The sequence below is a fragment of the Chelonia mydas genome, chromosome 19, assembly GCF_015237465.2.
Source record: "Chelonia mydas isolate rCheMyd1 chromosome 19, rCheMyd1.pri.v2, whole genome shotgun sequence".
In the NCBI taxonomy this organism is placed as follows: Eukaryota; Metazoa; Chordata; order Testudines; family Cheloniidae; genus Chelonia; species Chelonia mydas.
Genome location: NC_051259.2, coordinates 10,888,157 through 10,943,704, shown reverse-complemented (window position 1 = coordinate 10,943,704; position 55,548 = coordinate 10,888,157). Strand labels below are relative to the sequence as shown.

At 58.4% G+C, this 55,548-nt stretch overlaps 1 protein-coding gene and 1 long non-coding RNA gene across 10 annotated transcripts; one reads left to right on the top strand and one right to left on the bottom strand.

The window, feature by feature from the left end:
- Positions 1 to 546: 546 nt before the first annotated feature.
- On the top strand, positions 547 to 47,424 carry FGR (FGR proto-oncogene, Src family tyrosine kinase). Of its 9 annotated transcripts, XR_006286554.1 has the most exons (14): positions 9,283 to 9,801; positions 32,617 to 32,677; positions 35,734 to 36,001; positions 37,028 to 37,130; positions 37,595 to 37,693; positions 38,873 to 38,976; positions 39,265 to 39,414; positions 40,677 to 40,841; positions 42,674 to 42,853; positions 43,048 to 43,124; positions 43,388 to 43,541; positions 43,873 to 44,004; positions 44,583 to 44,860; positions 44,905 to 47,424. XR_006286554.1 is itself a non-coding variant. In XM_043532186.1 (13 exons), the coding sequence occupies exons 3-13, from the start codon at positions 35,746 to 35,748 to the stop codon at positions 44,789 to 44,791; spliced, it is 1,620 nt and encodes a 539-aa protein (XP_043388121.1). In that variant the 5' UTR covers positions 547 to 755; positions 32,617 to 32,677; positions 35,734 to 35,745; the 3' UTR covers positions 44,792 to 47,424. The 9 variants fall into 9 exon arrangements, 8 of the variants coding, with proteins under 8 accessions (XP_043388121.1, XP_007064888.1, XP_037737700.1 ...); XM_043532186.1 differs by lacking the exons at positions 9,283 to 9,801; positions 40,677 to 40,841 and adding exons at positions 547 to 755; positions 41,884 to 42,039 and having other exon boundaries at positions 44,583 to 47,424; XM_007064826.4 differs by lacking the exon at positions 9,283 to 9,801 and adding an exon at positions 567 to 755 and having other exon boundaries at positions 44,583 to 47,424.
- On the bottom strand, positions 24,824 to 33,026 carry LOC122463315. The gene is made up of 3 exons (XR_006286555.1): positions 28,966 to 33,026; positions 27,784 to 27,920; positions 24,824 to 25,965 (listed from the first exon to the last, which is right to left on the bottom strand). It is a non-coding gene; the product is annotated as an uncharacterized LOC122463315 (long non-coding RNA).
- Positions 47,425 to 55,548: the final 8,124 nt, after the last annotated feature.

Sequence of the window (55,548 nt, the reverse complement as noted above, 5' to 3'; positions counted from 1 at the left end):
TCCATGGGGCATCCCAGCCCGGCGGGATCTCCCAGCTCCTGCAGCAGAGCTGCTCCCATAGTGCCCTGCGCTGTCGCCGGGAGGTTTGGGAGGCAGCCGTGGAGTATGCGATGCAGTTAGGAGAACTGGCTGACCCGGTGCACCTGCAAGGCCGGTGGCGTCTCATCCACACTGGGTATGGTGGACAGCATCAGTGTGACCCAGAGCCGAGCAAAACCCTGGCTCCCTGCTGTGGCAACCTACTTGTACGAGTCCTGGAGCAGTGGTGTGAGGTGCCAAGCCATTGCACAGCTGCAAGCTCAAGGCCTAACCTTCTGCAAGACTTGTTCACCTAACATGGCCAGCACCTGAGCGTGTAGACAACCATGCCCTTGTGGGGGGGGGGAAGGGGGCGAATGAACCCCACCTTCCCCGGCTTCCTCATGGCTTCCCTGCCACAGCAGATCGCAGGCTTCCTGCAAGTGGATGTTGCAATGCACCCCAGCTGTTAACTCGGTTGCAACACAAACTCCTTCCTGTGTGAATGAAGGTCCAGCCCCTTCCTATTGTGTGGCATGAAGTAGAAGGGATCTCTCCTATGACCTGCTGCCGAGCTCCAGGCCTGCTAAAACGACACCAGCCGCTGAATATGGGGGCTACATTGACGCTGGTCCTGCTTTGCTATCCATTCCACCCAGGCTCACGGGTCTGCTGCTGAGCAAAGAGATGCAGTGCGCTGCCGGGCATCGGCGGCACCTTGGTCTCTCCCAATAGAGGTATGTGGGTGGAATGAACTGGCCCGTGCTGCTATCCGAGAAGTCGTACCAGATGATCTCATGGTCTCTTCTAGCCACTCTAGTGTCCATCTTAGGTTTATTATCAGGCCTTCCAATCCCAACGCGCTTTCCAAACCTGGGCCAAGGTTTTCAACCCCAGAGGCCTCGTGGCAGACTCCTCGGTCCCTGTTGAGGCCCCTTGATAAGTGGTCTGATTTGCAAAGGTGCTGAGCATCTTGCAGTCCACTGGAGCTTAAGGGCATGCAGCACTTTGCTAAAGTGCCTAGGGGAATCAGGCACCTCCAAGATTTTCAACCTTGACTAACTTCAGGGGCCTCAGCTTCTGGGCTCCCAGCTGGAGACCCTTTCGAGGGGGCTGATTTTTCAGAGGGCTCTTTCTGGAAATCCAGGTCCCTTTACAGTGACTCAGGTTGGGACCCAAAAATTCAGGCACCTCCCAGATCACTAGTCACATCTGAAATTCTTGGCCTCAGGGTCCTTTGCAAATCCCAGCACCTTGGTATATACACAGCCGCAGCACCGCTGCAATGCAGCCACCTCGGGGGTGGAGAGTGGCAGCCATCTGCAACAAGGGACAGGACACAGAGGTAATGGGCCGGATACACAGGAAGTAGAACAGGGAGGCGAATGCAGAAGCTGATGCTCCAGAAATGCTGTATGAGGGGGGGACTCATCCTGAACCTTTAGCTGCCTTAGAGGTTTTTAAGGTCCGGCTTGACAAAGCCCTGGCTGGGATGATTTAGTTAGTGTTGGTCCTGCTTTGAGCAGGGGGTTGTACTAGATACCTCCTGAGGTCTCTTCCAACCCTGATCTTCTATGATTCTACCCCTGTAGGCAGGAGGGCTATGGGATGGGCTCAGAGTCCCTCCCTGTGAGCTCACGAGGTAGCAGCAGTCCTGAGGCTCTTTGCACCGGCATCACATTTGCCATACAGGTCTTTAAACCGCACCCCTAAAAATAACCACCAGGCGTGCAAAAAATAGCACCTGATAGTGCCGAAAATACCCCGGCGCCTCGTGTTCTAGTCCCAGGGGCTGGATCGTCTCTGCAGACAGGGAGACAGCAGCCAGAATTGGGCTGGGGGAGGGGATGTAGACAGCGCTGGTCACTGGGGTTATTTTGAAGCTGGAAATGTGGTAAGTGCACGCATCCTCATGCTGATCAGCAGCAGGTTCCTCTCCCCAGCTCGCCCAAAAACAGAATCAGGGACTTGGTTTGTTCACACTGCAGCCAACTTCTGTTTTGCAGTGCTTCCCCTCCCCGCACTCCCATTCCCTCCCAGCGGCCTCGGGGTGCTGGAAGGGGAGAACTGGGGTGAGCAGCCCCTGCTTGTGATCCCCTTCAAGTCACAAGGCCTAAGCCTTCTCCTGCACGGCTAAAGGCTCACAGCCTGGCCCAGCTGCCAATCGTCCTGGGTTTCCATGCCGACTCCATGGTTCCCAGGGCCCCCGGGTGTTTTTACAGGGAGTTTAGCACATCTGGAAGGGACCGGAGCTGGACGGAGCAGGGGATGCAGCTTTGCCTATGTTGTCCTGCCAGTGGGTCTCCGCTCTGCCCTGGAGGTGCCGTCTCTAGGGATAAACAGAGAGTTTAGTCCATGGCCTCTTGGCTCTGGCTGCAGGCTGGGAGGCTGATTCGAGCTCATGAAGCTCGTCTAGTAGAACTGTTCGGAGCTCGCTGACTTGCTCCGGAGGCCTGCTCCCTGCCTTAGCCCTGAGCCCACCCCGCCTGTCCCGACTTAGCGCTTTCTGAAGTACCCTTTTCCGAGGGCAGCTTTGCACACCTCTTCCTCCGAAGTCTCCGGGCTCCCGGCCCACTCGCAGGCTCCTTTTCGAAGCCCAGCTCTGTCCGCACGCCGGACCGTGCCCTGCTGGGTAACAGAGCTCTGGGCCGTGCACTGACACCCCCCCCCACCCCCCCCCCCGCTGCCCCTCTGCTCTGGCCCGAGACACGCGCTGACACTCTCGGGCTGAGCCCTGTTATTCTCCAGTTATTCCCCATGGACCGGAACCAGAACATCCCCTGCACCCAAGTCAGAAGGCCAGGCTGGTGTCAATCAGCATGGCTCCATGGCACCCAGCGCCCATTTACACCAGGTCTGGCTCAGAACATGGGGTGACAGCGGGAGCATGCTGCTGGCCAAACAATGCACCTCACTGACCCCATTGCTGGCAGAATGAGCGTTCGGACTGTTCTCCCAGTGCGTCCACAGCCGGTCAGTTCCGTTACCCATCCGCACATGGGTAGGAGGAGGTCTAAGGCAGTCTAACTCACGCATCACCCCATAATGTTCCCCGGGATGTCCCAATCATCCCCGCCCCTTTTGGGCTACAGGGGGTTGGGCATCGTCTTCCCGCTGCTACAGTCGGAGTTTAAAAAATCTCTCAAGGGCGAGGTGCTGTCTCACAGAGTGATGTGGGGTGATTCCTGAGTGCCTGGGTTGCAAAGGGCTTTGGGATCCTTTGTTATGAACACTGATTTAGGAGCTATTGTCATTAGTAATTATGTGTGGCCATCAAGAGGCTCCAGCTGAACTCAGGAGAAAGGATTCATAGATTCATAGATATTTAGGTCAGAAGGGACCATTATGATCATCTAGTCTGACCTCCTGCACAACGCAGGCCACAGAATTTCACCCACCACTCCTACAAAAAAAAACCTCACACCTATATCTGTGCTATTGAAGTCCTCAAATCGTAGTTTAAAGACTTCAAGGAGCACAGAATCCTCCAGCAAGTGACCCGAGCCCCATGCTACAGAGGAAGGCGAAAAACCTGCAGGGCCTCTTCCAATCTGCCCTGGAGGAAAATTCCTTCCCGACCCCAAATATGGCGATCAGCTAAACCCTGAGCATATGGGCAAGATTCATCAGCCAGATACTACAGAAAATTCTTTCCTGGGTAACTCGGATCTCATCCCATCTAATAGCCCATCACAGGCCATTGGGCCTATTTATGAATATTTAATTACCAAAACCATGTTATCCCATCATACCATCTCCTCCATAAACTTATCGAGTTTAATCTTAAAGCCAGATAGATCTTTTGCCCCCACTGCTTCCCTTGGAAGGCTATTCCAAAACTTCACTCCTCTGATGGTTAAAATCCTTCGTCTAATTTCTAGTCTAAATTTCCTAGTGGTCAGTTTATATCCATTTGTTCTTGTGTCCACATTGGTACAGAGCTTAAATAATTCCTCTCTCTCTCCGGTATTTATCCCTCTGATATATTTAGAGAGAGCAATCATATCTCCCCTCAACCTTCTTTTAGTTAGGCTAATCAAGCCAAGCTCCCTGAGTCTCCTTTCATAAGACAAGTTTTCCATTCCTCGGATCATCCTAGTAGCCCTTCTCTGTACCTGTTCCAGTTTGAATTCATCCTTCTTAAACATGGGAGACCAGAACTGCACACAGTATTCCAGGTGAGGTCTCACCAGTGCCTTGTATAACGGTACTAAAACCTCCTTATCCCTACTGGAAATACCTCTCCTGATGCATCCCAAGACTGCATTAGCTTTTTTCACAGCCATATCACATTGGCGGCTCATAGTCATTCTACTGAGAACATGTCTGAACCTTAAAGCCAATGTAATGTTAAATAAGCATATGAACTATTTCAAAATATGCCTTTGCATGGAGTTCAAATATTCCATTGTTCTCTGAAGTCGTTTAAACCCCTACTTTCGTAACAGAAGGTGTGTTCCATGTCATATACCTGGAGGAGTCTATATATAGGATCACCTTATTTAAATTAAATGAAGAGTTTGTTTCTAAAAACCAGAAACTACAACATAGTGCTTTCTAGGACCTCAGCAACTCAAAGAGAGACCTGCTTTTCCTATGGCTGAGGATCAAAGCTAATTTAAACATCTGATTTAACTGGGACATAGACGTTACTCCAAGGATGCCACATGGAATTTAAGGAAAGTGTATTTGGGGGCCAGAAGAGACTGACCATAGTCCTTTCAATTCATAGTGTGAAATCCTGGCCCCACCGAATCAATAGGAATTTTCCCACTTACTTCAATAGGACCAACTTTTCATCCATTGATTTCAATGCCAAAAAGAGACCATTATGCTCATCTATTCATGTCAACCTCTTCCATAACACAAGCCCTGTAACACACCCAGTGATTCTGACATCAAGCCCATATCTGGTGGTTGAGTTAGAGCACATTTTTCCCCCTCACAGCAGTAGTGAACAAAGGGGAACACCAGCGGTAGAGCACAAGATTTATCATGTCTTGGATTGTATATAATGGATTTTAATTCATTGCCATCATTTGATTAGCTACCACTTTCACTCGATAGTTGAAACTGGTGGAATAAAACAACTAGCAAAAGTGGAAGCTCTAAGGTGTCATCTCTGGTCACTTAACATTTATTTCTACCGTTCAGCACCTCTCTCCTTCCTTGCAACTTAGCTACCCAGACCCACCATGCATCCTCCTCTGTTTTCTGGGCTTTTCATTTTCTGGGCTGGCCCAGTGGTTCGTGTTCTCACCTGGGACTCTGGCAACCTGGGTTCAGTATCCAGCTTTGCTGCTGACCTTGGGCAAGTCACTTAGTTGCTCTGTGCCTCTGTTTCCCTAGCTGTGATATGAGCCTAATAGCACACCAGGGTGTAGTGAAGCTGAATATATTTAAGCGTTTGAGGTACCCCCATTACTGCAGTATTGGGGAGCAGATTAGGACCTAATATAGATCAGGGTGCTAGGCACTGTATGTGCCCATAGTAAGTGCCCCTGCTCCAAACTGCTGACAATCTAAATAGGCCAGACAGACAAAGAGCAGGAGGGGAAACTGAGGCACAGAGCGGGGAAGTGACTTGTCTAAGGTCACTCAGCTAGTCAGTGGCAGAGCAGGAAATAGGCCTCAGGTGTCCTGACACCCAGTGCAGTGGGGGTCACACTGCCTCTGATGGTTTTCTAATGGCCTGATTCTCTTCTCACTCAGACGGGTATAACTCAGGGGTATAACACAAGGCCAGCGGGATCAGACTTGTGTCTCCACTCTGTCTCCTCCGTTGATCCTATTAGTGAATGAAACAAACAGCCCCCATCTGGGACAGGGGAAGAGAGCCACGGCTCAGGCACTCTCCACAACTGCACCTGGCCTTTCAGGAGCTCCTGGTGCAGGCAGGCGAGGGCACCTGCTCAGAGTTCTCCCAGATGAGCAGTTCATCGGAGAGATCAAAGCCCCTCCAGCTGTCAGCAGAGCCTTATTTCCAAGAGGGAGCCTGGTGAGTCCGGCTGTGGAGTCATGCACCCGCCACCTCTTTCAGTTACCCACCCCAGATAAGCTATTCGAATCTCCTCCTGCTGGGAGCAGAGGAGCCCTGCAGGGCTGGGGGGGGGGGGAGCCCTTTCCCTTAACCCCCTTCTCCCCAAAAGAGCCCCTTCCAGAGTTCTCCCTGGACTGTCCCACAAGGCACCGTGAGTTTGGAGCAACCCCAGGGAAGGGGCAGCCCCTGGGTCTGGGTGGGACAGATGCCGCTTCCCCTGGCTCCGCAGTTCACAACGGAGCTGGGCTGCCTTCGAGTTAACACAGCTCCAAGTGGTGTGACCGCCTGCCTGGAATTTCACACGGGCCCAGGCCATGGGGCAATGCTGCGGAGAGGGGACCTCACCGGCGCACCCACAGCCCCCCTGCAGAAAAATGGGGGGTCGGGGGGGGAAGTGGAGCAAAAGGAAGGCGGGAGCTATGCACAGAGAGCCCCGCCATGCACAACCCTGGGGCGCTGTTTCCTACTGCGTCAACTGCTAGCCCCTGGGGGTAGGGCCCTTCTTTTTGTGCTGTGTTTTGTACAGCGCCTAGTGCAACGGGGTCTTGGTCCATGACTGAGGTGCCTAGGAATTACCGTAATACACCTAATAGCAATAAAAATGTACAGCGCCTGGCACAATGGGGGCTGGTCCGTCACTGGTGCTCCTAAGCATTACAGCAATAATGCGCCCATAGTAAGAGTCCCTTCCCCAAACAGCTGACAATCTAATAGACAGGACTGAGAAAGAGCAGGAAGGGAAACCGAGTCACAGAGGAGGGACGTGGCTTGCCCAAGGTCCCACAGCTAGTCAATGGCAGAGCAGGGAATAGGACACACCTGGCTCTGATGGTTTTCTAATGGCCTGATTCTCCTCGCCACTCAAGAGTGGCTCCCCTAAAGCCAGCAGGGTTTCCCCTCTGAGTGCGGCATTGGGCGTTTTGGAGCCTGGGGTCGCTAATGCTGGGGTCCTTGGATGGTGTCTATGTCGGGGTGTCGGCATGTCTAAGATTGGGGCTGCCTGGATGGGAGCTGTTTGCTGCAGTGCAGCTCAGGACTCCAGCCTGGGTGTTTTCACTGGTTTTCTCCAGCATCCGAGTGGTTACTGAACCGCAGCTCTGACCAGCTTCACACCTCTGCAGAAGTGCCTCTGGGGTTTTCACTGGTTTTCTCCAGCCTTGGTGTTGTCACTGGTTTTCTCCAGCATCCAGGCGTCAGCACGGTGGGCTGTGACTGTCCCAGCTCCCAGGCGCTGAGCAGAGCTGGGCCTGGTTAATGCCTGACTGGGAACCTGCCAGGTTGAACCTTGGTGCCGCAGGGAGCGCTGGTGGCAATTCAGCCGGTGGTGTCCTTCCTTCTGGGCAGGTTCTGAACCGTCCAGGGGCTGCTGTGTTGCCCGAGGCCTTTGGAGAGAGCTGTGCAAAAAGGCTCCTGGGGGCCTTGCACTCATCAGAACCCTAGAGGCACTTCCTGCAGAGGTGTGAAGCTGGTCAGGGCTGAGGTTGGGTAAACACCTACCTTCCCACTGCTGTCCTGGCGAAGGAAATCCTTTTGCACTTCCCCTCCAGAGATAACCACTGCCTGGCTGCTAACACAGAACGGCTGCATTCCACCCCAGAGGTGGCTGCAGCGCAGAGATGGGCCTACAAAGCGTGTTGAGATTCTTCTGGGGGAAAGATGCAATACCGATTTGTGATGGTGATAGTTGTATTGTGCAATGAAGGTCTTGTTTTCCATGCCCTCTCTGAGTGGTATCACCCCACCCCCACGGTGCTGAGAACCAGCCCAAGGATCTGCATCCTGTAAGTCCCCTTAAGCAGTGAGTCCCCTTTGTACAGCCTCTCTGCTGGGGGGGGGGGGCGGGATTTCATCCTGCATTCAGTTTTGAATCAGTTCCCTTCCCCCCCCACCTCCCATATTTCTTTGGGGGAAAGATACCCCATTTCCAGAGTGGGAGGGGAAGAATTGCATTAGTGCTTGGGAGTGATTTGTTCTGGTTTGTTATGGACTTTGGGTTGTGTCATAAATATAGGGGGAAGGGTAGCAACCTTTATGTATGTGGTAGCATAAAATCCCACCGCAGCCACCATGCCAGGGTTCCCCCACCCCACTCTGAACCAGTACAGCTGCCAAGGAGGGATTTTATGCTACTGCATACATAAAGGTTGCTACCCTTCCCCCTATATTTATGACAGGTTGGCTTTAATGAGTTTGGATCCAGATGCTCAAAGGTATTCAGGCTCCTAGCTTTCACTGAAATCTGGGCCTCAGTGCTCATGACAGAAGCTGGACTGAAATCCACTGCAGAAAATCCAAACGAAACGTTTCATTTCGGGTCCAACAAAGCCTGAGTTGACATTGTTTTTGGACTCCTCGATGTGCTGAAAGTCTCCAGTGCTCTTGGTTTTGGTTCAAATTGAAACCTTTCTTTTTTAATTTTTTTTTAAATCTTTTGGAATCACCAGTGAACCGAGAGACCCTGTTATTCACCCAGCTCTCTACAGGACGGGCACCACACCTGGGCAAGCTCCCGCCAGGTGCTGCCCCCCCACTCCTGTGCCTCAAACCTGTGCCAGTGGCATGTCCTCTAGCAACAAGTGGAGAGGGGAGTCCCCTTCGCTCGTTCAGCCCGTGCTCTCCCAAGGGGTCAAGCCAGGTGGGTTGGGCACTGGATTGGGAATCATGGGGGTCACTGACCTGCTCGGCAATCTTAGGGGAGTCATTTCACCTCTCAGCCACTAACTACCTGGCATTAGGAAGGACCCTGTGAGCGGGTTATTTCACAGTTACCCATTGTGGGGTTTCTTGCAGCGGGTGCTCGCTCCTAGAGTAGAGACAAGCAACTGGGCTACCGAGTCTGATCCTGCCTAGCTCCCATTGAAATCCGTGGGATTTTTGAATACATTTGAAATCAATGGGAGTTAGGGGTCTGGATCCCTTTGAGGAGCTGGGTCTAGGTGCTAGGGTGACCAGATGTCCCGATTTGATAGGGACAGTCCTGATATTTGGGGCTTTTTCTTACATAGGCTCCTATTCCTCCCCCATCCCCGTCCCGATTTTTCACACTTGCTGTCTGGTCACCCTACTCGGTGCCCAGAGGTCGCATTAACAGGTGGTACTAGGGTTCCCCCAGCCCCCCTCCTCTCTGTTCGTTTTTGATATAGCCACACCCTGGAATGGTTTGATTGGCAGGCACTCCCCCCGCCCCCCAGCTGCGGCCAATGCCCAGCGCTGGGTCGCTTGAATTCCCTTCGCCCTCAGAAGACACCGGCCGGGCCAGGTCGGCGGGACCCTAGAGCTGCAGCTCCCCAGTGACCCGCGGGTCAGGGGAGATGTGGGGCAGGGAGGGGTTAGGAGCTCTGCGATCTGCCCCTGTGGTGGGCAGCCGGAGGTGATTGGGGTGGTGTGCGCTCAGGAAGGACTTTCAACCCCCCCCCCCCCCCAGCCCCGAGAAGCTGCTGATTGACAGAACCCCCGGCAGCCGCAATCAATGACTGGGTGGGACCGAGCGGCGGGGGCTCGTCCACCAGCCGAGGAGGGTTTGCTGGGACGGGTGAAGCTCGCAGCCCGGAGCGCTCTGGCTCCCACTCGCCCAATTAAGCCTTGCTAAGCGGGGGGAGCAGCAGAAGGGGGCTGGCCGCGGGCTGCCCGCCGGTAAGAAGGACTGAAGAGACAGGGAAAGGGGCAGGCACCCTCCAGCGCGCTGTGCCCTGCCCGCCCCCTGGCCAAGGCGCAGATCAGCCCGGTGCCCGCGGGCGCCAAAGGTAAGGCGAGTCCCGGGGAGGGGCGCAGCCAGGGCCGAGGGCCAGGGAGGGAGGCGGCGGGGGCTGCGTGTGTTTGAAGCCAGCGAGCTGGGGGGTGAGGTCTCTCCGGTTCCCCGCAGGAAGCGGGCATGTGCGGGGGGGATCTGTCTGAATCCCCCTCGGATGGGCATCGCGCTCCGGGAGCTGCGGCGCGATGGGGGGTGGATGGAGGGGGGGAGCAGGATAAGAAACGCTGAGGGGGGGGCTGGTGTCTCCCCCCTTTTCCTGGGGGCTGCCGCCCCTCTGACCGAGGCTCCCCCCCCTTGTTGGTGGATGCGGGGGAGGAAGGAAGGCGACCTCCTTGCAACCCGCGGGGGCTGCCTGGGGCTCTCCCCGGGTGAAACAAACGAGGCTCGCTTAATTCCTGGCTCCGCCGCCCCGATCCCCCCTGACCCCCGTGTAAATCCGGCCTAGCCCCCCGCGCGGTTGGGCCAGAGGGGAGCGAAGCCCCCGCTCCGCTTTGCTAGGTCTTAATCGGCAGCATCAACAGAAGGATGTTGCACAAGCAAAGGGCTTGTTTTCCTGCCTGGTCTGGACCTGGGGGGCGGGGGGATGAAGCGGGTGTCACTTTCCTTCCAGCCATGATTCGGGTGGCAGCCCTGTTGTTATGGCTATGCCCGGGCAGGAGACACCCCTTTAGTCCTCGCAGTTCAGATGATTTTACCCTTTCGGGGGTGGGGGGCTGTATCTCCAACCCCCCCCCCCCCCCCAGCCAGGAAAATGCTTGCATGGTGACCCTCCCATCCCCAGCCACTGAGATGACTGGTCCTTGGAACCACCCCCACGCATCGCTGTCCCCTGGCTGTGTGTGTGTGTGGGGGGGGGATTAGCTCTGGGAGCGGGATCCCAAGGGCCCCCAGAAGGGATGCTGACTCTGTGTCTGGGAAAGGGGCCTTCAGCTCAGTCTCTGGTCCGGTTTTTTCTGAGTTTATTTCTCTGCACTAACTCCTGGTGGTGGCTCAGCTGGGAGCAGGAACTTGCAGCTTCCTGTCAAAGTCCGTTCCCCGCCCCCCCGCCTGTGGGGAAGGGGGTTCGCTTCCCCTCCCCGCGCTGGGCCCAGTTCTGGATTGTATGTGTGCGTCCCCCCTGCTCCCCTAGGCCGATTTCCTTCTCCTTCGCAGCCCCTCAGATCCGGGAATTGCTCTTCTTCCAGCGGAAATCCTGCTTTTCCCAGCCAGCAGGCGAGAGCAAGGGATGGGGGGGTGGCAAGAGGTTACCATGGCTACCCCTGTAATGTGCTTTTCCTTTAGGCCGTTACTAATAGTGCACTTCCTCTTTCTTGTGGGAAGGGTGTGCGCCTGTGGATTGTTCTGCGTGTCACGGGGCTGTGTTTAATGGGCCCGGATCAGACGCTCAGAGCCAAGGGCTGACGTTTGCAAGGGCTCAGATGCTGACCTTTGGCGACCCAGGCTGGTCCCTTTTGGGGATGCTCTGGTCTCACGCTGGTGCACGATCAGGATCTGTCCCCCGGGGGAGGGCCGTGGTCCTGGGGGTGAAAGGCTTGACGCCACCCTGCCCTTGTCCCCTTCTTATCATAGAATATCAGGGTTGGAAGGGACCTCAGGAGGTCATCTAGTGCAACCCCCTGCTCAAAGCAGGACCAATCCTGAATTTTTGCCCCAGATCCCTAAATGGCCCCCTTAAGGATTGAACTCACAGCCCTGGGTTTAGCAGGCCAATGCTCAAACCACCGAGCTCGCCTGCAGAAGGGGCGCTCCTTTGAGCCAGTGGGCTTGTGGCGACTTGGGGCTGCGACACAGGGAACAGTTGTTGGCAGCATCCGAGCAACAAAGGTGTCCGGGGGAAGGAGACCTCCGGCCCCTCGGGTACACTAGGGTAGCCCCATCGACTCCCCTGGAGTCACTCTGTTTACACTGTAGATGCTCCCTGCCTGTTTAGGGACATATGCAGCAGCAGGGTGAGTTTCTGGCTGCCTGACCTGAACAGAATGCCCTTCAGGAGCGCCAAGAGGGATGTCCCTGTGACCCGTTTGCTCCTTGGCTCCTCTGCTCAGGCTGCCAATAAGAGCTCCAGGTGATGCCAGGCCAAGGGCTGCTGCCACCTTATTTCCTACGGAGGTCACAGAACAGCTGTCAGGTGGTGACAGCCGGCTGGGATAGAAAGGTACGACTTGAGGCCAGGGCTGGGATGGCAAATACTGGCTGTGTGGAGCCCCTCTGCCTGTTACTAAAGCTCTAACTTATTTCCACACTGAGAACCACTCCTCTTTGGGCCAAGTTCTCCTTTCCCGGGTTTCACCCTCTTCCTCATTCGATTTGCTGCTGTTTTGAATGAACTTCCGCCTCGCTCAAAAATCCTTATCCCTGTTCCACCTGGTATTGTCCCCTTCCCCATGCCCACAACAGAGCCTCTAGAATAATAGCCGGGTGGCTAGTATTTCCCTGCTGGCTGGAACAGGCTGGCAGAGTCTGCTTGAAACCTCCCACGCTGGTAGCAGGTGTCCTTCTGGCTGATGAAGGGCAAAGTGGGTAGTGGAGATTCACAGGAGCAGATTCCTCATTAGTGCATGCAGAACTGAGGGGGATGGTAGCCCATGGTGGGGCTCCATCTGAGACTGAACCCCTTTTGTGCCAGATGCGCACAGACACTGTGAGAGACAGTCCCTGCCCCAAAGAGCTTGCAGCCTAAACAGGCAAAGAGTGGAAGAATGGTAATATCTTCCCATTTTACAGATCAATGTTGAGGCCCAGAGCGATTCCCTCACTTGGTCAGGGTCACACATGAAATCCTTGGTGGATCAGGGAACTGGCCCCAGATCTCCTGCATCCCAGTCCAGTGCCTTAACCACAAAGTCGTACTTCCTGTCCAAGGGGTTCTCTACAGAGATGATTCAGGGCGTGGGCTGAGCAGTCTGGAGGGAGGAACTCCAGGAACAGCCAAGTGGAGGGCGAAGGTTTAAGTGGAACTTTGTTACCTTGCTGATCATTTTTGTTGTTGTTTCTATTGCAGTAGGGTCTTAGGATGTGCTAGGCACTTGCAAACAAGTAAGAAAAAAGACAGTCCTGTCCCGGAGATCTAGGATTTAGTGAATATGCAACAGTGAATAAATAGAGGGTGGAAGGACAAGCTAACAACAAAGGCGGGTGCATGAGTCATGGTGGTCACGCAGGTTGAACCCCAGGGAAGGGGTCCTTGTGATACTCTGATATTATTAGCCTGGTGCGAGAATCTCGATAGAACAGAATCGCGCATTGACCTGGACCAGAGTGGGGAAAAGCACCTGCTGAGAGCAGGGAGCTCCAAGCGCTCTATGAACGTGGGGAAGGAGCCATGCAGGCCCCTCTGGGAGCTGGGCGTGCGGGGATTATTGAACCCATTTTGTGGTGGGTGGGGAACAAGTCTCTGAAGTTGAGTGATTTGCCTAAAGTCACCCAGTGAGCCACTGTTAGAGGTCAGAGCAGAACCCAGGAGTCCTGACTCCCTGTCTCCTGCCCTAACCACTAGGCCTGCCTCCCTCTCAAGGAAGGGATTGCTGCCTTCTACGTAAAGAAGAAGACTGTCCCGCACCTCATACTCAGCCACAGCCCCTCTGGACTTCGGGGGGAGTTTAGCCTGGGCTGGGTGCTCAAGACCAGGTGTGGCGTGAGATCCTGAGGGCAGTGAGGTGATGGGAAGCCCAGAAATTCTTCTGCCTTAAAGGAGCAGTGGGCTTTAGCAAGAACATGGCTTCCTTAGATGAGTCCCAAACATGGACACCCTAGATTTTGGGGTGGTCTGGATTCAAACTCTGCTGTCTCAGATCTGCTAAAACTAAGAATCCATTCCCACGCCGGGATGGTGCAAGACCTTTGGGTCAGTCGAGGCAGGAGGTGGGCTGGAGAGTTATGCAGCAGGAAAAGCATTTGTGGGCTCACCGAGGCTCTGCTAAGCTGCGGTCTGTCGCACGAGTGTGCTGTAGTTATGCGGGGGAGGGGGAGAACGGAAGTAGCTGTGTACACACACCTCGCTGAGCACAGCGCTGGGTCCCAGGCTTCTCCCATGCAGTTTAGCTGGGACGGAGGGGCAAGAAAGCCCAGGCTGGCCTATAAAACTCCCTGCGGGTCTTAATTGTGTGTTTCTCTGAGTTTATTTCTCAAGCCCTGATTTTTTTTATTTCCCCTCCCCCCCATTCCTCCTTGATGTTTTTGGGACAATTTCCCCCCTTCTTTTCCTCAGGGGTAAATGCTGAGTCCCACCCACCTGTAGATCCGAGCTCGGCCAGCCGCCCACTCCCAGCCCTGAGGCTCGTGCTGAGGGGGATCTTTAGGAATGAGGCTGTGACATTGTTCCTGCACACCCCACAGCAACTGTTGTATATGTGTGCCTGGCCTCCCGCAGCACGCCCCTAGGCATTTCCCTAATAGCCAGAACTCGGCAAGAAGCAGAGCAAGGCAGGCTCTGAAGGAGCGTTCGTTTCTGTGGAGCGACCCTACAGTTCCATCGCTGGCCGGGACTGAACCTGGGACGTCTGGCCCCAAAGCACGGGCCTCTTATTTGAGCTAAAGGGCCAACTCCGATAGCTGGGCGCAGTAGCAGGCCTCGATGCCATGTGGATCCCAGAGGTGGGGATCTGTACCGCACTTTGCCACTCTGCTACATTAATGCCTGCGCCTTATCTCAGGCCCTGCTGTTACTCAGCGGTGTGGTTACCGTAACGTGCAGCCATCCCTGGTGTGCCACGTTCATAGACCTCGCCAGGCTGTTTAGGAGCAAAGGGGAAGCAGAAGGCAAGGGAAGGGAGTGGGTCCAGCTTTTCTTCTCCCTGTTCCCAGCACGAAGAGAGGCAGTCGCCTCCCCCAGGGGCTGGAAGTTGCATTTCCACCTTGGGGAATGAAGAGCAGCCCATGAGAAGGAATCCCTGGTAAAACAATGCCTTGTCTCTAGATGTCTCCTCCGTAGCAGGCTGGGGAAATGGAAGATCAGTGCAGCTTTCGTGGCTAGCCAGCCCTTGAGTCTGTCTGTCTGTCTGGGGATTTTCAGCAAGAGGCCAAAGGGGACAATAGGGGCACATGCCCATGAGGGACCAGCTGGAGACCCAACAACCACAGTGTTTCACCAAGGGCCGTCCGATGGCAAAGGATGCTGTCACTATAGGCTGGGTTCAGACTAGGACACCTGGCAGCAGGAGGTCCCCACCCCCGAGCTGTGTAGGCCCTGCAGGAAAGGACCTGGTCTGGTCTCCAGCCTGCTGCTCCCTTCTCTAACTCCTTTGGTTACCAGATGGACATATCTGTCCTTGCAGCCTGAGCCATTGGCCAGATCTGTATGCTGGACTTGTCATGGACTGACCACACAGGGCGCTGCCCGTCCTTTTCTCTTGCTGACTCGTTACCGTAACACACGCTTTCCATGTGTCTGTGTCCACCCACCCAGGCAGCTGTCTAATGCGTCCTGAACGTGGCACTGGGTGCTGTGAAAGACTGGAGAAACGGGTCCTCAATGCCAGGAAGGAAACCCTAAAGGCTATTCCCAAAGCCCCATAATTTTCCCGGGCTGCCCTGGAAACGGGAGGGTAACAGGGTGATGGGTTTTGTTCCTGGCTCACCACGTGACCTCAGCCAAGTTGTCTATTTGCCATGCCTTGTTTTCCCCAGTGGCAAGAGAGGGCTAGCGATCCTACCTGCCTCTCGCGCCATTCAGCCCTTGAGGCCAGACGTCAAAAGGTAATTTACCTTTTTAAAAGTCTGGGCCGTGGAGATCCACGGCTGGGCCGGGGGGCAGTAGGGAGCCTGGTGGGCTCTGAGTTGAGCAGGGAAGCGGCTCCCGAACGCGTCAGCGTTCTCGGTTCCTCTTAGCCCAGACGTGACTCTGTGAGGCGAGGCTGGCGTGGGGGGTCTGTGTGGGGTGATAACGCTGCCATGGGGCTGGCTGTTGGGTGGCAGCGTGTGCTCTGGACACTGGGTAATATGTGTGCAGCATGTTGATTTCAGCCTGTGGGTTTTATTGCACGATCTCGCTCCCCCGCCCTGCGGTGGTGCTGACGTACCTGGGGGCACCAGCCGCCCATCCAGATCCAAAGGGTGTGGGCCGTGCGGGGAGCAGGCTGTGGGGGAGGGGCAGTCCTGCCAGCAGGCTCCCCACCCCCCAGTCCCCAAGCGTGGCACCATCCCTCCTGCTCTTGCGTTGATTTTGGGTGGGGTTGCTCTGGTGTAGCTGAGAGCAGCATTTGGCCCTATCCACCCTGGGAGCGTGAGACCTGGGCTGATGACAGCCAGAGTCCAGCCCCCGGATGGCCTGGGCCGCCAAACTGATGTGCTTTGGGTTCACTGAGTTCTCTGTGCATGGTTTCCCTGGCCTGGCCTTCGTAGGCTTTCTGGCCCAGGAGGGCTGGATCTCAACTTAGCCCTGCATCCATCCCTCCATCCGCAACCCAAGCTGTGATCTCCCCTACAGCACCTCTCCTCCCCACCCCGCTTCAGAGCTTGGCTCTCAAGGCAGCCCTGGGATTCCCCTCTTCGGGCGGCTCTGAAGCCTTCCCTCCCCCACCCCCTTACCGGTTCCCACCCAGCTTCCTCCGTGAGCTGAGCATGCTGGACCGGAATGGAGTGGCTTCCTCTCTGTCCCACAGTGCTGCAGCGACTGCGCCTGCCCCCCCACTGCGCCGTGGGCCCGCTTTCGCTTTGTGTGCCTCTTTCTCACTGGGAGGTGACTGGCCCCTTGCCTACGAACTTCCCCCCACTCCACCACTCCTGCAAGCATCTCCTCTTGAGCCAGCCGTGGAAACAGCTCAGCCCTGTCTACACTGGCCCTTGCGCCGTTTCTGGTTCACCCATCCTCATTGTGAAGTAGAGGGGAATGCACTCATATATCTGTGCCCCCCACCCTGCCCCAGAGCGGGGGGCTGTCTCCATACCCAGAGGCATACCTCACGGGACAAAACCTTCCCACCCCACATCTGCTCCGGCTCCCAGGCAGCTCTCCTGTTGCGGGGCAAGGAGCGCTGTTTGCACAGGCTCGCTGGGCTCTCCCCTTCTCCACTGCACCCTGCATCCTTTTCTGGGTAAGCCAGCAGGATCGCAGGAGCATAACCGAAGGCTAGCCCTGGCCTGCTGCAGTCTCGAGCAGCACAGTGTATTCTGGGGCCGTGGCGTACTGGGCAAGTTGGGCAGTGCGCTCTGGCCGAGGACGCCACCGGTGCCTCGTGGGGATATGATGGGGTGTTCCATAAGAGGCAAGAATGGTGCATTATAGCTGGAGGGGGAAGCCTGGTGTTTTTCAGTGCCCGTTCTAACTCTCTACTTGTACCCTTCCTGCACCCTGAGTAACCCCAGAGTGATCCCTGCCCTGAAGTCACGGGGCATTAGGGGAAGCATCTCCTTTACTGTCCGGCTACTTCCCCCAAAGAGAATGGAGCTTGGGGAGTATTTTGCACAGAGGAGACAAAAATCAGCCGGCAGCTTCTGGGAAGGCTCAGCACCCTCCTCCCCCAGCCCGCACCCTCCCTTTCTCACAGCTCTCGACTTCGCACTCAGATCACAGAGCCAGGGTGCAACTGTGGGAGGTGAGACCTGCTGGAGTTGTGACAGCTCCCCGCCTGGCCAGCTCTCTGCGGAGCAGGCTGCCTGCGTGCACAGATTGCAGCCCGAGCTGCCATCTCTGTTCAGGATGCTGGAACAGTTCCCGAGACCCGCTTGGTGCCGGGCTGCTGCCTCGCTGGCTGGCCGCACACCTGTCTGAGTGCTCAGCCAGCTCCTTCCTCCTGCCCTGGAATCGGAGCTGCAAGCCAACCAGCCCCCTTCACCCCACAGCAGGAAGCGGGCTGCTTCGCCCACCCTGCAACCACCACTGCCGCGCGTGGGTAAGTGTCATTGGTCAACATTCAAGCGCTGGAAGGCAAGTCTTGCAGGGAGCCTGCGGATTCGTGTCTGAGAAGGAGACAAAGATCTTAAATGCGTCTCATTTTAAAAAGGTCACGTGCCTGGGGTCGTGCACGGAAATGCCCAGCGTCTGCCTGCAAACACGCAGTTAGCTTCCTAACTGGAGTAAGCATTAAGTAATGCTCACAGCACTCCAAAGCATCATTAACCCAGCAGATGGGGAAACTGAGGCAAGAATTTGCAGTAACCTGTCCAGTGTCACCTAGTAAGTCAGTGTCAGAGCTAGGATTAGAACCCAGGAGTACCCAGTCCACTGGTGTCAATTTGGAGCCACTCCACTGACTTTTGGTGACGTCACGCTGTGCCTAGACCAACATCACTGAGAAAAGCATTTGTTTTATTGATTCCAGGGGTTCGAGCTGGGGGCTGGTAATCAGGACTCCTGAGTTCTTGTCCTAATTCTGCAACTGATTTGAGGAAGTCACTTATGCCAAGTTATTCTGACAGTGTCTGTGGGTGCCCTGATTGTGGGTTCCCAACTTTCGGTTGTAAGTTTTTGGAGTCAGCACTATGTCAAGGTCTAAAAGTCACTCTGCTAGATCTTCTCTTAAAGAGACGCTATGTCAGGAAGTTTAGGTTCATACATCTTTTAAGGCTTTTGGATTTTGTTTCTTGCTTGTATGTTACCTTTGATATGTTAGGAATGTCGTGTGTGACCAGCCCTGCTTTAATGGAGGGTCACCCTGGAGGTTTCAGAGGCAAGTTCTCATACCTTAATTGAAGGAAGGGGGAATGATGATTCTTTAACAAAGATGTGCTTTTTGCCAAGAGTGTGTTAGGCATCGGAGTTGGAGTTAAATGGATATTTTAGCCTTATCTGTAGTAATGAAAACCCAAGTCCAATGCATGAGAACTGGAAAAGGAAACTGACTGACTAGAAAGTTACTATAAAGAAACCTGAAAGTCACTAGGCTACTTTCATTGTTGGAGGTGTCATTACTGGTAATGTAGCAGATGAAATGTGAGGTTTTTTAACAGCTATATTCTGCTGTTAGCCTACCAGTGCCCCTTTTTAAATTACAGGGAGAAAATGTCCTTATTTCCCCCTCCAAACCATGTGGCTACACTGAAATGTTTAAAGATAGTGCTGTTCATCTCAGAACATGCTATGAACTAAGCAGAATATTCAGCGTCCATACCATGCAGCTATCTCTGGGGTGGAGCACAGCAGCTATATGTTGCATGGTAATAAGTGGAGGAGAAATCAAATTAAGGACACCAGGATTTTAAAATCCATGCAGGGCAGACAAGACCTCTATTTTTAAGATCTCATTCAAAAGACAGCCTCTTACAATGCGTGGTACTCAAGTTATCTACCATATAAGGCAGAATGGCTGAGTTTACCCTGCTGCAGTTTGGAGCTGTATTCCAAGAAGTGGCTCAAGGATGGAACACAATCGGGTGTGCTGTGGGCAGCCCACTGCATTGTGTGTGTGTGGAGGGAGGGAGGGAGCGGGGGGGCAGGGTCTCTTCCCCAGTGATCAGCGTTCTTCTTCTCTGACTGAACTGTAGCTTCTTAATTCCCCTGTGCTCTGCCTTTTCGCTGCGGGGCTCAGGCCAGCTTTTCCCAATTAATAAAATAATCAAAGCGAAGAGATCAGTGGGACTGGACCGGTGATGGACTACGCAGGGCTTTTCATGTCCGCCTGACTGGGTCAAGTCCAGCAGTGGCGCTAGGTGGCGGTGGTGATGTGGCAGGTGCGTCTCAGCGCAGATCCCTGGACGAATGGCCAATGTGCATGCTACAAAAGCTGCTGGTGCAGGTGGCAGGCTCGGCCCTGAGGCCCAGAGCTAGATGGGCTGGAAGGTGAACTCTCTACTCTCACCCCTCTAGGTCATGTTGCCAAAGGCTTGTGCCGGTTTTGCCCTCACAGGGGCTGCCTTCTGCTTGGTGGCTCACTAGGATGGCACATCTCACCGGGGGGCTCTGGCTTCCACTGGAAACTGGAGTGAGACCTGCCGACTTGTCTCTCACATGCCACTGAGCAGTTACCCAGCAGTGCCAGCTGATAGTGACGGCTGAACTGGGTTTCAATCAGTGGCCCGGAGCTGAAAGGCTCTGCCTCCCATCCCTTGAGCCGTCCCACTTGGTTGCCCTTGGGATGGGGAGGAAGGCAAAGCACCAGCCTTGTCTTCCTTGGCCTGGAAGCCCCTGGTATGCTGCACTTGCGGGGAGCTGGGTGCATGATGATTAGCCAAAGCCCCGGACTGCCTCTTTGTGGTTACTGCAGCCCTAGGCTGAGCAGCCCTTCCCCGGCCATTGTGCAGAGGCTGTGCCCATGACCTACCGTGGCTATGCAGCCCCTGCCGGGGCCAACAGGCCTGCCGGGATCTCTCAAAGGGGAGCATGTTGGAGGGTGTGTGGAAGTCAGACCCTCCTCCCGTCATGGCTGCAGCGCGAACAATAGGCTCCGGTGCTGGCTATTTTTAGCCTTCTGGTGCTTTCGATAGGATTCCAGTTACTATTTCCTTTAATTACTGGGCAAGCCCAGCCGCTGGCAGTGGGATTAGCAGTGCGTGGAGGGGCCGTGATGGCAGGATACGTTGTCAGCCACAGCACTCGGCAGAGGAGGAGTCCGAGGAATGATTTCTTCCTCCCTGCAAGATGTGTCTCTACGGGGTGTGCTCTTCTATGGCACGGCAGGACTGGAGCGCGGCATCCTCCGTGTATAGCCATCCCCGTCCGTCAGCATGATGCCACAGGGCAGCAGGGCCCTCCCTTCTCCTCTCCTCACAGTGACGGCTGGGGGAAGAGGATCTCATTTATTTTCCAGCCAGCATGTGTTGCTTTCAAAGTGGGAGGTGAGATTTCCCTGCCCAGCCCACAAATGTGTCTGAGAGCCAGGGGGCTGCTTAGCAAGAACTGGGCCCAACCGGTGAGCAAGAGCCCAACAGGGCTCGGCAGGAGTTTCTGAGCCTGGCAATTTGCAAAGTATCAGAACCTGAAATCATCCTGAGCCCAGGCAGAAAAAGAAGCCTTGATAGGCTATTTACCAACCACGCTGAGATGCTTTCACCAGCATCCTGCTCCAGATCCTCTGCCAAGCAAGATGCTTCTGGCCCAGAAAGGTGAGAGAGCAACTGGGCATAGCTTGCTCCGGGCCAATGTGCAGGAAACTCCCCGGTCCGTTCCCAGTCCTGGCACCCTGAGGCTAATGGCGTGATCTTTGCAATGCATGTGGCATAGGGGGATACCACTCTCCGTGTAAGGTGCAGTGTGGGTGGGGTGCCTGACCCGAGGCCCTAAGCAGTGGGGTAGGGTGCGCGAGCACAGATGGTAAGGGGGCAGTCGGAGGGATACGTGATTTAAAGGGGAAGATGTGAACGAGCGGGCTCGGCCACAGAGAAAGCCAGAAAAGGTGTGGGGATGGCTTCAAAGGGGGCACCATCTGTGTCGGCACACAGATGAACTATCCTGCTTGTTGCGGTTGCTCTTGGCAGCTCTCGAGCTACATGGCATTGGGCTGGTTATCCCTGGGCTGGGAGGTCTCCAAGTGGAAACTGAGATCATTGAGGAAGTGTTAGTCACTCAGCCCACAGCACGCCCCTTCCTCCGGTCTCTCCTGGACCAGTGCCCGAGTAGGATGCTCCTCTGCCCTTACAAGTCAGAGTCTTACCAATCAGATCTGGAACAAAGGTCCTATAAGAGAGCTCCTGGCCCCTTCCCCACTGAGGGGCGCTATTCCTGGCCCCGTATGGGCAGAGGTAACTACCTGAGGGCCCAAATGGGGAAATAATTCTACCCTTCCCACTATTGGGTGAGGTCACTAGAACAGGATGGTGGAGGCGGCTCACCTAGGAAGGGCTGCAGCTCACCCTTGGGGGAGCAAAGCCCTGTAAGGACTGGGACCCGCAGGGAACCCATCGCTTGTGTGACACAGAGCAGAGTCTGCCCTGCTGCCTGCAAAGCACTCTTGGATCCGTCTGGCTGCGTAACCGACCGGTCCCTCTTGTGTATGTTATTTCATCCCATCATTCTGCCCTGGAATAGGGCTGTCGCTTGGATCCTATGGTAGTGGGCACCTTAGAAACACCAGAGGTAGGTACTGGAGGCTCTACAGTGTTGAAGATAGTGTGTGGGTGCGGGGTTATGATACGTATGACAGTGACCACCTCATGCCCCAGCTGAGATCAGGGCCCCCTGTGCTGGGCACTGAACAGACACCCTGGGTACATCTGCAGTGGAGCTGGAGGTGGAATTTCCAGCTCAGGTACCTGTCCTAGCCCATGGCAACGTGAGGGACGGGACGGGCTAGCGGCCCAAGTAGGCCCCCAGGGTTTCAGACGAGGGCACTTTTTAGTGCACTAGCTCATTCAGAGCTAGCGTGGGCATGTCTGCTGGAGCTGGTGCGGCTGCCTCCGGCTCCCATGTGGACACATCGATGTCTGCACTGCAATGAAAGGCCCACGGCATTCAGACGACCCCCGCTGGCCAGGTGCGGGGGAGCAGACCAGTCCGGGGCTGGCATGACAGGCAGCCGTCTGCAGCGGGCACGGAGGCATGGGTGCAGATTTCGTTCCTGCCCAGTGACCGGAGCCTTGGCCTACCCCAGCTGCGTGAAGCCTCTGAGGAGAGGATGCTGATAGGGGGCCGCAGTGGGGAGGTCGAGCTCTGGCTGCCCTCGTATGGTGGAGGAGGGCCTGGGGGGGCTGTGGTGGGCGAGGGGAAGGGCCTGGGACTGTGGCGGGTGAGGGGAAGGGGCTGGGGGGGCTGTGGCAGGCGAGGCCGGGGCACTGGAGCTGCTGCTTGCAATGCCCCGTCCTAGCTCAGAGGGATGCTCCGTGCAAGGATTTCTTTCACCAGCTTTTTCATGGCCCAACCACAACCGGTTTCTTGTTCCTCTTCTCAGCCGTTCCGTCTCACTGTGTCCCTGACAGGTGGGGAGACCAGCTTCCCCTCCCCGGCTCAGCTGCCGGAACTGAACGCTGGGGGGGGGATCCAGCCGGCTTGCCCCAGAGGGGCCCTCCCCAACAATGGGTGCTCCTGTGCAGTGGGTCTGGCAGCGGGCCAGCCCCACGCTGGCTCAGCTGGGGGCGGGCACGTGAGGACAGATAGCATCTTCACGGCGCACTAGCTGGCTCAATAGCAGCCCTTGTGCGGCTCCTGGGACCGGCTCCCTCTGGCATATTCATGGTGGGCTGGGTGGGGGCACCGCCTTGGCAGCGGGGACTTTCACCGGCTGTGGGTAGGGGGCGCAGGGTGGCAGGGGGCCCAGGGCAGTGGCAGGGGCAGGATGGGCTGGGGGCGGGGTGGGTGGGGGGCACAGGCCTCTTCCCCCAGCACAGGATGGGCCTTTACTATAACAATTCCCTGCATCTTAGTCTAGACACTATGGACCAGGGTGGGGGCTGATGAGGGGGGCGCGCTCTTCCCCTCCCCCACCCCCCCAGCTTTCTGCCTCTGTAATTGCTGCCTCTGAGAACAGCTTGCTGGGGAGCTGCCTGGTCTCTCTTGCCTCCCCCCCAAAAAATCCCCCAAGCTGCTGCCATGGAGAAGTGGGGTAATATACAGAGGAGGGAATGAGCCCCCCATCTTATTGGGGAGCCGGCTGGAGAGCATGAGGCTAATGGGGCAGAGATGCTGAGGCTCATGTCCCCCTGTACCGAGACACCCTTTCTGCATGGGGTGCAGGAGCTAGGGGCTCCTCTTGTCCGTAACACAGGGTAGCTTCGAGCCTGGGATTACTCAGGTGGCAGGTTCAGAGGTAACTCACCCACCCTGCAAGGAGGAAGGCTGAACAGTGCTCGGCATGAGCCCTTTGGGGCCGTGCCCTCGGGAACCCAGGCCTTGTCTGCTAAAGACCCCAGCCCTTCTCATAGGGGCTTTGCATGGTACCCTTGCCCTGAACTCTCCCTCCCGGCAGTGCTGGACTGTGGGCAGGTGGCTGCCATCCTCCACCACAGAAGGGGCTGCATTTCAGTGGGTCTGTCGGTGTACTCTCTGCAAAGCCATTCTGGGTTCCTGGGGCAATACAGACATGTCCTGTCTCACTACTACTATTCACGGCCTAGTCCCAGTCCGATGCCTGATCCACTTGGGAAACCTGGGTTCTCTTCCCAGCTCTGACATGGCCCTGCTGTGTCAACTTGGACAAGTCACAACCCCTCTGTGTGCCTCAGTTTCCCCTCTCACCCCTTGTCTGTCTAGATCATAAGCTCTCGAGGGCAGGGATTGTCTCTTAATATGTGCACAGTGCAGCCCCAGCACAGTGGGCCCCTGATCTCAGTTGGTGTCTCTAGGCTCTCCTGTAATACAGCCAATAGTAACGCTCTGGAGGGCCAGGTGCCGGGATATTGGAGAGTCATGCCCCGTGTGTTGCTGTTCGCCCCCTTGTCTCTGGGCTCGCTTCCAGCACCCTCTTGGTGAGGCAGGGGCTCCTCCCAGCCAGTATCCAGCACAGGTGGTTTTGCACTGGACGAGACCCTGTACAAGGGAGGCTTTTGACCACTAAGATAATGGAGAGGGGGAGCGTGCACACCGAAGAGTGCTGTAGGGCTATCGGTGGAGTAAGTGCTTTGGGGGAGGGAAGCCTCATGTAGGCCGGGCCAGAAGAGTTCAGCCCAACCTGCGAGAGGGCCCTTTGCCAAAACGCAGCCCCAGCCCCTCTGTAGGCAGCAATGCAGGGAGCGTTCTGATGGGGAAGAAAGAAATTTCAGCACCTCCCTTCTTGCTTCCCCTGCCCGGGAACATCCCGGTGCGAGGAGCAGGCTCCCCATAACCCCCGCTGCAGGTTCAGCCTCTCGCCGTGTCCCGCCGGTTAGCCACGCCTCCCCTTCCCCTTCCATTCTGAGAACAAGCTGGGCAGCCAGCAGCCCTGGGCGTGCAGAAGTGGGAGCCGGAATAAACCGGCGGGTAGTTCTGGGGGCTTCCCAACGCTGCTGCACCACGGGGACAGGGAAGGCTCCTGCCTCAGCTGACAGAGTAGAAGCCGTGTTAGTCTGTATTTGCAAAAAGAAAAGGAGGACTCGTGGCACCTTAGAGACTAACCAATTTATTTGAGCATAAGCTTTCGTGAGCTACAGCTCACTTCATCGGATGCTCAGCTGAGCGACCCGAGCCAGGGGCTGAACCGAGCTGCAGAGAGAGGTGCTATCTGTGAGCACGACCACAGGGGTAAGTCCTGCCTGGTCAGCTGTGTTGGTTCAGCGCCCGCCTCCACCACAAGGGATGTTCTCTGTGCTTGGCGGGGGACCCCTTCATTTTCACCAGTGAATTTCCCCGAATCTCAAACTGGGGGTGTTTGATCAAATCCCAGGCTGGAACGGAGCCCTGGGGTCATGGAGTCTGACCTCTGCCGTAACACAAGCAGAGGACTGCCCTGAATGGATTCCTGCTCGAATGAGAGCAGATCTTTTAGACAGACGTCCCATCCTGGTTTAAAAATGGCTAGCGATGGCGAATCCACCCTTGGAAAGCCATGCCAGTGGTTAGATACCCGCACTGTTAAAACACGGGCGCCTTATTTCCCATCTCAGTCTGGCTGCCTTCAACTTCCAGCCGCTCTATCATGTCAGACAGGAGAGCCCCTTATCAAATCTTTGGTTCCCCACTCCTTAACCGGCTCTCTGTTAAGCCACATAGCTTGAACTCCTTAAGGCTATCGCTGTAACGGTTCCCATGGCTCTCCCTCCAATTGATCGTTTGGCTCCAGGTCATTTGATTCAGGCCCACTTCCAGATTGCAGCTGCACCATGGTCCCCCCCGCCACGCTGCTCTGCAGCTCCTGTCCTAGCCAAGGAGGGCCAGATTGGACCCCGTTAAGAGGTGGCTGTTGTATTTTGCCCCATGCCTTGTACGACAGGGGCTGCTGTTGAAATGTTCTAGACGTGGGCAATGGGTTGTCTCCAAATGTGGCAGCTGGCTGTGGCGGAGCCCTTAAGTGGGGGATGGTGCTTTACATCCCCTGAACGCAGGGATGAGTGACTGCGCGGGGCAAGGCAATGGAGACTCAGACCGCAAAGGCCACCGTCCTCTTGCCATGTCACGTCAGCTGAGGCCTGGCTGCACTGGGTTGGGGGCAGGTTCTCTGTTGGGAGCAGGAGCATGATCTTCAGAAGTTGGCCGCGCTAGGGAGAAGTCTGCTTCCCTGACTGTGGGCGGGAAGATGGTCTAGTGGTCAGAGGTGCAGCCTGGGGCTTGGGAGTGCCTAGGTTCAAATCCCTGATTCACCCCAGATTTCCTCCATGATCTTGGACAAGTCACTCAGTCTCGGTGCCATCGGTACGACTCCTCCCTCACAGGGGTGTTCTGAGGATAGATACGCCCAGGATTGTGAGGCGCCCAGAGCAGCATGGCAGAGCCTGGCCTAGGTACCTCTCCTCTGTTCCCAGCCTTTAGAGTTCATGGCCTGGAGTCGGGGGGCTGAGCTGTGCCCCTCACCACCTCTCTTGAGGGCAAGGCCTTTCCGCTTGTTCAGGGCTTCCCCCTCCCGGCTGGCACTACCGACAGATGCCAGTGTTGTCCCACCTCTGTGCCACGGTGAGGAGGCTGGGAGCAGCTTCGAGTGTGTGGATGAGTAACCCAGCGAACGAGCATCCCGCAGGGGCTTTGGTGGCTGGCACCCCTGCTCCCCCCCAGTGTTTTCCTTGCCTCCTGCTCTGAAGTGTCCCTGCCTGTAGGATCTCGTTCCCCAGCTGGCCCTGCATGGCCCTCTCTTTGTCTGGCATGGGAGGGGGGCAAGGGTGTAGCTAGGGGAGGAAGAAGACAGCGATGACTGCGGGGACATAACTGGGAAATTCTTCCTGGGTCACAGAAATACGCTGCAGTGGGGGAGGGGGGTCCAAAACAGGGGCCAGTTCCTCGGAGGCCGTGTCCGGGGCCTGCACCCCTTCCTTGTCCCTTTGCCAAGAATGTGCCCTCTGCTCACACCTGGCTGGTCCTCCCTGCCCCAGAGACTGTGCCCTGGGCCTGCCCCACTGTCTCCAAAACGCATGCCTAAGACTTACCGCAGCCTGCCCCGTGCCATCCCCTCCTGCTTCCTGGGCCTGCTCTGCCCCCGCATACATGTCCAATCTCCTTCCCTTCCCCAGAGCTCGTGCCCTGGGCCTGCTCTCCCTTGGCAGTCCCTCCCCGTGGCCAGACCTCCTGCACCGACCCTTCCCTTCCTCTCATGGGGCCACTTGTGCTCCATGATCATAGACTATCAGGGTTGGAAGGGACCTCAGGAGGTCATCTAGTCCAACCCCCTGCTCAAAGCAGGACCAACCCCAACTAAATCATCTGATGCTTGTGCTTCTCTTTCCTCTCCCTCCCGCCCCACAGTTCTGGCCTGGTCCCCCTCTCTCCCCACTGTAGGGCCAGAGGCAGATTACCGAGCGGGGTGGGTTCCCTGCCTCCTAGTTGTGCTAGGATGCGTCTGGGCCAATAGGTAAGCTGAGGGCAGTGCCAGGGAAGAGCAGGTGGGTTCAGAAAGCCCCTCGCCGTTATCTGCCTCCCTTTCTGCAGGAGGTGGTTGAGCTGTGGTCTTCAGAAGCTAGATGGTCCATCAGAGGGTCGTCAGGAACCAGCCCGAGATCTGCTGAGCTTTGGGAGCTCGCTGGCGGGGCTCAGCCGTGAGTCCCCAGGGTGAGGGTGGTTGGCACGGTGCTGCTGGGGAGCTGCTCCCTTTGGCACCCCCAGGGCTCCCCTGGCAGGATGCCTTCTCCCATGCAGGAAGAAAAGGCTCCAAGCCGCTCGCCTGGAGGCCTGACTCCACACGCACCTCTCCCCCACCCCCCCAACGCTGCCTTTGAGAGCAGAGGACCCGGGCCTCAGGGCTGTGGTAACCTCTGGCTGATCCCCCATCACCGGTGAGAGGACAGCTCTGAGCCTGCCCTGTGCCCCCCACCAGCAGGGTGGGATCCGCAGGCTGGCTGGTAACCCGGGCAGCCTGGATTTGTAGTGGGATGCCGGGGCAAGGCCAGAATCTATGGGCGGGGGGCAGGAGCACGTTATGGCACCCGTCAACCCAAAGCTCAGAGCCTGGAGAGGCCCCGCCAACCGAGCCCAAGGGCTGGTCTGCGCTGCAGAGTGGGGCTGACGCTAGGCAGCTTATGCTGACCTAACTCTGCAGGTGTCTACACTTACATTTCGCTCCCGCGGACATAACTGCCCCTCTCCGCTGCCTTAACTCCACCTCCACAAGCGGCAGAGCCAGCGTTGATGCCGTTAGGGCGATGCAGTGTCAGCGTAGGCTGAGCGGGTATTTCTCTTGCCGGCCGGCCCTAGGAATGAACCGTGCGGAGCCAGCGTGTTGGCATGGGCTGGGGAGGGGTCAGGGTTTAGAGGAGACGCCTTGTGTTCAGGGGCAGTGGAGAAGCTTGAATAAGAGTCTGGGCAGTGTCAGCTGCTCCTGCTTCCCCTCAGCTGCCGGCTTCAGTAAGCAGTGTGGGGGCCAAGGGGACCATGGGCCCCATCACTTTTGCCCTCCCACTTTTTTCCTGCCTTAGGGCAAGCACAGGGGCGGGAGTGGAGAGGAGTGAGTGGTGGGCGGGGCCTCGGGAAGAGGGCGGGGCCTTGGGAAGAAGCTTGGATGAGGGCGGGGCCTCAGGCAGAACAGGGGTGGGGCTTTGGTCCGGGCGCCTGTGGGCACCCCCACTTCTAGGGAGCTTCTGGTGCTCCTGTTTCCCGGGGTGGCACTTGTGAGTGGACCACGTTAAGGGCTGGGAGAGCAGTAATTTGAGGAAGGACTGGGGAGGGTTCCTGGCAGAGTGGGGAAGCAGCTCGCAGAGAGGCTTTCTGGTGGCATGGGGGTAGCTGGCGTGGGAGGGCGTGCCTGGGAATCGCAGCGGGATCATCCTGGAATAGGCTGCTGGCGTAGGTTGAGGTTGGGCAGAGTGCAAAGGGCTGGAACTGGGACCCAGCTGCAGCGGGTGGGGCGGCAGGAAGAGATTGCTTCGCTCATCATTGAAATGCAGCCAGCTCTAGGGTGGAGCATGGCAGTTGTTTAACCACATGCAGCAATGCTGCGCAACAGCTCAGGCCGGGAAACGAAAGTGAGGGTCAGACCCGGCAGCATGGAACGGCTTGGCTGGAGTTCTGCCAGGGCAGCCTCTGCCTTGTGAAAGGGGCCATGGGATCATTACACACCCTGGGCAGTGAGTGGGACCGGTGTGGTGACTCTGATTTTGTGTTGCTGACTTCCCTGGGGCACAGTCTGGGTCGCTCTCGGTTCCTTCCTGTAAGGCTGATTGGTGGTGACTTTTCTGTAGAGATCGGGAACACGCAAAGCGCGTGGGGAGGGGCTGGGGAATGGAGAAGTGCACTCACCAAGTAGGTGTGGGGAGAGCCACCCCCATAGTCACTGCCCCATCCTGTGTCACTTCACCGGCTATGGTGTGGTGACGCTAGGGATCCATCCGGCCCCGGGAGCGGATCCTCACCAGATGGCTGATGCGTGGTCCCAGGTGAGGAGCTGGGGAGCTGGATGGTTAATGCCGAAGAGTCCAAGATCTCAGCCTGGGGGTGCCTCTGCTGTTCTTAGTTGGCTGCTGCTCCCTGTGAGGGATTCAGAGACGTCGATTTCAGTGAAGAGGGCGGCTGGGTGGCTCTGGGGCTTGGAATAGGGTGTGGGGGACCCTCAGCCCTGGCATCGCCCAGCTGGGCTAGTTGGATCACCAAAGCTGAGGATGTTACACAGCGCGGTTCTTCCTGACGCTCCTCCTTGTGGGCAGCTCCAGTGCTGGGCCGAGGGTTGTTTGGGTCGCCGCTCTTGGGTGAGAACTGGTCAAGGCTGGAGCACGTTGGCAGAGCGGCCGGGGGAGAAGTTTGACCTGCTTGTGTGGCTGGTGACTACTCCGCTGGCCATCGTCCTGGGGAGTGAACTCAGGACCTGTGGTGTTAAAGGACGATGCCCATTTCAAGGGTATTTAACATTTGTAGCCCACAAGTGCCTAGCAGCCCCAAGCAAATCCCGGCCCCATTGTGCTAGGTGCTAGACAGACAGGGCGAGAAAGGCTCTCCACGGACAAGACACATGGGGGCAGGAGAAACAGAGGAAGTGATGTGCCAAGGCAGAGCCAGGAAGAGAACCAGGTCTCCTGAGCCCCATGCCCTGGCCGCACAACCCCGCTGCCTGGCATACACAAAGCCTGGTACCCTGTGTTTAACACCCCAGAATCTTTGAAACATTGTCCTTGTGCCTTGGCTCCCATGCGGTACGATCAGCACCACCCCACGGCCAGCGTGCCATCGCCAGGGCCCCCTTCATGCCTTAGGAACACGGGCTGCCTCACTGCATCAAAACCAGCCCAGTGTGGCTGGGCTTGGGTGGGGCCCTTGAACTGAGCGCTTGGAACATGTCAGATTCCAGTTGCTACTATAATGACTGTAGACGAATACTGCCTCCGATTAAGGTGTAGCTCTTGGGGCCCGGGGGGGGGAGGATTACTCTGTTTTGCACCCTCTGAGTTTGCAATGTGTGTGTGTTGGGGCTTTTGTGGAGTGGGACACGGGGTGTGGATCCTGTGTATTTCAGCCCCTAAAGGGACCCTGCTCCCACAGACTGCACCTGGGGAAACTCCATCTCTCTCTGCTTCTCTCTTGCGGCTCTTTCAATCCACCCAGCCCGCAGCACTGCGGTTCCTAAGGTGTCCCTGTGCCATCTGCTGGATGCTGCAGACACACAGGCCTCCTGCTAAAGAATCTGGTTGGCTGGCAGCCTGGGCAAGGCCAGCTTGTAAAGGGTTAAAGAGCCCTGGGGGGGCAGGGGGGCTCGGCTGGTCCCGACCCAAAGAAAGGCTTTCCATCCCCCACCTCCCATGCCTCCTGAAGCTGCCGTGAAAGGCATGGAGTGTCCTTGAGCTGGGGCATGTCCGGGGCCATTGTCTCTCACTCCTATTGTGCTCAGCCACCCTCCATGGAAAGTCATTTCACAGCCCAGTCGTCAGGAGATGAGGATGCGGGGAGACGGCCCTGTGGCTGGAATTCAGTCAAGACACCGAGGCAGATGGCAGCTAACATGCTGGCTCGGGAGGACTGTTCTGTCCCAGCTGCTGAGTCTGGGGGTGGACGGGACGCTAGCCATGTCCCTGCTCCTGGGGTGGGGGGCAATAGAATGAGGGCACTGGGCTTGGGTCACAAGGTCTCCTGTAAGGTATCATATACCAAGTGGTTACACACTGGTCCTGAAAGCACTGCGTGGTGTGTGTATGGATGTATGAAGAGTTATAAATATGATCTGGAAAACTGTGTTTGTGTTTGACAAGCAATGCATAACCCAGCCTGCCCTAGACAGAGGAATGTGTATTTGTTTGTCCTGACAGCCTGGTCGTCAGGCAGAGATCATGGAGGTACATTTACATGCAAGGTAAACCAAGTCCTCAGGAGAGCAAGCGGGCAAAAAGGGACCACATAACAATCTCCGGGGGGGGTGGAGGCTGGATCCCCAGGAAATCTTCCTGCCTTTTGAAGGAAGGTCACTGGCCTTAGGTAAGATAAGGTGAGAGGAAAAGCCATCCATTTCTTGAGTGATCAAAGAAACCAGCCTTTGGATGTTGTAAGGGTGGATCCTGGCTGGAAGAACCAGTCACACTGGAGAAGCTGCTGTAAGTAAGGAAACTATCTGGAACAAGAACTTGAGCTGATTAAGTTTTAGTCTTTAGAAGTGTATTGTTACTTTTGGTTGCTTGTAGCCCTTTCTGTCTTTGTTCCTTATACTTGGTATCACTTGATCCTGTGTCCTGCTGTTAAATAACTTGTTTTACTTTTACTATTCAGTGCCATGATGGAAAGGAAGGGCATGTTAACCCCAGCTAACAGGCCACAGTGTATTGTCTCTTTAAAGGAGCAACAAACGTAATAACTTCTGGGAGTGTGCAGGAGCGGGGCAGGGTGTCTCTAGGGAACATGGGAGTTGGGACTCGCCATTTGTTACCAGCAAGGCCAGGTTTGGATGGGCCGGGTCCTGGCGAGTTTGCAGGCAGGGCAGACAAGCCGGCGTGGCGGTGGGTTGTCACACAGCTTAGCAATAGCAAAACTCTCCTTTGTGACAGTAATTCACAATTCTGGGAACCCCAGCAGATCCTCACAAAGGGGTGCCGTGGTGTGTGTGTATCCCTGTGTGTGTGTGTGTGCATTTCTGTTGGCCTTTCCCCACTTCCTGCGAAGGTTTTTAACCCATTTTCCCCTTGGATACGCTTTATTCCACACTGTACCCTTATTAAACATAAACTACCCCAGTGCCACCAAGACACACCCCGGCTCTATACCACCCCCAAACACCACTCTAAGGTGAGCATTGCAATAGGGCTGAGGCTCCCAACTCTCACAGCCTAGGGGAGTTGGATGCGTCACAGCCGTTAGGTGCTTTTTGAAAATTCCACCCTCGGCCTCTAGCCAGCGCCTAGCCCATGACAGCAGGACCAGCCTTTGATGGGGTGTCCCGGGGAGGCGCTCCTGCCCAGGAATGGCTTGCGAGGGGATTGGGTGTCCATCAGAGCACCTAGCAGGGCTCGCTCAGCTCTCTGCAGCACCACTCAGCTGAGGAGCAGCATGTGCTTTATGGATGTGGCAAGGGAGGGTTCGTAACCCCATTTCAGGGGCACAGTGATTTACTCCCAGTCTGACACAAGGTTGGGAAAAGAACCCAGGAGTCCTGACCCTCGGGCTCATCCACAAGACCACGCTCCCCTCCCAGAGGTGGGACTAGAACCCAGGGGAGGCCTGAGTCCCCACCTCCTTGCAGCCATGTAAACCGAGCGGCAGGAGCGGGGGAGCGTAGTGGCTGGGGTAGGGGGCGTTACCGTCCGAGTGCTAGGAATGGACGACCCACGGCTGGGCTGGTGAAGGGTGCGGAGTTAGGCCCTGCTCTGAGGTGGCCTGCTGGGATGGCCGGTCATCAGCTGGATCATGCAGGTGGCTGTGGGCGGAGTTGTCCTAAGGGATCTCACCATCTCTCTCCATCTCTCTTGTGTCCTCCAGGTGTTGGTTCTCCTCGGGCAGGTAACATGGAGCAGCTGAACTGACCTGAGGAGCCATCCCAGTGAGTGTTAATGTGTGTTGGGGGAGGTGGGAGGGGGGGCAGTCACATTGGTGAGTCAATGGAAAGGTGTTTTGTGCCTTGGGAGTTGTTTTCCCCTTGTGCAGAGCTGGGCTGGCAGCCTGGGCTTCCCTACCCGACTAAGGGGCAGAGCAAATGCAGAGCCGCTGCGAGAGGGAGAGCGCAGTGTGTTGCTCCCTGCGACGTTCTGCATCTGCATGGAACCACCAAAGTCCAGACAGGCTCTAAAGGTACAGCCCCCGCGCACCCCTACAGCCTAGCGCACCGGACAGCCCCACGGCCTCCTCCGGCCCCTGCAGGAGGTATTTATCATCCCTCTCTCTGGCTGGGGAGTTAGCTGGAGCCTGCTGCAGAGCGTCCCAGCAAGCGGGTCAATGGCTGAGAGGGTGGGAGCTGGCCAGCGAGGGCTGCTGCCGGGGTCCTGAGTCTGTGTGGTGGGCAAGATTTCACAGTGGGTCTCTTCTTTCTCGCTGGCTTCAACGGGCTTGGTATTTCCTCCTCCTCCTGCTCTCCCCGCCCCCACGCTCTGCTGTCTCTCTCACCCAGGGCTGCCGGGGGCAGTTGTCTGGGATGGCTCTGTCGCTCTGCATTAAGAGACGCCAGCCTGCGTCCACCACTCAGGGCACCAGCCTCTGCTACCTGGCTCTGCCTCCAGAGCTCTCTGAGCGTGTGCGGCGCAGTAGCGCTCTCAGAGAAGAGACTGATTTGGGGGGGGGGGGCAGTCATGCTCCCTCTTTTCCCCCCCTCCCTTCGAAAGAAGGAAAAATAACAATCATGCCCAGAGCCAGAGGGAGCCCACCCTCCAGCCAGCAGCGCCCCCCCCCACTCCCGCCCCGCAAAAGGGATCCCTCCTGCCAGGTCCCGGTCAGCCATGCCATCAAGGCCCTCGGACTGGCCACCCCATCTCGGTCACATGGGCAGGAGCACTGCGCCTTTCTCCACCGGGCCCCACTACGCCTTTCTCCGGGAGACCTCAGCCGGTGGCTAGGCTGGGGAGGGAACAGCGGGTGCCAGGACGCCTGCTGCATGCTATCGGGTACAGCCAGCATGAGAGTCTGCTTCCCCTTCAGCGCCACCCCAGCCGGAGACCTCAGCTGGACACAGGAGAAGGGCCAGGTCCTGTTTCCTTTGAAGCTGAATGGCACGGCCCTTCCTGAGTTCCGCGGGGCAGGGCATCCCCAGGCAGGCAGCGTCTCTGGAGCTGACCCTGGGTCATGCCCCTGCCCGAGGCATGCATTGCTACCCGCGTGGCACAGGGTGTCGACTAGCCCAAGGAGCTCTCTGCCCAGCGCCTGCCTCTGAAGCTGCTTTCTGGCTGATCCAGCCAGCGGAGAACCCCACTGCAGAGTCCAGACCCCCCTCCGGGGGTGGAACAGGGCCTATCTGTGCTAAGAGCCCGGCCTGCATTCGCCAAGCAGGGGAGACTTTCCAGAAACGTCCCCGATGTAGACGAGGCCTTGGTGCTGATCTCAGCCCAGCCCGTGTGGTTAAAACCGAGCAGGCCCTTGGCCCAGCACCAGAGGAGCCCCTGACTCGACAGAGGCTGGGAGCCGCAGCCTGACCCCAGCTGCGCAGGGCTCTTCCTGTTTCCGGGGCTGCAGGGATGGGCTCTCAGCTGAGCCTGCAGATGCTGTAGAAACCAAGTCAGTATCTGTGTCGTTCTAGCAACGCGCCTCGCTTCTGGCCTGCATCCCCTTGACGCACTTCTCTGCCAGTCCCAGGCTCCCCATGCCCGACTCTGCCCATGGGTCTCAGTCCTGGCCTGGCACGGTTCTCCTAACGCACCCACCGCCTCTCCTTCCCCAGCCACGAGTCCGCCCCATGCCTGACCTGCTGCTCCAGCTCTGTCCACGCTCCTCGCTCCTGCCCTGTGTGGGAGGGAGCTGAGCCCCTCTAACGCCTCCGGCTGGGGACCTGGGCTGGATCCGCAGCTGGTGCAAACTGCCATCCGTGCTGATTTGCACCAGCCCTTCTCTGCCTTTCGCCTTCTCTTCGTAGGAGAAATGCTGCAGCTGGCTTCTGCTGTAGTCCGCGCAGAAGAGAGAGTGAATAGCAGGGGCCGGGACCCTGGGAGCTGCTCGCCTCGAGCAGCAGGGATCTCACCAGCCTTCCTGGGAAATCCACCAGGATCCCCCACCTTGCTTTGCCATGGCTCCATCAGGGCTGGCCGGGGGGTGGGGGGAGTGAATTTCTACCCACTCTGCCATGCCCGTCACTAGAGTACCTGGGCGCCAGCCTCTGCCCCAGCTGACCCCCAGCCCATTAGCTCCAGCTTCATAGATTAACGGCACCTGGTCTGGCCTCCCACAGCCCAGCTCCCTGCCCCTGCTGGCTGGACTCCTGTGCCCTCCCTAACCTCCTGGCAGCTGGGCACAGCTCTGTCCCCCTCCTCCTCCAGCCTGACCCACCGACCTTATTGCCAGGCAACCGGCATGTGGCAGATGGCAAGAGAAGGAAGTGGAGTTTGACAGCTGGGGAGGAGGGCGAAGTCAGTGAGCTCCCCATATCCCGCCCCCCCCCCGCCTCCGCCCATGGAGCCGTGTGGTCACACATGTGCCGTCACACGCAGCCAGACACTCGCACTCCCAGGTGGGAGAGGCACCAAGTTGCCCGCACGGGCAGCCATGTGCAAGGAAGAGGCGGGTGGGGCCCGGCTGCATGGACCGTCGCTCTCGTGCAGTGCGGCAGGAAGGTGGGGCTCTCTGGCTGGGTGCATCTGCAGGGGCAGGAAGGGTGCATTGGAAGGACCACAGTCCTGCTGTGGTGGGAGTGGGCTGCTATGGGGATGGACCCACCGGGCTGTGGCCAGCGCAGGGGGAGGGAGCAGTCAAGCTCCCGAGCTGGGAGGATCATTGTTCCGCTCCGTGCAATGGGTCCGTTCCGGTCCAGCAGCGCGCAGGAGTCATTGATGGGCAGCGGTGCACAGCCCATGGTGCAGGCTAGCAGAGTTCCTGGAGGAAGGGCAGGGTCTTTTTGCCCCAGCGTGACCTGAGCAGCCACCCTGTGTTTGACCCCCACGTTCTCTCCACCCTCTGCAGGCTTTGCCCAGAATGGGCTGTGTGTATTGCAAGGAGAAGGGGTCGAATAAAGGCCAGACGGAGAACATTGATGGCACGACCAGCTCGGCATCGAAATCCTGCTACGGCCCCGACCCGACCCAGCAGAATCTCAGCAGCAGCTTCACCCGCATCCCTGACTATAACAACTTCCACAGCACGCCCGTCAGCACCGCCGGCGCCCCTGCCTTCATGGGCCCCAGCCTCTACCCCGGCAACACCTTGCACGCGTGCGGAGGGGGGATCACAGGTGAGTCTCCTTGGTGCCCCTGCAGTGGGGCAGGGCCTTGGGGCTGTGGTGCTGGGGGAATACTTCCCCAGCAATTAACCACTGGGATGTGAGTCCTGCTCCACCCAGCAGGGGGCAGTGTGAATCCTGGCGCTACTGCACTAGGGTTTGGGTCGTGCTGGGCACTAAGGGACGGGCGCTGTGGCCCTTTGCCCGAGTATTCTCGGTTCCTTTATACAGCGAAACCTGTTTCCCATCCCCATTCTGCTGAGGCTCAGCGTTGGATTGTAATCCACCCTCTCCTGTCCCGCAGTGCACCCCTGGGCTTTCAAAATCTCCCACAATCCACGGCTGCTGGGAGCTAATCTGAGATCTGTGGGATAGGTGCCCAGAGGGCATCGCCGTAGGACAGTCTAGGACGGCACTCGTGTGGGCATGGGGCAGGGTTGCCAGGGTTCCAGGCACCACTCAGGGTGGCTGTGTGGAGGTGGATGAGCTTTTGGGCTGAGGGCCGTTCTGTCCTGCTGCTTCTGCTAGGAATAATTCAGGTCTCTGTGCGGGGTGGCGGGTCGCAGTCCAGTGCCAGGGGGTAACGACTAATCTGCCCTTCCGGTACTGCTCAACGGGAGCTGGGTCCTGGGGTAGGCCTGGTATGGAAGAGGCTGAGAGCCCCTCCTCATGTGAGAACCCTTCCCGACCGTGTCCAGACTCCTTCTCCCCAGAGGCATAAATGCCCAGCAGCACTGGTGAAAGGCCAATGCCCCTCAAAAGCTCTAGTGGACAGAGCACTGGGCTGGGAGTCAGGAGACCTGGGTTCTATTCCCTGGCCTGCTGGGTGACCTGGCCCAGTCACTTCCCTGCACTGTGCCTCAGTTTCCCCTCTCACTCTGCGTCTATCAGACTGTGAGCTCTTCAGGGCAGGGACAGTCTGTGCAGTGCCTGGCGCGACGTGACCTCAAGCATCGACTAATACACAGAGTGATGGTGGCAGCTCGCAGCAGCCTGCCCATGGCAGATTCCTCACTGCCTTGTCCCCGTGTCTCGCAGGTGGGGGGGTGACCCTATTCATTGCCTTGTACGATTACGAAGCCCGGACAGAGGATGACCTGACATTCCTGAAGGGGGAGAAATTCCACATTATCAACAATACGTGAGTGTCCCATTCAGGGCTGGGCCCCTCCCCTCCAGGAACGCTGACTCCACTCCCCGAAGTGCAAACGCACCCCGGGTCTGCTGCTGGCTGGAGCTCCCTGCCCCACGCGGCCCTGCTCCGAGAGCAGCTTGGCTGGGGGATTTCACAGCCTGTTGGCGTTTGCACCACAAGCCCATCCAACCAGCTACGCCGAGTTAAACCCACTGGGGACCGGGTGGGGGGCAGAGGTGACAAACCCCAGCCTGAGCCTTGCTCCCAGGTCTAAGCTGGCTGGCCCTGGTGGGGCAGGCTGGGAGCAGCTGAGGAGTGGCTCCTCCTCTGGTATTCATGCTGGATGCCCCACGATATGGGAGTGGGACAGAGGGGCTCAGCGAGGTCTCCAAGATGGGCTATGTGCCTGACTGCAGGGGTGGGGAGGGGGCTTTCTCACAGATTCTCACTCCTTCTCTTTGATTCCACAGCGAGGGCGACTGGTGGGAGGCGAGGTCCCTGAACACAGGGGCCACAGGCTACGTCCCCAGCAACTACGTGGCCCCAGTAGACTCCATCCAGGCAGAAGAGTGAGTACTGGGCTGACTGGAGAACGGAGCCCACTTGACTGCCAGAACCGGGTGTACTGGCTGGGGACAGAGGAGGGAGCCAGTGACAACGGGACGTCCAGGAGACACTCCATCCCCCACAGCACCCTTGGGGCAATACAGACCCCTAGCCGATTCCCCCCCCACACACACACGATCTGTACCAAGGCACCCCGGCTCTAGGAGTTGCCTCTCCGTATCAAACCAGCTGGGTCACACAGTGGTAACTTGCTTCCAGCAGTGTCTGATGCTTCAGGAGGTGGAATCTCCCATGATGCACCTCACCTGCAAGTGGGAGGGGTGTTTCCTTCCTGACCCCTGTAACATCAGCCCTGAAGCATGAGAGTGGATTACCCCTAGCTTAGCCTGGGTAAATATTCCTGTAGCACCTTCTGCTCCCAGATCCCCAAGCGCATTGCACCCATTAGTAAATTCACCCCTGCAGCCCTGCTGGAAGGTAGGTAAGGTTTATTATTCCCAGTTTGCAGAAGGGGGAAATTGGGACAGAGAGAGGCTAAAAGGCCGACGCTTCCATCCTGTGATCGGCCACCTGAACTCATATTTAATGGCAAGGACCAATGTTGAACAATGTGGCCTCAGCAACTTGCCTAAGGTCACTCCGAGGGGCAGAGCCAAGAACAGAACCCAGGAGTCCTGACTCCCAGATTTTTGTTCTAAGTCTCAAACATACTTCCCCACCCTGTACCTCCTGTGCATGTGTGTACATCATCTACCCAGCTACCATATTCTGATGTGCATTTCAATAGCACCTAGAGGCCCCTGCCAAGATTAAGGCTCCACTGTGCAGGGCGCTGTACGTACACGAAGTAAGAGAGCACCCTGCCCCAGAGAAGCTGCAGTCTAACTAGAGAGACAGAGGCTGGGAGAACAGACGTTGCGTTCTCCCCATTTTACAGATAGGAGACTGAGGCTCTGGGAGAGTCCATGACCTTCCCAAGGCTCTCAGGAAGCCAGGAGCCGACCCAGCTCTCTGAGTCTCAGGGCTGGGCGATAACCATCCTTCCCCTGGCCCTCTGTGTCTTTGTTAGAGAGTCCCAAATCCGTCCCTCCCCTTTCTGGGCAGGCGGGGCATAGGCGAGCCGTGGCTGCCAGGTGCCCCGACATGTTACTAACCCTCCCTCTCCTTGCCCTCTTCGCCAGGTGGTACTTTGGGAAAATGGGGCGAAAGGACGCCGAGAGGCAGCTGCTGTGTCACGGCAACCCCCGAGGGACCTTCCTCATCCGCGAGAGCGAGACCAGCAAAGGTAGCAGCCAAGCCTCTCAGCATCCCGGGTGTGTGGGTGGGGTACTCTGGGAGGGGCAGCGGGGGCCTAGATGTTTCCCCACATCTGCCTCCCCGCCGGCAGCCAGACAGCTCCAATAACGAGCGTGACAGCAGGCGGGGATGCGCTTCCAGCCCGCGTGCCTGGGGAATAGCGCCCCTCTGAACCCCCATATAGCCACACAGTGCCCCCTGCTGGTGTCCCACCACCCCCTCCAGGCACCCTGCCTGTGTCTGTCTCCAGCCCGACCCCTTTGCTGTCCCTCCCCAGGTGCCTACTCCCTGTCCATCCGGGACTGGGACGAGACGAAGGGCGACCACGTGAAGCACTATAAGATCCGGAAGCTGGATAACGGGGGTTATTACATCACCACGCGGTCCCAGTTCGAGACCATCCAGGAGCTGGTCCAGCATTACATAGGTAAGGGGGGACAAGCCAGGGCCGGGCAGGGATGGCACCAGAGGGAGCGTGGCATTGAGAGCATTACTCAGCCACAGTCCTGGCTCCATTCAGTCTTGGTGCCCCCCAGGCCCTAGGGGGGTTGAGGGCGGCAGTTGTGAAGCTGGCCTGTCCAGACCGAATTCGGAAAGTGGGGAGAGCTGGAGGGTGCCTGCTGCGTGTCTTGGAGATGCCGTTGGCCTTTCTGCACCCTGCCCAGCAGCTGCAATGAAATGCACTGGCCTGGCCTTCACGAGATGCCTTCACCCCAGCCCTTGAGAGAAGCCCCCAGATCTGAGGCCAGGGGAATTCCAGCCAGTGGCAGCTGGAGAAGCAGGGGCTTTGCCCCAGAGCAGGGGCTCCGGGAGATCTCTCCTTCCTGCGCGGGATGAGCCCTTGGGGAACCTGTGCCCAGGTTGACGGGCCTCTGCTAATTCCTTGTGCTGCAAATGAAACTTGCCCCGGCTGGCACACCGCAGCCCCTCTCCTCCCACCGTGCCTCCCTCCTCGTCTAGCAGCGCCCCGCCCCCCTCTCCCCCCAGCATCCCATGCTGGCCAAAGCACCAACACAGGGGAGGGAGGCTCCTTTGGTTGCTGCTCTTCCCCCCCCACCCCGACCCCAGCACCGATCAGACGCCAGCGTGTGGGAGCAATGCACGGACCGAGGGGGTAAGACCAGTGAGGGCTCCCTGAGCTCAGCGCCGCAGGTAGATCGGCAGTCGCCGTTCGGTGCTGACCAACGTGCCAGGTCCAGGACGGCTGGGAAACCCGCTGCTCGGGGCCGGGCCGCCCAGGGAGTCAGGCCGGGGTCAGAGTGGGGCAGGGCCAACTGGCGGGTAGAACGGGCCCATCCGGGGCAGCGCTCCGGAGGGCTCCTCCCCAAGACTCCCACCGAAGGAGCCGCGCGATCAAGGGCGGGGTCGGCAGCCTCCCGATTGCAAAGCCCAGGCTTGACTCCTCCGGGGATCGCCTACAGTGGGTCCCCCGCTCCTGCCCTCCACTTTGGCTAGCATTGCCACCTTCCGCTGCTTCTCCTGCAGCATGGTGACGCTGCCCCGTGAGCAGGGCCCCGGCGTGACCCCCGTGTGGGGCGGGTGAGAGGCGTGGCTGTGCTGCCCCCAGGGGCAGCGCAATGTGGTTTCTCTCTCCCTGCCCTCGAGGGCCTCATCTCTCTGTCTGTGCTCTCACCTCTCTCTCTCTTTCTTTCTTCTCGCTCCCTCCTCCCCCTCGGCTCTGTCCGCAAGAGCGAGCTGCGGGCCTGTGCTGCCGTCTGGCCGTGCCGTGCCACAAGGGGATGCCCAAGCTGGCAGACCTGTCTGTCAAAACCAAAGACGTGTGGGAGATCCCGCGAGAGTCGCTGCAGCTGATCAAGAAGCTGGGCAATGGGCAGTTTGGGGAAGTGTGGATGGGTAGGACTCTCCAGGCGAGCGGGGGGGCTGAGCCGGGAGAGGAGGGGAGAACCCCAGGCCCTGCGCCCTGCCGGGGCGAGGGGAGGCACACCAAAGACTGGATCCATCCAGGGCATCCCAGGGACACGGCAGGAAGAGACAGGGCTTGCTACTGGCGTGAGCCATCTGCAGGGTCTCCTGGTTCACAATCTCAGCAGGACTGACTGAGCCATGGGGCCTGAAGTCCCTTCTCACCCCTGGGCTGGGCTGGCCAGGCCGGGGGATTCGGGGGCACCATTTACTTGCTGTGGATGCGTGCGGGGGCTTCCCTCCCCAGACTCTTTCCAGCACGAACATCTCGCTCGCGCACATGGGAATTCGCTCAAGGAAAAATGCTGCTGAAAGCCATCAGGCCTGTTCCTGCTAAACAGCAGGGGAGTTGCCCTTGGATCCAGCCTAGTGCCCCCCCTCCCCTGGGGGTGGGGAGCTCCTGATCGCCTGCTCTGGGATGCTCTGTCAGAGTCTAACCGCTTTCTGCTGGCTCTAGGGCCCGGGACAGCGAATCTGTGGAGGGAGGGAACAAATCAATTAATCCAGCCTCAGCCTGGCCTCCAAGCCAGCCGCATGGCACTGCCATTTGCTCCTAGCTCTGCCCCACTAAGCAGCCAGACCTGGCAGCCAGTAAATCCTCTCTGTGCACCTGTCTGGAGGGCGGGCCGTCTGTCGGATCTGGGCAGCCATAAGTGACCCATCCTCTTTTTGGGGAGGTCGGGGCTGCAGGGCGGATCCATGCCGGACCCATGTACCTAAGGGGAGACCCTGCCTTAGGAGGACAAACAAACCTCTGCTATGACCCTACATGTTGCATCCTGGGACCACAGGTGAAGAGCTCCAGCTGGTGGACAAGTCAGCCTTCGCCACAGTGCCAAGGCAGGCGATCAATCCGAGCCTGGCTCCCCTCCTCCTCCTCTCAGCCCTTGTGCATGTGCATGCCGAATTCATCCCATTCTCCACTCCCCCCTTCCTCTCTCCCGCCTCCTCCCCGTCATCCCATCCCCTGCAGAGTTCAATGACGGTCTGTGCCATCTACTAACCCGGGTATGCCCCAATATGAAGCCCCAGACTATGAGCCTGTCTAAAGACGCCTGGGAAATAACGCGGGAGTCCGTAAGCTTGGACAAGAAGCTTGGCATGGGATGTTTCGGAGACGTGTGGATGGGTAAGGCGGGCACGTTGCAGCAGGAGGACGGGGACGGGGCCAGAGCCTGGATATTGCAGGGCTGGGAGAGGCCTGGGGGGCGGGGGAGGGTGGTTCCATCTGGTCCCCACAGGTTCTGATTATCCATGTAGGGGCAGGAGTGAGGGTCTCTGCCCATCAGATGTGGGGAGGGGGCCTCAGGGAAGCCTCTCTGAAGTTTTCCAGCCCATATGGGGATGCGGGAAGGGAATTTGTCCCATTCCATGTGGGGCTCCTACACTGAGCCATCCTGGGGGGAGGCTCTGGGGAGGGGGAACTTTCAGACCCCTGTCCCTGAAATGGGGGGAGATATGGGCACCCACTGCCTGTCCCGTGAGGGGGGAGGGGAGTGAGACACAGGCATCCCTGCCCATCCCACGGAGGGGGGCTGATCTGGGGATCTCATCAGGGAAGGGGTGAGAGTGACTCAGGGTCTGCTACCTGCCCTGGGAGTGACGAGGGCTTCTTTGCTGGGCTCTTCATCCTGGAGGCACTCCCCCACCGCCCTCCCTGGAGCTGGCAGTGACTGACCCGCCCCCACACCCTCCCTGCATTGCCACCGCCGGTGGGGGCGAGCGCACCGTGACGCTGTCCCCTGCCTTCCCGCTGGCTCCAGGCACGTGGAACGGCACCACCAAGGTGGCAGTGAAGACGCTGAAGCCGGGCACCATGTCCCCGGAGGCCTTCCTGGAGGAGGCCCAGATCATGAAGCGGCTCCGGCATGACAAGCTGGTGCAGCTCTACGCCGTGGTGTCCGAGGAGCCCATCTACATCGTCACCGAATTCATGAGCCAGGGTGAGAGCCGGGCGCAGCCCGGGGGGTGGGGGGAGGCGTTGGCCGGTTGCCTTCCTCGCCCCAGCTGTGTCCGCACCAGGGCAAGGGACTTGATGGAGAACACAGCGACTTCTAGCCGGGGGTGGGGGGCAGGGCTGGGGGAGGGGGGCAGAGCTGGAGGCTCATGTCCTGATGCTCCCTCTCCTCTCCCCCAGGGAGCTTGCTGGATTTCCTGAAGGATGGAGATGGCCGGTTCCTGAAGCTGCCCCAGCTGGTGGACATGTCGGCCCAGGTACCAGGAGATGGGTCCTGGTGGGGGGAGGAAGCGGAAATCACCAGCCCCTCCCAGGGCTGGAGATCCAACACTTGGCCGGGTCTTGTCTGCAGGGGGGCTCCTTGCAACTTGCCCAGCCCACGCCCCCGTCCTGAGTGGGGAGGGGCTGGGACTAACCCCAAGGAGATGAGGGAGGGTCTGCATCCCATCCCCCAGCCAGGCTGGGGGTGGGGGCTTACCCAGGGTGACCGCGTTCTCACCACACACTCCCCTCCCTGCAGATCGCGGCCGGCATGGCCTACATCGAGAGGATGAACTACATCCACCGGGACTTGCGCGCTGCCAACATCCTGGTGGCTGACAACCTGGTGTGTAAGATCGCGGACTTCGGCCTGGCCCGCCTCATCGAGGATAATGAGTACACCGCACGCCAAGGTGGGCCTGGCCGCAGAGGCCCGCAGGGGGTGCCAAGGTGGGTGGGAGTGGGCAGGGCTCTTGGCCTGTGCCCAGGGGTGGGAGTGGCAATAGACCCTTTGTGGCTGGGCTCCCCTCTGCCCCAGTTGGGCCATGGGGCAGAGTGACCTCCCGCAGCACCCACGGGCCAATGCTGGGGGAGGCGAAGAGGCCACGGATCCCCCGCTGGCATCGGGCCTGAGGAGCCCTGTGCCCTAGCTGGCAGCGGGCATGCCGCCCCAGGGGAGCCTGCCCCCTGTGGTGGTCTCTGCCCCTGCCCCCGTCCCATCTCATCTACCCCACCTCCCTGCAGGTGCCAAGTTCCCCATCAAGTGGACGGCCCCGGAGGCTGCTCTCTATGGGAAATTCACCATCAAGTCAGACGTGTGGTCCTTTGGCATCCTTCTGACAGAGCTCGTCACCAAGGGCCGCGTGCCCTACCCAGGTACGGCTGTCTGGCGCCAAGAGGCAGCTGCTGGCTCTGCCCCCTCCTGCTGGGGTTGTGTTCATTAGTAGGGGCTGTTGGGGCTTGTGCTGGTCCAGGGGAGGGAGCAGGGTCTAGTGGTTAGAGCAGTGGTCTAGGAGTTGGGTCTATTCCCGGCTCTGGGAGGGAAGTGGTGTTTAGCAGGTAGAGCGCTGGGGTCTATGCCTGGCTCTGCCGCTGGCCTGTGGGGTGACCCTTGGCAACTCACAGCCCCACTTTGCCTCAGTTTCCCCTTCTGTAAAATGGGGATAATGCTGCTGACTCCGTTGGGAAGTGCCCAGAGAGCTACTGATGAGAAGCGCTAGAGAGGAACCAGGCAGCGTTATTAGCGGTTAGAGCAGTGGAGCCTGCCGGTCAGGACTCCTGGGTTCTCTTCCCATCACTGACACTAATGGTGTGACCACTTCCCCCCTGCCTCAGCAGGGTGGGGCCACAGCACGTCCCTCCCTCCCTAGGAAATACCCATCATTAATGCCCACAAAGCACTTCTAGCCGCAGCCCCTCCCTCCCCCGACTCAGCCGCTGTCCTTGTTGCGCAGGCATGAATAACCGGGAGGTGCTGGAGCAGGTGGAGCGGGGGTACCGCATGCAGTGCCCGGGCAGCTGCCCCCCCTCCCTGCACGAGCTGATGGTGCAGTGCTGGAAGAAGGAGCCCGAGGAGCGCCCCACTTTCGAATACCTCCAGTCCTTCCTGGAAGACTATTTCACTGCCACAGAGCCTCAGTACCAGCCGGGGGACAACCAGTGAGCCCCCCCTCTCTGAGCCAGCCAGCCGTGCCCAGGGGCCCTTCCCTGCGGCGGCTGCACCAGGCCAGGACTTGCCCTGCTAGCCGGCCGCACCCAGGCGGCACCGGGCCAGACCTTCCCTCTTTGTACACTCTGGGCCAGACCCTTTTTTTACGGTCCCCTTTTGGGGGTTTTGTTACTTTCCTGCCATCCGGCACTCCCCTCGCTCTGCCCTTGGGAGGGAGGGGGTGCTTTGCACAAATGCCTCCTATTCTAATGAGGATCCCACCCCCCAGCCCAGGGCCGTTCTCGGGGAGGGGGAGAGCTGAGTGAGGCTGCCCTGTTGGTCCTGCATGGAGAAATCCCCCCGCACCCCTCTTTCCAGCTGCCTTCAACACCTAGCTCTTAACCGGAGAGAGGTATTTTGTTTTCCCTGGGGAGCAATGAGGCCGTGCTGCCCGCAGGGGCCAGGGGCCAGCCCGGCCTGCAGACAATGGGGCACCCTGAGCTTGGAGGGGCTCTCAATGTGGGTGCCCTGGGCTTCGGAGGTGGCATTGGCCGGGCCCGCTGCACCTCAGTGGCCTTGGATGGGGCTGGGCCAGGGCCATCGCCCGTCCGTCCGTGTGTCCCCCCCGTTCCCCCCCACACACACACACACTGGATTGCAGCAGCTTTGGAGCGTGTACGTCAGGCCGTTCTCTCCTGGGGCTGACGGCTGCCCCCCGTCTCCGGCCCCTCTGTTCTGGAGCGTCAGGCACGTGTGTCCCACCCCCCTGGCTGCTGGGGCCCCCCCTCCTGGAGTTAGCGCCACCATCTGCAACACAAGTGCCTGGGGTGGAGGAGGGGGTCTTTGACTCGGCATGGGGGGGCGGTGGGGTGCCCAGGCCATGGGAGGCAAAGACGTTGCAGAAGCTATCCACCCGCCATGCAAGGCCTGGACAGAGGCTGGGAGAGGGGATGTGTGGAACGTAACCAGTTTCTCCACACACACACACCCCTCGCAGCCTAGCCAGGTGCCCCCACCCCCCGGGCGGAGGGGAAAAAGAGGGCTCAGGGTGGTGGGGGCCTTTCCGTCTCTAGGAATCCACGTCTCACTCGGGGGCAAGGGGAGGCTGTTGCCCAGCCTGTGCCAGCCCCGCCAGCCCCTCGCTGCCCATCCTAATGTGCTGTGGAACCTGCAGGGGGGGCAGCCCGCTGCCGGCTACTCCCCCAGCCATGGAGGGATGGGGGGGGTCTGGTCCTCAAGGCTCCTTCAGTGGCATTACAAAGCCTGGGGGGTCAGGAAGTGTCTCCCAGGTGGAAGCAGCCCCCCCCCCCCAGTTTGTCTAATCATCTCCTGTGGCAGGGCATAGCATGCCCCCAGCCCCCAGCCATGGGAGTACCTGAGGCCAGGGTCACAGTCCGGGCTCTCGGGGCGGCTGGATGTAGGGCCAACAGGGTGCGACCTGCCCAGGGGGCCTGCACTAAGGTCCCGCGGGGCAGCTGGCTAGCACAGGTGAAGGACGGGGCGGAGGCTGCCGCTTTCTTCGCTGAGAAGCTTGGCCCTTTGCATGTGCCCCCGCCCCCTGGCAGTGCCCAGGTGACAGATGGAAGCCGAGCCCCCTGGGTTTTCTCTCCTAGCACAGAGCGGGAGGTGGGGGAAGCTAGATGCTCCCATCTCCATTCCCCACGCATGGCCCCCAGTTGCTTCCCTGAGGCACGCAGTGTGGTGCTGCCCTGGTGATTGCACCAGCAGGGGGCGCTCCCCTGCCGCCCGCGTGCCCCCGGGGACTTGCACACTTTTGTATGTGACTTTCCACCAAGCTGTTTGTTTATTTATAAGACTTTAACAAATCCTTCTGCCCTCCTCCCGGGGGGGTGCAGGGGTGGTCCCAGTTCATTGGCGCTCAGGGAGCCGGCTGGGAGACTGGTTTTCCTCTCCCTCCCCATTCGTAATTCTTGCTTTTGTTTCTTTTCCTTAGCCAGAGCCAAATTGTTCAAGCCATAAACTGCTGCTCGGGGGAGGGGAGCAGGCAGTGCCAAATGCTTCTTAAACGGGGGTGAACAACCCCAAGGCTGGGCTGGGGGCGGGGTCCCAGATTAGGCCGGTGTAGGGCAGGTGTGTGTCCTCCATGGGAATCCCAGGCCCTGTTCCCACTGGAAGGGACTCCAGGGTAGGGAGGTCGTCTTCCCCCGGCGAGCCCAGCCCCTGCATCTCATGCCCGGGGGTAGGAAGGCTCCCCTCTGGCCCAGCAAAACGTGAACGCGATTGGCGCGGGGGCAAGGGCCACCCACTCGGCCTGAGTCACAAGGAGGCCAAGGTCCAGCAGCTCCTCCTCGAGCCAGGGCTGCGTCCAGGGTGTGGAGCCCCTCTGAGCCAGGCGCCGTGGTACCGGAGCCCTCTTTATTCCAGGGTGTAATTTATAACCATTAACTTTCATTCTCCTTTGACGACATCCAGCTGTGGGATCTGACAGCCAGCCAAGGGGGGCTTGCTCCCGGCTGCTGCGGGCTCTGGGCCTTGCCCGCGGCCCTGTGTCCATCTCCCCGTCCAGCTCTCCGTCCGGCCAGCTACAGCACAAACGTTCGAGGCCGCGCCTGCCTGGGGGGGTCCCGCCGAGGCTCCCTGTCCATGCTGGGGGGGGGGGGGGGGGGTTGTGTTTTTTTTTTTAATTGATCCTGTAAATAAAGAGAAATAAACCTTTCTAACAAGCAGGGCGTGGCGTGGTTCCCTGGGGTACCTGTGGGCGTACGGCGCTGCTGGGGTTTGGAGGGGGGAGCTCCAAGCCTGCAGGGGTTAAAGGACCAGGCTGTCCGCTCTAGGGGCTCCGGGTTAAGTCAGAGATTAAAATACGTTGCCTTGCAGGAGGGGGATTCTGGCCTCTGGGCTGGAAGAGCGAGGAGGGCCGGGAGGTCCTGGTTGAGGGGCAGCGGCTGAGCTGGGGAGACAGAAGAGCCAAGCGGGTGCAGACCCAGCTGGAATCGCTGAGCCTGGGGGTCTGGCCGTGCGGGTCTGAACTCCCACTCTGCTGCAGCCCCTCCACGGGCTCCCCGTCCCCTTGCCCAAGGCCCGTTCCCCTCGGCGCAGGGAGCAGCTTGCAGGAGGCTGTGCGCCCAGAACGGCTCAATTCGCTGCACCGGTGAGAGGGCAGCTGGGAGTGAGGTCATCCCAGCACCCGGCCTTTCCCCCTCCTAGCTGCAGCTCCCCCCCCAATCTCCTCCACTCTGCTCTGGCACCGGCTGTGGTTGCCGCCTGGCAGCCGGTGCCTCAGAGGAGCAGGCCCTAAAGCTTCTCTCGCCTCCCCCAACTGCCAGGGTGTTAAAATCCTCTCTTAAAAACCATCTGCAGAGAGGCCATTTGGTGCAGAGCCGCTTCCCAGGGAGCCGTGGCTAACACCAGTCGTGGCTGGAGAGACAGCTGGGCTTTGCTGCTGGGGGGGCGGTTCTCAGGCTGGAATACAAATGGCTAGAGCCCCAGGTGACAGTGGCGGGGGCTGGTGAAGGGAAAAGCCAGCCCCGTGCAAACAGCTGGGCCACAGGGCTTCTAGCAGGCCCAAATATGGCAGAGCATGTTCAGTGCAGTCACTAACACGCACACGCAGCGACGGCCCCCCCCCACGCACTGTCAGGCAGGCCGGCGGGGCCTGTTAACCGCTCTACCAGGGCTCCCAGCCAGAACCCTCTGCCTGCCCAGCTGCACCTCCGAGCCGAGGGCTTTCCGTTCGCCGCAGGGGGAGATTTGGGGGAAATCGGTCTTGCACCAGCGGCGTTGCCAGCCCTTGCTGCAGGCTGCCTAGGACCCCAGCTCCTGCCGCCAGGGCCAGAGGCGAGACACTCAGCTGCTTGTTTTATTTATTTATTTTTTTTACATACGTTTCTAGCCCTCCAGCCTTTGGCAAAAAATCTTTCACTCTCGCCCCTGGAAGGGCTCAAACACCAGCAAGGAAATAAAAAGACCCCCATTTACTGTTAGCTCATGGCGCGATGGTTAAACCTAGGCCCTGCTTGGCTGTGCTGGGCCATCGACCTCCCCGCCGTGAACACCGATTTATGCCCGCTGGGCCAATGGAGGCCAAGACCCAGCGGCCTTCTTTCTGGCTGGAGTCAAGCCCGCAGCAGAGAGCGGCATCGGTGCAACGCACGCTCGTGTGCGTTTGTGCCCGTGCGGGGAGAGCTGTGGAAGGCTACAGCCCCCCACCTGTTTGGCAGGAGGCTCCCTCTAGTGGCCCTACTCCGATTTGCACCATAAAAGCTGGTTTTTTAGCTGCCTCCTGCCACAGAACAGCTGTTCAGTATCTTCACTATTGAAGTAAGGGAGGAAGTTCTAATCCTTGTAATGCCACAGCCATCTTGTCTGGGGAGCTGTGCAGGCCGAGGGCTGAGCAAACAAGGCACCCTATAAATAACCATCCTTGCTGCCGTGGGGCCTCAGGCAGGGTCTGGCATTCAAAAGCGCCGCTGGGTTGATCAGAGACAGGGCGAAGGGGCAGTGAGTTCGACCGCCTAGAGGTCACCCCCAGCCCAGGCAGCCTCCCGCTGACCTGAGCTGTCAGGCTAGGGTGTCTAAAAGACAGGAGGGAACTGAGCTCAGCTCTCCACAGCATGGATTGATCCATCCATTGCCTTCCTCTCCCTGGCTACCTGCTGTATGCCCTTCCCAGCAGGTCCTTTCCCTGTTACATCTCCGCCTACCGACTGTTTCCCTGTCGCTCGCATCCCCCGCAGCACCCCCCGGAGAAGGGTCATGGAGGAGGCTGTAGCAGAGGTAAAATGCAGCAGGAAGCTGCTGCATCTCCTCGCGGAGCGGGGTCGGGAGTGCCATGACGGTGACTTACAGGCAGGTGGTTTAGCTCCGTTAGGGAGCTGGCTGCAGCTTGCTGTCGCAGAGCAGGACCGAAGGGGGTTGCTCCCGGGTAGGAAGCTCTGACGAGCCAGAGAGTTTCAAAGGCAGGGTAAGGGAAGCGCTAACGAGTCCTGGTGCTTAGCACTTACACCAGCCTCAGGCCCTGATCCTGCCCCCCGGCCCAGGCCAGGGCTCTGCCCACGAGGAGCAAGGCCAGGCCCTGCCCCAGCCTGTACCCTCGCTCTGGAATCACGGGCTCTCTCTGGCCCTGCTTAGACGGGGATTCAAAGTGGAATGGTTGCTGGCACATGTAGACACAACCCCTGCCTTACCACGGGCTATGCTGGCTCCTCCAACAGCTCCAAGGGGAACGCCTGGCATGAGTTAACACCGTCTACACTAGGCTTGGCAGCCCTGTTTACTGCCACATGCTGACGCCACATCTTAAGCCCCGCTCCGGACAAGGCCTGTGGGCTCAGTGCTGCTCCCCACAGGAGGCTTCCTCCCATGGTCTCGTTAGATTAATTCCTGACCTGCCTGTGAGGTCAGAAGCTGGGTGTGAGCAGCATGGGCTCCACCAGCACCACCCGGACACAGCTGCACACTGCCAGGGCATCCTGCAGGCCCGGCGCTGCTCCTCTCCGGGGGTGAGTCAGCCTACGGGTCTGGACAGGGCAGGGCACGGGGAGTATTTCTGGGTTTATTGGGCAGGGGGAGCAGGCCTGGGGCGTGTCCGTTGAGGAGGGGGGTCTGGTAACCAGGTCTGGGGCGCTGAGCAGAGCCTGGTGGGGAGGATTGGAAAGGCTGAGCCACGTCACCTTCCATGGGGTGGCAGCATTTGTTACGGGTCAGGGAAGGGGCCCTTGGTCCCCTGTCTGGAGGTTGGAGGGGAAAGGGTTAACCTGCCGTGCAGGGCCCAGCTGTGGCCGGTTAATTGGCACACGAGCAAAGAGTGCATCTGGCAGGATCAGCTGGCGGGGGGGGGCTCTGGAGGGAGCTTGGCTGGCTATGGGGGTCGCTGGCTGGAGAAAGTCTGAGTGGGACTTTGGCCTGGTTTTCAGAGCCTGTGCGGCTCTCAGCCTTCAGCAGACACCCCTAGAAACCCCAGGCCACTTGGGCCTGGCTCTTAAACGAGCAGGAATCAGGATCTTGTTCTGGTTTCTTTACTCTGAAACCCACTTCTTTGACCCCTTGGCAGCCCTGCTTGTGTAACCCACACACCTCCTGGGTGGGGTGTTCTGTCCCAGCTAGGGGCACCAAGACCACTTAGTTAAATGAGTCTGCTACAGCCCTAGCTAACAGCCAGGTGGCTTTTAGCTCATGCAGTAGAGGCTCATGCACTGAGATCCCAGGTTCGATCCCGCCCGCCGCTGACCGGGGTCTGTCAGTGTTATACTGGGTCAACCCAGCTCTGACCTGCCACCTCCTCCATGAGCACTGGACAGAAAGAGTTAGGAAAAGCCCGGAGCGCCATCCCGGTCATCATGGGTGGGGAGAATACAGGCACAGGGGAGACTCCCCCAGGCTGCAAGCACGGAGTAGCAATTCACCCAGACACCTCGGGTAACCCTGAAAAGTGTCCCAATGGGAGACCTCCTAGGAGTAACTGAGCAAAAGGGGCTCCTGTGCTCTTGTTGGGAGGGGACGCCTGCCCCCCGACATTCCTGCTGGGCCAGCTCCTCCTGCTGCCCCTTGGGCACATGGCTGCCTAATTCCTAGGGGCATCGCTGTGGGGCTGGGTGGGGAATCTCTGGCCTGGGAGATGCCGGGTGTGGCTAAGCACAGCTGCTCAGGCGATCTCGGCCTCTTACCGCTGCTGCCCCAACCCCTCCGGTGAGCAGGCGCCCCCAGAGCGGCGTGTCCCCCGGGCTGTGCTTGGCAAACAGACTTCCCCTGAGCCTGCCTGCGTCGAGCCTGCCTGCGTCATGCCCGCCTGCTTTCTGCCCGGGGGCAGCAGCGTAGCCGTGAGTTAGTGCACTTAGCCCCTGCAGTCAGGAGAGAGCGCCAAGCAGCCTGCTTTGCGCTGCGAAAGCCCAGGGGCAACAGGCCCCGGGAGAGGCCCAGGAGAGACACAAAATCCCTGCAGCTTCCCAGCCTCATCCCCGTGCTCGACAGCTCTGCCCCTGCCTCGCTACCTGCTTCCCGCCTAGCTCCCCAGGGCCAGCGCTGCCCAGAAAGGCTCCGAAAGCACCCCGGGGTAGAGCCTCGGTGATGGAACCAGGGCACTGCCCTGGGCTAGGAAACCGGCTTGTCTTGCAAGGACAACTAGAAGGACTGCCCCGGCTCATTGCAGCCATGTCCGGAGGGGTGCGGGAACAGGCTGGCAAAGCCCAGCATGCCAGCTCTGCTGTGGGGCTGCAGTGCTGCAAACACACACGAGCACAGATCCATGCAGACACAATCCTGTGTACATATATGCAGGCTCTCTCTCAGAAGGTGCGTAAGCACAAGTGTGCACGAAGACACACCCACCCACACACTGGGGTTCCGACGTGTGCGCCTCCCCACACTGCCGTACCTTCCTGTGCACACGACAGGCGAGCACACAGAGGCACTGTTGTTGTTCCTGGCTTGCTGAGGGCCAGTAGTGTACTCGGAGGGTTAGGATACACATGGGGGCACGTGGGCCCTGTGGTAAAGATCTTCTCATCCACATTCTGCATACAGATGTGTGCCTGCCTCCGAGTAACCAGCCACACGTGATTATGGATACATGCAAGCACACACATGCAGAATACAGGGGCAGTCACATATGACACGTGTGCACAGACACATTGCACAGGTGTAAAAAGAAAAGGAGTACTTGTGGCACCTTAGAGACTAACCAATTTATCTGAGCATAAGCTTTCGTGAGCTACAGCTCACTTCATTGGATGCATACTGTGGAAAGTGTAGAAGATCTTTTTATACACACAAAGCATGAAAAAATACCTCCCCCCAGCCCACTCTCCTGCTGGTAATAGCTATTGTATGTATAAAAAGATCTTCTACACTTTCCACAGTATGCATCCGATGAAGTGAGCTGTAGTTCACGAAAGCTCATGCTCAAATAAATTGGTTAGTCTCTAAGGTGCCACAAGTCCTCCTTTTCTTTTTGCGAATACAGACTAACACGGCTGTTACTCTGAAACATTGCACAGGTGTGTGCATGCAATCTCACAGTGTAGAGGCGAAGAGCCGCCTATACATACCCTGTGCATGAGTACCCAGAAAAGTGGGGCACAAGCACATATGGTGTACATGCAAACACATGCATGGGCACAGTACACATGCACGCACGCACACCGGGCATTAGAGCGTACACAGTTGTGCGTGCACACCTATGTTCACCATGCACACTTGCCCAGTGCCCCGGTGTGCGGACACACTCACACGCTCACACGTATATCTCTTGCACACATCCCCACCAGTCCACGCACTGCACCGGCTGGCACTGGCCTCCAGCCCCTGCTTGCTGACCCAGGGAATCGTCGTGTGCCCTCCCGGGAACCCAGTCAGACAGAGCGCCCCACGTCAGCAGCCCTTCCCGAGGGTAGAGGTCACCCATCCCAGGGGCATGCCAATCCAGGGCACTGCCAGTTCTCTCTGCCAGCTCTGCCTGCGCCCCCACCCCCTTCCTCAGCCCACACTGCAGCTGTCCACCCCCCTTCCCTGTTCAAAATTCTGCACAGCCAAGTCCTTTGCCTCTCATCACCTCCTGGAAGAACAAAGAGAACCTTTGGCCTCTCTGCTCCCCCCCATCACCCCCGGAGGGAGGGAGTGGGCATGCAGCCATGCTGGGCTCAGCCCTGCTGTTTGAAGTCTCAAACAGGCTTGGATGCTTAATTGCAGCTGGCGGTTTCCTGTTGCACGGAGGAATTTATAGAGCAGGGTTGGCTTCCAGGGTAGGGGGCAGAGGAAATTGATGTCGTTCCCATCTGTACCCCGGCCAGGCAGCCATTTAGGGCACCTGTAAAGAGGGCCATAAAGGGAGGCAGATGGGAAGGCGGGAGCAGGGCTCAGACAGCAGACGGATGATGAAGGGGAAGGCTCCTCCGGCTGCCTGCCAGGCCTGCGTGCTGTCTGCGCGTGCGCCCACCATGCCCTGCCATCACAGGCCCTGGCTGGGTTTGCCCGCCCAGCCCAGGCAGGACCCTGCTGCATGGTGCAGCCTGCAGGGCTCTCGTGAATTGTTCCCTGCTGTGGGGCGGCTGCTCCCTTGGGAGACTGTTTCCCAGCCCCATAGATCTCAGGAGCAGGGGAGCCAGCGGTGGCCACGTCGGAACTCCTCCAGAGCCCAGACGGGATGGGGGAGGTGGAGGCAGGGGCTCATGCCGGGCCCATCACCCGAGATTCAGCCTGCATTTCCATCGGTCAGTTTCAGCCCCTTCCTCCTAGTTCTGCCCCCGCTGCCCCCCACGTGAGAGATCGGGGAAGACAAAGCCTGGGAGGGGGCGTTGTAACAGCCCAGCCTCGTGGTGGGGTGGGAGTGGTTATATTGCCCTCGCCCTGTCCTTGCGGGCTCCTCCTGGGCCTCTCTGTCCCTGGCTGGCTGCCTGACCGTGTCCAGCAAAGCAGAGGGGCCTGTCCGAGCCAGGGATCCCAAGGGTGGGAGGGGCAGGCTGCAAGGAGACTGGGGGCCCAGGGCGTTGGGACTGTCCCCGTTCGGATCTCGCCCCTGTCAGCAGTGACAAAAACCACAGCCCAGCTGGTGGCTCGTCGGCAGCCCACGGGCAATCATAGAATTACAGCACCATAGGATTGGAAGGGCCATCTTGAGACAGAGCCTCCGCCCCCACCGTGAACTCAGCCCCCACGCGGAGCGAGGCAAGGGCAGCAGCTTGGGGTCCCCTGCTCACCGTCCGGGTGGCAGCAGAGTCGCTCCTTCCCCCTGGAGAGGCAGTGTCAGTCGGGCCCCCTGCCCCCCGGTACTTACCCAAGCAGCTGGGGTGGTGTTAGCATCTCTTCCCCGGAGCAGCGGGGTTTGGGGTTAATGCCCATTGAGATGGAGGAGGCGGTCCACACCTCTGACTCAGCCAGATGTGGCTGTGTCTATTACCCAGGGGTCAGGCCCTGGCCAGCTGGAGGGCTAGAAATCTTAGAGCTTGTCTACACAGGAGAAACGTACTGATGTTACTATACCAGTGTAGTTATACCAGATTAATTCAACTGGATTCAGACCCCGTGTGGACATTCTCATTTGGAATCACAGTGGCTTTAATTCGGTTCAGTGGAAGGGTGTGTCTACACTACAGACACTGTTGTAGTGCTGTAGTACAGGCCCTTACAGCCGTGACGGAAGGGGCTTTTCCTTTGCTGTAGGAAATCCACCTCTCTCAGAGGCAGGAGCTAGGTTCAGCAGAAGAATCCTTCCATCAGCCTGCGTCTACACTGGGGTTAGGTTCAAGTGTGGACCAGGCCTAACTCGCTTTGGAAGTAACTAAACCACTTAAGGCCGCTTTTATTCCAAATGAGCGGGTCCACAGAGAGATTTAATCTGGTTTAACTAATCCAGTTTAAATGCACACTTTTCATTGATCTGGATTAATTTTTCCTGGGCAGACAAACCCTTAATCCGGAGGCAGTCACGTGACTCTGGGAGCTGGGGCCCCATGATGTCTGTGCCTCCATCCGGCCCTGCAGCAGCGCTCTTTGGTTGCCTTGATGCCTTTCTTAGCACAGAGGCCGCAGCTGGCTGGGCCATACAGACCAAACGCTCCCCTGCCCCCTTGCAAGGTGCAGGGCAGTGGAGAATCAGGCCCAAATTCGGGGGGAGGGGTAATGAGCACCTTGCAGGCCGAGCCCGTAAGAGCACACTTCAGCACAAACTGCACAGCACAGAGAACACCTGGATTATTATGGCTCTGTATTGCCGTAGCGGCTAGAGGCCCCCAGCCCTGCTGTGCCAGGCGCTGTACAGACATAGCCCCCAGAGATGGCCCCTGCCCCAAAGAGCTTCCCCCCAAACTTTGAGAGGA

Coding starts and splice junctions, on each gene's coding strand:
- FGR (XM_007064826.4), top strand. CDS start 35,746: ATGGGCTGTGTGTATTGCAAGGAGAAGGGGTCGAATAAAGGCCAGACG. Junction 38,977..39,264: donor CGAGAGCGAGACCAGCAAAG/GTAGCAGCCAAG, acceptor GTCCCTCCCCAG/GTGCCTACTCCCTGTCCATC. Junction 44,005..44,582: donor GGGCCGCGTGCCCTACCCAG/GTACGGCTGTCT, acceptor CTTGTTGCGCAG/GCATGAATAACCGGGAGGTG.